We start from the raw sequence: 60,948 nt of genomic DNA on the forward strand, positions 1-60,948 counted from the left end.
GGGAGGGGACGGGGGTCCATCATCAAACTCAATTATCATCTTATTATGGGCACTAAGTGGCCTCATATTAGGGTCACTGCCCTTAATTTCAGGGGGAATATAATTGGTAACCCCCGTAATAGCAATACACAGACACCATTTAGCAAACCCTAGGGGTTCCTGTGAGCTAATCAATGGGAAGTCTGGTAACGCAATACGACCGTCATCTGATAAGCGTCCGTCTCTGTTTTTCTATGGTGCTAATTGAACATAATGATGACTTAAAGTGATGATTATGTAAATATAGTTCAAAGAAGACGTTATCGAAATGGATTGTCCACATGAAAATCCGGTCATCATTATCTCACCTTTATGTTGTTCCAAACCATGATCGTCTGTGTCACAGAGATTCAAATCATACAGGCTTTGAATGACGTAAAGGTGAATAAGTTATGGATTTTAATTTTTAGGTAGAAATAGTTCACCCAAAAATGGAAATTTGTTGAACATTTACTCATCCTTAGGTCAATCAGGATGTAAATGAGTTTGTTTCTTCGTCATAACAGATTTTGAGAAATTTAGCGTTACACCACTTGCTCACATTGGATGCTCTGCAGTGAATGGGTGCCATCAGAATTAGTTCAATTTATTTGGTTAAGTAATCCATAATAATGCTTCCTCCAGTGAAGCAGCCCATCCCTCTTGTCCTCTTACGTCAAAATCCACCACAACATATTTATTTAGAACAGTTTGGACTGTTTTCACTTCCACACGGTGCATGATCTGTGCATATTTCTCTCATTGACAAAAGCAAAAGTGCTATTATGGAGACTCATATTTTAGTGCCAAGTAACGGCTTGAAGTTAAAACATCTTAAAACTGGATTTGTTTGTTACAAACAGCTAGCTTTTCACTTCACAAGTCATTAATTTATGGACTGGAGTTGTGTTGTAGATTATTATTATAATGCTTTTATCATTTGTTTGGCCTCTTATTCTGACGGCACCCATTCACTGCAGAGGATCCATTGGTGAGCGATGTAATGCTAAATTGCTCCAAATCTGTTCCGATGACGTTTGCAAATGATTTGTTTCAAAAAGTCTGATCTGATTCGAGATGTTTTCATTTTTAGTCTGTTTAGATATTTGAGCACCTTCAGATATGATATGTCCTGCAATCCAGACCCCATGTGGTGCCCTCAACCATCGCATTTAATTTAGAAGTAAATTCTATCCCCATGAGCCAAGCAGAGTGAAAAGCTTTTGAGAGGCATATATGGGGAAATAATCTCTCTAAAGTGATATTGATATCAAATTTGACCAAACACACATTCACAGCCCTATTTTTCATTCCCCCCAAAATATGCGGCTGAAGTCTCAGGAGGGACCAGTCAGAGATGAAATAATCCATCTGTATTGTAAAAGTAGTTTTCTTATTCAAAGAGCAGCCCCTCCGGTCCTCTGTTTTGTAGATTGAGAGTGACACTGCCCATAGGGCTCCACACTCTGAATGCTTTTAGAGACGCCCTCTAAGTGAGTTACCCGATTCTGTGGACACCATAGATTCAATAAAACACTTGCCTGTCTGTTCTGTTTTTCCGTCTACATACGCTCACCGCAGCTTTTTCTCCTCACCTCCACACCTCTTGCTGCTCCATCGCTGCTCTGCTAACTTGACTAGTAAAAGTGGAAAAGTACAACAGATGAAATGAGAAATAAAATTAATCAGACCATTTAATGTATTAATAAAAGAGGAACGTCTCTTTAATTCAAGGGCAACATGTACCAATTTTTATTTATTTAGTCATTATTTAATTTTAATTTAATTTAATTTTTTTATGTGTCTATAGAAGCCTGTTTCCAAAAAAGCAACTTCATTACTTGTAATTGCGGTTATATCTCACAATGTAACTTTATTTCTCATAAATGTGATTTTATATCACACAGACTGACTTAATTTCTTACTTGAAACTGTATCTTACAATTACTTGTTTGGGGTTTTACTCGGAGGAAACATGATTCCATAATTCCAAAAGAACAAAAACCTAAATAAATAATTGAAGAAAAATTGCAAATAAATTTGACAGGCAATGATCATTCGCTGCATGATTAAACAATACAACAATCATCCAACTTATCATAAAATATGCATTTCGATTGCATTTAAATTCCACTTGGTTTGGCACAAAAATATGAGTGGGGCATGCTTTGGGAAGCTGTGCCATAACTAAACAAGCAATTTTAAGTAAAAGTCACAGAAATTCCACCGGTTGCATTATGGTAAATTAAGTTCATGGTTCATGAACGAAGGAAGGAGTGTATATGCAAAGATTTGTCTGCTTCCCTCTGAGAAGATTCTGAGCTTCTTATCAATATCCCAATTGGGTTTCCTCTAACCACACTCTCTCCTTTATTTCCCAGGAGGGGAAGATGCTTGGTGCCTGCAGCTACATGACACTACGGTGCAAAACTATTAAATCAATAAACAACTCTTTGGGGACCTTTTATGAATCTGTATTTTGCTGCTCTCTGGCTCACATGTCCTCTCCATCCCATAGATAACTGAAGACTTGGGAATGACATTTTACCAAACAATAAAAATGATACAAAATCATTGCAGTTAATCAAATGTCTATTAATGTCTATTAATCTGACAAAACATGTATTAATCACAAGAATATTCTTAACGTGAATGCACCACATTAATAATCATTAACTGACCACAATATGATATTATCACTCATTAGCATTAAAACTATGATTACTACTACCACTACTACAACTAATAATAATAATAATAATAAATAGAAAACAAATACAAAAAAAAAATAATAATTCCTTGGTACATCTTCTTTTTTTTTTCTTCTTGTAGACTGTTATATGCGTTTAAAATATTATACGATGTACAAAACTTTGACCTTGTTCACATAAACGCCTGTAAAATAAACTCAAGGCTGACTGTAAAATAACAGTGTTTGAAAAAAAAAAAAAAGTAGCTCCATGGGGGATTTGTTTTCTTTTACAAATATTTCTACTAGAGGATGTAAAAATTCAGATGCCAGCAAAACGTCCCTTAAAGGTGGTCATTTTGTTTGCATAAAGTAAGGCTGATTTCAAATTTGTTGTTGAACACCAGTAAAAAAAAAAAAAGTAAATAAAAAGAACCTCAAAAAACAAGCAAAATCAAGTTTGAAACAAAACTGCATCCAAAATATATTCAAACGAAAAGTCTTTCATGAATTGGAATTGCTGGCACAACGAATGCCAATGCATCTTTCTCAGCCCACCACAACCAATTTATATTTTCCATACAAGTCTTTAAACGGTGAAGAGAAGTCATAGTGCGCTCTTCCATCCTGTGCCGGTCCCCCCAAGGAGACGAGGCTGGTCAGAAGTCAAGATCATTTCAATTCCTCTCGTCTCTGTTTCCAAGGCAGCGCCGCAAAACAACTCACTCTTCCTCCAGTGCCATACTGGGGAAACTTTTCTGCTCTCTGAGGGAGATGCTAAACTATTTTAAAAGGCAATTACGACAGTTTTGGGGGCCCCACTGAGGGGAGGCGGGAATAGAGAGAGAGAAAGAGAGTGGACTGAAAACAGGAAAAAGTGAAAATATGTTAATGGAAGTCAAAAAGTTTCATGGAGCAGGGCTGGTGTGTGTGTGTGTGTGTATGGGTGATCTAATGTGGTGACCTGACCTGCGGGGTGCGTGTTTTTGGCAATAAGGGCTTGAGATGAGGTGGAGGGTGCAGTGACAGTTCAGTAGTTGTAATTATTTTCAGGTTAGGTCACTCTCCCTGAGAGGGCACAGGTGAGGAAGGCTGGAGAGGGAGGGAGGGAAGGGTTAGGAGGTCACAGAGTGGTTAGCAGTACAGTTCTTCTTCGTCTTTCTCTCTCTCTTTCTCACACACAGATACAGCTCTGTCCAGCCCCTGCTCACAGACATGAGAGGAAACTTTAGTAATGCTTCACATTACAATACTATTACAGAAAAGATTGCAGTTACAAGTGATACTTGGATAACACTTTATAATACAATAAGGTTTTATATGTTAACATTAATGTAAAAAACTAACATTAAATAATTTGTACATACTAAAAATGTTTAACATTTTAAATGAAAAGAACACACACACACACATGTATAAAATTCATAAAAATGTAATTTAAATATAATTCTCTGTACAATTCATAAATCAATGAATAAAAGTAGCTATGTATATATTAACATTTGTTAATTAAATAACAGTGAACGGTTCATATAGCAAGGTTCATTTGTGCATATACTAAAACATGTTTAACATGTAGGTAACACTTTATTTTAAAGACCAATTTTCACTATTAACTAGTTGCTTATTAGCATGCATATCACTATATTACTATATTTTAGATCCCTTAATCCTACCCAATATCTAAACTTAACAACTACCTTACTAATAACTATTAATAAGCAGCAAACTAGGAGTTTTTAGAGGCAAAAGTCGTAGTTAATAGTTATTTAATAGCAATAATTGGTCCCTAAATTAAAGTGTGACCTATATATTTTACATATACATTATATTTATATGTAATGTTTATGTATATATATATATATATATATATATATATATAAATTACATATAATTAGATTTCAGTATAATTTATTATATGATTCATGTAAATTAATGTATTTTGAACAAACAGTGAACAACATTATATCAATAAATTAATATTAATCTAGATTAATAATTGATGTAAAAAATTGCTGGCAAAAAATGTTTTAAAAATCTTACCATTATCGTAAAGTGTTATTAAAATGTTGAGAATAATGTTTTGAGCTTTTACTGCATAAGAAGACACTTAATTGTACTACAGGAATTGTAGAACAAGATACTTTCCAATACATAAATGATTTTAAAGGTAGAAATCTACTCTTCCATCTCGCTTGTGTTTGCATACATTCAAATAGTGGTACATGAAGAAACATTACGCCACATTTGACATCAGTGATGCCAAACACCACCGACCACTTCGACACACCAGGCTGGAAAAGCGTCAACTAACTTTTATTGTATGGAAAAAAGAGCTTTAATATTCCGCCAAATATTTTCAGAGGAAAGTCAGTCGCATGAGTTCTGAGTGAACTATTTCAAGCTTTTCATCCAGACATGTAACTCATACAAAGATTCCAACACCACGTCTCTCCAACTCATGACAGTGTAAACTCATCCAACCCCCGCTCTACAGTTATTAGACACTGTTTCAGCTTGCGAACGTGTCGGGTTGCAAAAGAGGTTATTTTCATTTACAAGATGAGGCCAGGCCATTGACACAATCCCCCCCCCGACTCGCTGCTGTGGTCCTTTCCTTTTCTTTCTCTCCTTCCAAAAACACCCCACTCTTTATCAGTGCAATTACCACACAAACAGATCCATCACAGCCCCAACTGTCCTCTCGAATCACCTCTCTTTCCACAGGCAACCTAATTAGTCCTAAAGAGAGAAAACTGAAGCCGGAATAGAGAAACAGAGAGAATGGACCTATCATGTCCTTCTGTACGCGTTTGCAATTGTGACCGTGTTTATCCTTTTCTCCCTTGCTTTCTTTTTTTGTTGTCCCATTCTTTCTCTCTTTATCAGCGAAGAGAAAGCCTTCAAAGGAACGATTGTGCGGCGGAGGGCTGAAGTGGCCTGTTGATAGCGGCAACAGTGAAGGCGGACAACACAACATAACAAACATGGTTGCATCTAATCAGGGGCCTCGGTTAATGTAAACAATGTCATTTTTTGGCCTTAATGAGCCAATTTTCCCCGGACACGAGAGGCTAACAATTGGGGCAGCGCCTTTGATGTTCTTCATTTGAAGGTTTGTTTGTGATTGCCGGCACTTTTGTTGGAAGCCCCGTGCCGTGCGTCTTTCATCTCGCTGAAAAGGGAGATTCACGGCTCACTTGGACGCAAAACAAGGAGAAGTGAGAGAGAGAAAGAGAGACATAGGAAGAGTGAAAGAAAGATGACATACTCCCTATTTACCATAAACAATCCCTCATCAGCTGATCTTCCCCAAAACCTCCTCCTCTTTTCACCTACCTCTTCTTCTTCTTCAGAAAGCGCACACAAAGACACATCAAGACATAAAACAAGCACATTGGTTTGGTGTCTATAACTATCAAATGGCAGGCTCATTAAAAGGCACCCCGGTGAGGGTGCATGTGTGTGCGTGTGTTTGTCGTTGACGGGGCTTAATTAACATGAGCCTGACAAAAGGTGACGCAGACCAAAGAGGCAGCCGGTGAGCCAGGTGTGTGTGTGCACGGTGCCTTTCAACATCATACTGTGCAGACATCCCACGCTGACCAATATCGGCCATGTTGCGGAGCGAGAGAGAGAGAGAGAGAGAGAGAGAGAGAAATGGAGCGTCAAAGCAAAGATCAAGATAATTAAGCATCTACTTTCCATAGATACGAATTAAACTATTTATAATGTGTCAACTCCCATGTGTTGAGAAAACGGTTTAATTCTACTTTTAGGAGTGCATAAAACGTACACAAGAGAGTTGGAACAACAAAGAGAACAATGGAGTAAACTTTTTTCCTCTATGCGTATTTCTCCCGGGGAGTAGCACACGTGTCAGTGAGATAAACTGCAAATTAGGGAAAAAACTGCAAGGAAAAAGTTTGTTTAAAGGACAAAAGCATTGTAGATAAAAATCACAACTAATATGTCGAGGCTTTTATCTATCAGTCAAGCAAACACACACACACACACAGGCTGTGTGAGTCAGGGGCCTCTGGGGCCTTGTCACCGCACCTGCTGGGCCCTGCGGAAGCCAGCTGTCAGCTCACATGTGCACCGGACTCTATATGTAAGTGTGTGTGTTTCTCTAGAGGTGAGGGGTGATGATGTCCAGGGGAGAGAGGGACGGAAAGATAGAGAAAGAGAAAATGCAAATAAGAGCAGATTCTCTTGAAAGTTACATGACTCAGTTTTAGAAAAGTAGAAGAAGCAGAAACTGCTTTTACATACAACAAAATACAACTATATGTGAACATTTCCGGTTTGAAAGCACTAATGGCAAGAAATGATAAGAAGAGGATATGAAGGAGGATAGATAGATATGTGTGTGTGTGTGTGTGTGCACGCGCGTTTTTGAGAAAAATTAGGACATAAATTTGTATAATGATAAGGGTATGACATAGGTATTACAAGGAGAAGGTGACTTTTCAGGACATTACCCCATGTCCCCACTTTTCAAAACGCTTATAAATCGTATTGAAAATCTGAAATAGTACAAAGTTTCCTGTAAGGGGTAGGTTTAGGTGTAGGGCAATAGCACATACAGTAAGTACAGTATAAAAACCATTACGCCCATGGGATGTCCCCACTTTTTCATAAGATGTTAGTTCATCTTCAGAACACAAATTAAGACATTTTTGATGAAATTCGAGAGCTTTCTGACCCTGCATAGACAGCAACGCAACTGACACGTTCAAGGCCCAGAAAGGTAGTAAGGACATCTTTAAAATAGTCCATGTGGCCTGCAACCGTAATTTTATGAAGCTACGAGAATATAAAAATAATCACTTTAGTCAACAATTTCTTCTCTTCCATGTCAGTCTTCAACGTGGATTCACAACAGTACCACGATGCACGTGGACACGGAACAGAAGAAATTGTTGAATAAAGTCGTTATTTTTGTTTTCTTAATGTCACATGGACTATTTTAACGATGTCTTTACTACCTTTCTGGGCCTTGAAAGCTCTCAGATTTCATTAAAAATATCTTAATTCGTGTTACGAAAATGAATGAAGGTCTTACAGGTTTGGAACAACATGAGGGTGAGAAATTAATGAGAGAATTAAAATTTTGGGGTAAACTATCACTTTAAACAAGTATTACACAATTAGCTCAGCAAAATGGTAACACTAAACTCGAGTCTCTTTTACTAAGTGTTAATTGTGTACTGTCCACGTTTTTGAGATTCCATGATAGTTTGGATGTTGTCTTAGAAGGCAGCTCACTAAGTGTTGGAACAGAGCTAATTCATAGTCTCTACTCATATAAAATTAATTTTCATGCCTAAGAAATAAGACCTGGTGAAATGTTACAATAGGATAAAAGTATAAACAATTCAGTCAGTTTTTCTACATTGTGTTTCTTCTAGAAAAGGAAAAGGAAAAATGGAGATAATCGTACAATGGACAGGTGTTCTCTACATCTGACAGCAGAAAACAACAGATGCGTAACCTGCTGTGGAAGAGAGAGAGGGAAATAGAAAGAGACACAACAAAGGCAGAAGGAAAAAATTGCCCGTTTTGGAAAAATCAATAATGTTCACTGATATGAATCATTTCCCAGCAGGACTATCTCTGCTGTGCAATCCGGTTTTGTTCCCCTGAGGTCAAGTGTGCATGTGTGTGTGTGTGTGTGTGTGTATAAGCCTTAGAGACCTCTTTCCAGGCTGGAGTTGTGTTGGAATGTATTAGAGCAGCCCATGTCAAAGCAGGCTAAAGCACGCGTGGCACTGGATAAATTCCACTGGGCTATTCTCTCCACATGCCGGACCTCTGCAGAACACCCTCTAGAGAGGCCACGGATACCTGTATGCCCCTGCGAAGGTGCAACAGGTCAGAGTTCGTCTGGCTGTTTTTCTTTTATCTGAATTGATGTGCGTATATGAACTGCTGCATGGTGATGTCAGAACAGATAATGCTCCACTAAAACTGACATTCGAGTATTTACAATCGCAGACCATTATTTTCCGAATTATTTGTAAATAGTGACCTGACAAAATTTTGAATGTGTTGAAAAGGGAAAATAAGAAAATACTTTTTTATTAAGCAGTTTTTTTCAGAATATCAGTTACACGGTAGTTCCAGTTCTCAAATTTGATTTGTAGCTTTATTGTGTGGCAAAATGTTTAATATTTGGTCAAAATTGTCAATTTAAATAAATAAACCTAACAAACAAAACAAAAAAACTTATATACAAACAAATTATAAAAATATAAAATCCCTCCCTCTCTTTCATATATACATGTATACATACACACACACGGTATTTAATGAGCAACAAAAATTGCAATTATTAGATATAACTGATCTACTAAATGACATTTGCTATTTGTAAATTGCTGGTGATTTGCCACCGGAAGGATTTTTGCATCTAATCTGTAAAAATAAAGTGAAAAAAAATTAAATGACCCTGGACCACAAAACCAGTCTTAAGTCGCAGGGGTATATTTGTAGCAATAGCCAAAAATACATTGTATGGGTCAAAATTATCGATTTTACTTTTATGCAAAAAATCATTAGGATATTAAGTAAAGATCATGTTCCATGAAGATATTTTGTAAATTTCTTACCGTAAATGTATCAAAACTTAATTTTTGATTAGTAATATGCATTGCTAAGAATTCATTTGGACAACTTTAAAGGCGATTTTCTCAATATTTAGATTTTTTTGCACCCTCAGATTCCAGATTTTCAAATAGTTGTATCTCGGCCAAATATTGTCCGATCCTAACAAACCATACATCAATGGAAAGCTTATTTATTCAGCTTTCAGATTATGTATAAATTGACACTTAAGACTGGTTTTGTCGTCCAGGGTCACATATGTTGTTTTTCACTATGTTTGTTCTATTTGTTATGCAATGCTTTGGCCATACGAATGTAAAATACTTACATTGTACAAATCCGAATTACATTTTTACTGAAGCATTATCTGTATCTATGTGATTTGATGACATTTGCTCGATGCAAACTGATGATTTTAATAAAAACAAACCCAAAACTAATGCAATAAAACAGCCTGGAAGGAAGGAAGGAAGGAAGGAAGGAGAAGGAAAGAAAGGAAAAAACATCTGAACGACATCATATTCACATGAATATGAAACAGTATTAATGTCTGTAATGAAAGCTTGTTTAAGTCTCTCTCGCTTTGTACAATTACCGAGATTAGTGATAAGATGAAGGCTAAATAATTGCACAATAATAGCCAATAATGAGACCGAATGAGGAGAGCTCTGAGAGACAAATCAGTCAAATCAGACAGCTGGCTAATTTCCACTGACCCTTCCCTTTCACACAAACTCTTCTTTTTCTGTTGTCTTCGCTTCTTTCTTCTCTCGCTCTCAGCCCCCTCCCCGGAGAAGGCGCGATTGTTTTGCATAACGGCCGCGTCGTGTTGTGGACCAGGAGGAGGTGGGTCGAGTCGGGCTGGCACTGAGGTAAGCTTTCTCTTTTTCCATCCTGACCAAAGCGCCTCCTCCACCTCCTCCTTGCTCCCCTCTCCACGTCACCCCTACACACTGGCTGTCCCCATCTCTCCAGGAGGCAGTTGTCAATCATCAGCGTCTCTCAGAATCCCGCTGGAGCTCATTGTGCCCGCGGTCGCCGGCGGAGGCAAGCGCTCGGAGGCAGCGGCGGGCCGCAGATGGAGAGTGCGCTGTCAATCATTGTCACTAATTATTAATTTCTGTCACTCAGCCCCGTGGCAACCACGCTCTCTGGCTCCCCCTCCCTCCTTTTCTCTCTTTCTCCCTCTCTCGCTGTGGCTTCTCTCTCCCAGGGTGAGTTGATTTGGTATGCCATCTCTGCGACGGAGGGTTCAACCTTTCATTATGTGTCACACACACACAGTACTCTCACCTAGGTCACTCCCCTTGACTCCATGCTTGGTTTTAATTGTATTTTACCTTCCACCCCCTACTAAACCGTTTGCACCCTTTGACCTTAGTCCTATACCTCCGCTCGACTCCCCCCATCGCACATCTTCACTGTTCCACTGTCCTATACCTCCATCACTTTAACAGAGGTGAGGTGAGACGGACAGTGTGTTTGCATCATTAATAACACCTAATTTGATTAGGCCAGCGATCGTGAGTTTTGACAGGAGGTAGCAAAACATTTGGATTTTGCAGGGCAGTTCCCAGCACTATCCAGTGTTCAGATTGTGGCCTTTATTTGAAAAGGTGACCATGGTTAATAAATATACAAAATAAAATCTAAATTTCATTAACATACAGTCCTGCTCAACTAATATTGAATGTTAAGTCCATACTTGCGAGTTATTAGTGTAGCTTTTAATAGATTTTATGTGAACTGTAATTTTATTAATATATATTAATTAATATATTAATATATTTTGTACATTTTTCTAAAGATGACAAGAGACAAAATATATGTTCTCTTATTTAGTTGTAATTGAATCTTTCCCAATTAAGAAGAACTGAACTCCAGATATAAATCATCATTCAAATACACACTTTTATTAAATTCAGGCAGAAAATGAGTTTCAGATCACTGATTTTCTGATTGAATGAAACAATTTTTTTTCTTCATTCTTTCAGCCATCATGGGAGCCCACATTCATTGAGTTTTTTTCTTACGTACCTTCCTTATCGCTGCTGTCTCTACACTCAGCTCCCCCATCGCCTTCCTCTCCTCCTCTTCCTCCTCATTCCCTGCATGTCTCTGTCCATTCACTCTACTCTGCATCTTTTTTATCCATATATCTCACATTCTCTCTCCTTCTATTCTCAGCCCTGCAGAGAAACAGATTATCAGAACCCTTCCACACATCCTCAGTTCATTCTTTGAGTCTGTGAGTTATGAAAACAGGATCTTTCCTGACATCAACCATTCACGTTCTCCGAGATCCACCGAGATGCCCCCCAACCAGACCGTCAGTGGACAAATTAGACATCAACGCAAAACAAGCAACTTAGCATTCTTCAAAAACAGCTGTCAGGTGCACAAGGAAAGGGAAACAGCATTAAACTGTCTGGTATATAAGAATTCATCATATAGTCTACAATAAACACAACTTAAATACGTATCAAAGTCTGGTGGAGTTGAGAACATAAATAGTGAACTATGTCTGTTATAATAAACAAAATAAAACACATCCAAGGTGGCAGCACACAGTTTTTAAGTGTACACATCATGTACCAGGCTGACTTAAAAGCCCATCCAGCAATAAGCATATAATGAATTTCATTTTGTGTTCCCCTCTTTCTGACATTGTGACTTGAAAAGTAATGGATGTAATTGCGAGAGGAACCAAAAAGCAAATTGCACACCTATTACAGCTAACTTGTGGTAAGAAAGATGTCTTGTGACAAAGAATTAAAGACCACTAATGTTCCAAACAAAATCAGAAATTTGTTTTCAGACATTTGATTGAACAACGGGTAACCAGAAGTAAAACAGACAAGAAAGATTTATGGATTTCAACTAACAATACTAACAAATAAACTTCTTCCTCCTGAACACTGTAAAGAAACCACACTTCACAATTCACCTCTACACCCAAAAAACTATCCTCCTGTTGTTGCAAAAAGAAATTAATTCATAATTAATTTTGTAATAAGTAATTATTTATAATTATGTATGCTAATTCAGTGAAATTTTTTAATTGAAAGTAACAAATGAAACATATTACATTTACATAAAAAGGGTGTGAAAAGGAGTATGTTATTCTCTGAAATAAAATCTAAAGTTAAATTTCAATAGAATTGTCTTATACTGCAAAAGCAGCGCAGATCTCATTTCCGCATGCCGCAAAAAAAAAGACCTTTTAATTCAGCTCACGAACCACAATCACTGAAAAATGTATCCCATCCTTGAATATTTTTTCATATTCAGCAAGCATTTGAACGGTAATGTACATTTAAAAAATACCTTTGAAAACATAACTGAGGTACAATCGTGTATATTTTAAATAACACCTTATTTCCAAAAAGTGATTTGATTAAATAACGCTTGTTGCTGGAACACATTACAAATATTTATGGAACTTAAAAAATAAATGAAAAAGTTTTTTGAATTACAGGAACATCCACAGCCCAGTAATGTTCTTTACCGGAGGGGGAAAATGTATTTTTTAACTTTCTGACACAAAGCACAGAACACACTGAATATCACACAGCTAAAGAAAAACTTTGAATATCAATTTATTTAAGAAATAGTACACCCCAACACTAAGGAATAAGTGAGATACAGAGATACAAAGAGAAAAGAGAGGGAGAGAAAAATGAGGCCATATGATTAAAAGCTATAGCCAGGGGTGCTTGTCCTGTTTGATTTGCTCTTAGCACAAACTGTTTTCACACAGCAAAACCGCCCCATCACCACAGGTGTTGGCACAATGCTGTGATTGCCCTTGACAAGAGAAAACAGCGGAAAGGCTCCAAAACCAGGAAACTTTGAAAGACAAGGTCACAACTTTGCTTGACATCAAAGGTTAATCCAAGAAGTTTTTTTAATCATAGAAATAAAAGAGAAAAAAAACAATAAACCAGCAAGTTTATTCAGCATCCTTGAGACATCACCTTCACCCAAAGAGAATAATGGCTCTTTTGTGTTTTAGATTTTTCAGTTCATGTTTCTTGGACAATGGTGAAGATTTAAATGAGAATTGCTGCGAGGAAATCTACTGGTATAGATCCAAAGCTCAAATAACGAACTTACAGAGAAAGAGAAAGAGAAAGAGAAAGAGAGTGTGCGATCAAAACCGCAGAAAACAGCACAAAAAGTTCCCAAAAAGCATGTGATGTAACTATAATGCTGTCTAGCAGGAAGTGCATTCACCGTTTGTGCCAAATTATCTCTTGGTGCGGCCAGCTGCATCCCATATGAACTTCTGCTTTAGACTCTGTCTTCTCCGACACACGCTCCTTATATACTTTTATCCTCACGGCATCTTGTTTGCATCGCTTGTTCTCCATGATATATATTTCATTTTTGCAGTCAGTCTTTGCAGTAATTCTCTCCGTCCTTTGCTCTTGCTTAGTTTGCAGCTTCACTGCTATGTAAGCACTCTCAAACGCACACTGTGCCCATAGCAGCAGGTCTCCAACTGTCACTTCTCTTGCTCCACAGTCGTTCACACTCTCTATCCGTCATCCGGCGAAGGTCTTAAGCCTGACAGTTGCAGCAAACACCATCTCGCACAAAAAAAACCGAGGGAGTCATCACTTTTAAAATCAGCAAAAAGAACATCAATAAAAACGGTATGTTTGCCAGAGATCTGACATGCACTTGCACAACTGGCTGCTCAATTATAACCTTTGGGCTGATACTGAAAATTCTGCTGATGGACTGGCTGGAGCAAGAGTGGCACGTATGGTACATATGGTACAGTAACAAAAATGAAATAAAATAAAAAAAATAAAAAAATAAATAAATGCTGGTCCTGACATGTTGAGCTGTGCTGGTTATGTTGGGGATGTAGGCTTGATTCCAGTCCTCTCCACAGTAACTTGTTGTCTACCTCTAAAAAAAAAAAAGAAAGAAAGAAAGAAAAAAAGAAAAGAAAAAAAAAGACACTAAAATGAATGTTACAGTGAGGAACTTTGGAAGTGAATGACGCCAATCCATAAATGTTAAAATACTCACTTTCATAATATAATAATATAATATAATATAATATAATATAATATAATATAATATAACAGAAGTAATGAAAGTGTTGCTTTTAATTTCTACAAAACAAAACAAAAACAAAATAAAATTAGCTTGATTTTTAAGTGCCTTGCAGGCAACCTCACTTTTTGCTTTAAAAAAAAAAAAAACGAGATATGAGACAATTTTTTTTACCATCAATATTGTGCCACGCATGCCATCAACTGAGTTTAGCTAGTTTGAACATGAAAAATATTCCTTTAATACTTCTCTGTGGAATACTTAACTCTATTTACCCAATATATTTTAAAAATCTGATTGAAGTATGACCAATAATCTGCATGGTCTTGTATCACATTGAAAGTATACTAGCTGCGCATTATGCTGCATGCATATATTCTCACACAAGGCTCAGAAATTGTGAGAAATGCGTTGATTTTATCTAAATAAACTGTTTGTCTAAAATGCGTACCACAGTACTATGGTACTAAAGGCCAGTGAAAAAAGTAGAGCACTAAAGGTAGGCTGAGAGCAGAAACTTTGTGCTGTGCCATTTGGAGCTGCCTGAGTAGGCCACATTTCTTAGGGAATCAGCTCCGGGAGTGCTCCGGCAGTGACCGTGCTGTTCCTGACCATCTGAGAGGTGTTACAGTTTGAGATGTGGTTTCTGTGGGATTTATTACCATGATGGTGAGTTGTCCTCAACTCTCACACTGCAGTAAAATGCAACCTGCATTCTCCACCACTGTACACCTTAAACCTGAACCAAGGAGGCCTATAAAACCCAGAGAAAGAAACCATTCACCTCGATAACAGTTGCTAGGCTGCCGCAGGACTCCTCGGACATACACAACCCGCATGATGCCATCTTTAGTGCACTCAGTTTTGGGCACAGAATTGTTTAAGCCAACCACATGACCGGTAAATATCACTACTTTATCACAACTTTGACTGGCTAAAGAGACAAAGGCCAGCATTTAAGGTCCAATTCTCACTATAAACAAAGCATTAACTATGACTTTTGCCTCAATGAACTCTTAATTTTTCTGCTTATTAATAGTTAGTAAAGTAGTTGTTAAGTTTAGGTATTGGGTAGGATTAGGGATGTAGAATATGGTCATGCAGAATATGTGCTTTATAAGTACTAATAACCAGCCAATATGTTAATAATATGCATGCTAATAAACAACTAGTTAATAGTGAGAATTGGTCCCTATACTGAGGTTTACAGAGACAAACACACAAAGTCTCAAAATCTTCACTAGTGACTATCCTGAGCTGTAAAGTTAGCATATATGGAAGAATATCAAAAAAGGTAAATTTTACACTCACTGTACACAAATATACCTCCCTGTTATATAGTATGTGAAAATCTGTATGTTTCCGTATGTAGTTTGTCAGATACACAGTATTCATAAAACGAATACTAAAGTCTTCAGTGTCACATGATCCTTCAAAAATCATTCTAATATGCTGATTTGGTGCTCAAAATCATTTCTTATTATTAAAAAGGTAAGAACAGTTGTGTTGCTGGTAACATTTAATTTTAAGGATCATTTTTACTATTAACTTGTTGCTTGCATGTATATTAATAGCATAATGGCTGTTTATTAATTATAAAGCACATATTTATGCCTTATTCCGCATGATCATATTCTAGATCTCTTAATCCTACCCCATACCTAAACTAAACAACTACCTTAACTATTAATAAGCAGCAGATTAGGCGTTTATTAAGGCAAAAAATCATAATTAATAATTAATAGTGAGAATTGCTCCCCAAATCAAATTGTGACTGTGTTGCTTAATGTTTTTATAGAAACTGTTATAGGAGGATTCTATGACGGATTGAAAGCTCAAAAGAAAATATGTATATAAATATATTTTTGGCACTTTTGATCAATTTAATGTATCATTGCTGAATAAAAGTATTAATATATTTTTTATAGAGCAATCTTTAAAGTTTGTTTTTCATTAGATGATACATACTCTGTCAATATGATTTTGGACAAAGAAAACGTGGGCACTTAGAAAACAGCTACTCTAATACAATAAAATATTATCAGTATATGTTGTTTACAAAAAAAAGCTACTTTATAATGGCCATCAATGGAGAAATACACATGTTCGCAACATCAACCCGCAGCAGCCAAAGAACCATCCTAACCAGCCAAACCTTGACCCGCTGGTCTCAACAGTTGTAAGAGAATGTGTAGGAGTTGGACCACCTATCATTGTAGCGATAAAAGATGTATAAGAATGCAAGATCTTAGCACTCATCTTGTCGGTTTGTATGTCCATAATCTGTCACCATCATCAGTAGCGTCTTATGGGCTGCCAACACACTAGTGCAGGAGTACCGAGCAGTTGAGACACTGAACGGAGGACAGGAGAGAGAAAGGGGACTCTTGGCTGAAGGACTGGAGGAAGAGAGATTTCAGGAGTCTTTGATTAGTCCAGCAGTGTCAGGATAAACCTATAAGACACCAAAAGAGAAATAGAAAAGGAAGACAGAGACAGTCGGTCAGAATGGCAGGCAGACTTGGGAAAGAACAGCACGGTCACTTCATCTGCCACTGCCTGTGGAGGAAGAGGAAGTCGAGGGAGAAAAAATGCAAGAGGAACCGCATTCAAATGCATATGCCCATTCTCCCCCTTTCTGGTTAGTCTCAGCAGCTTCACGTCTGACTGGAGACTCCAGCAAATGACTTGATGGGTGCCAATCCACTGTCAACAGCCATATAGCTGTCCCACATCACTGCACCAAAGCGAGCACGGATCACATTTGTTATACCCCAAAAAATGTTGCCTAATGACTCCTTCTCGAAGCCTGGGTCGCACGCTCTCCGCCCCACCGCCAGAACATCCCTGGCGATGCGAGAAGAACATGTTTTAAACCCAAGCCTGATGAGGGCGGAAGGCCAGCGATATGTTTTTCATGATGCCTGTGAATAGGCAATGAGGAACAGGCTGGTTGAGCGACGTGTCTCATGTATGTGTATGTGTGTGTGCACAACCTCGGACAGGCGAGAAGAGGAACGGGCCATCCTAGAGCCGGCGATTACCCGATCCATCGTGTTCCATTAAGTTTGAACAAGTGCTCACACGCAACTTCGGCACTGGGCTGAGCTGTCCAGGACGTCGTATCTGCACGAGGCTGAGATAATGGCATCTGTCGCTGTTCCTTTAGTCACAGTCGACCCAGCGCTGCCCATTAGCCGGCTGCTGGCTGACTGCCCCGGCTCGACACGCTCTGATGGCCCAACACAAAAAAATACAGGATCCGACCGGCGCTCCTGTCCTGTCTCGCTCCTTACTTCCCCTTTTTTCCCTCCCCCCGTTCCTACTGTCATGACTAGAGGCTGTCTGGTGTTGGATTTTGTTGGCAAAGCAGCGCTCTATTAAAAGAGGGCCCTGACAGTGCTGAGGTATGACTACTGCTTCCCTCTGATCCATACCAGAGTAGGACAGGCCAGCGGATCAGGTCCCTAATTCACAATCAGAGCGCTGCTCCTGTAAGACAGATCTCTCCTCACAGGACATCTCGCTCGGATCGTGGAGCTGCCAGACAGCGCTGTCTTGATGTAAAAAATAACCAGCACCTGGCGAAATGGCAACCGGAGCGGTTTCCTCAAATCACGTCGCTTTGTTTAGCAAGAGCCGAGCCTCGTTTAATCTGCTTCAGGCCTTCAGCATGCACACCTACAGTGACAAGAGGTAAAAGTGAATGCGCAGCTGACAAATGTCTATCAGTCTCCACTACAGTGTGGCGCTTTCTAAACTTAGCATAACATCAGACCTAGCCATCAGAAAAGTTCCAGACACTTTGGTGTTAGGACTGTAGCACAATCACGTAAACGTTGTGGTTGGGAAGAGGTGTGGAGCGGTAAGCGTTCTCAGTTATTAGCCAAGTTTGGTCATTAACGTCGAAGAGCGGAGGGGGGTGCGCGGCGCGCGGCGCGCGGTCGCGTCAGTTTTGATAAAGCAAAGCAATTTCAGCCGCTGTTATTCAGCCAAATTACAGTTGTACATCATGCTGGTTTCTCCCTCATTGTACAAGTGCGTGATGTTAACATTTCATTAGCATGTTGGTCGCCACTGAAAGGGTGAGAGAGAGAGAGAGACAAGACAAACAATAACTAGGCAAAGAGAGAGAAGGGCAGTCATTCGGGTCAAATTCATGAACATTGGCGACATCTAGTGGACTGAAAACGACATTACCAAATGATGGTACTTTTGAAGCAAACTATTATAGTGCCAAGTTTTATTTACAATATTTATTGCTTAACATTTCTCTTTGGCGAATATTAATGTGTCATATTATAAACATATGTTTTATGGAAAAATGTAGGCTAATACAACTGCATATACAAAAAATTTACAATGGTAGTCTAACCATAGTTTTCATCTTACTACAGTTGTCATTGCTGCAACAACTGATAACTTGGAATTTTAACAACATTGGAATAAAAAATAATTTTAAAAACAGATCTGATCAATTCTGAAGGCCTCTTATGTTTGATAACAACCCATATTAATGTATTATGGTATTACAGTACCCTATTAATAAAAATTGTAGTAACTTCATACAACATAGCTGTATAAAGTTAATACATTATAATATTATTCAAAATTATTAGATATACAGAGAGACAAGTAACAATTTCTGACCTAATTAGCCAATCTAGATATTAAGATTAAAAGTAAATTAAACTTAAATAAGCTATTATGCTTATATGCAGTAGTTCAGAACAATTACAAGTGTGATATTGCTTTAATAAAATCATAAACTGTAAAGTGTTTAGGCCTAATTGGCCTTTGGGGGAAATTGTGGCTACCGTTGTAAATTAACAAGTCATGCCTTACTCTTAATGCTTGTTGCCTATAAATGCATTTCTTTCTTTCTACTTTTTTTGGATGCACAAAAATTCCTTACACCTAAACCTGACTTTTAATTAACCAGAATTGTTTAATTATTCACTCACAAGTTGCATGAGTTTCTTGTTTTGATAAAAAATTGTACAGTGCACCAGGCCAGTAGCCATTTAAAAAATTAATGCACAATTTTTACAAGAAATTAGAAGCTTAATGAAGTGGACAGAAATGCTGTCAGTGTTTTATTGCCAGTAAATTGCGTAGATGTGGGGGTCTCGTAATGAGTCGTGACAGTAGCTGCGAGGCGTATCTGCTTTTATTGGCTTCTTGTGATATTACTGCGTTATTCAAGCTTGTATTTAACAAGACTGCTCGAGTAATGGTGCCTTAGCCAATAGTGTTAGGCTTCTCATAAAACTGAATTAAGCTTCAACATTCAGAAAAGAAAGAGAAAGATCACCTAAATTATTATTAGACTGCTATTTACATTGTTGGCCTATATTGTTTAATGAGGCTTTTTAGTACTTTCTCATAAGGACCAAAAATGAAGGAAACAAAACATAAAGGATGTTTCATTTGAGGTATAACTCATTCAAATTAATGGAAAGTACCTCAGCAGCAGTACAGCATAGTAGCCTATTGCAATTTCTACCATATAAAGTTATGGTAGTGATATGGTAGTATGATATTTACAATTCAGCCCATGTGTTTTTGTTGGAACAATTTAATTGCAGTACTCTGGCGCCCCCAATTGTCAAAAAGTGGGAATGTTAAAAATAAATAAATAAAAATAAATAAAAAAAATCTCTTTAGAACATGTTCTATAATAATTCACTTAAAACTAAACGATATAATATATATGATTTATCAGTCTCTATAATTGATGGAGTGTTTTAGTCATGCGCATGGTACCAAAGGGATAGTTCAAGCAAAGATTTAGTCATCATATAGGCTACTCACCCTCATGTTGCGAAATGCTCCAGACCTGACAAAATAGTAGCCTTAGCCTATACAAAATATCAGAAAAAAAGTAGCGCAGTAGTAGTGTTGAAGACGTAGTGTGCTATATTCCCAATTTGGCAGCTGTGTGTGTCAAAACGTCTATTTAAGCTGTTATTTATTATTAATCTTCCACACAACGGCTGTCACTGGATCAAGAGGCAGTGGCTTGAACTCTAGAACCGGATCATTCCGATTCGTGAAAGAATCATTCAAACCAAATGTGTGAACTAGAAAAGATTTGGTTCAAAAGAACGATTATGAATCGAACATCGTCCCTTCATGAAATCAGTACATAAGAAGTGTCATATGGACTATTTTTATGATACTTCTATAGTGTTTTCCTCTTTATGGAGCTCTATAGCTCAATACTTACCTTTTTTGAAGCAACAGGAAACCTTTTTTCAATGTTAATTTTTGAAGGAACTGTTCTTTGAAGATTTGTGCACACAAGATTTTTTTCCTTTCAGCAAGTGTCCTAAATCTCTTAAATGACAGGTCCCAATATGTAAGTACTATTAGGCAGGGTTTTTCCGCCTTGAATGTGGGACCAATCAATGACAGCACATGAATACTCTTTAAGGTGTGTGTACATGTTTTATTTCTTGTGAATGATAACACCTTTGGCAAAACGCAAGACAAGCATAATTTGTGTTCTACTGTATATGTAGTCTGAGAAACAAGAATCACAAGCAAGCTTGAAGATCAGTTGTTTTGTGTTTTTCATATTTCATTTAGCTTACATTAAATGAAATTAGAAAAGACTGAGCTGATTGCAAGACAATATGAAGCATCTCTACAGACATGCTTGGAATGGATTTTAACTGATTCAAATGTCCTGTCACTTAAGTTATCATTAATTTCTGTTTACAGCGGATTTTTTCAGAATCAAAAACAACATGCTGATTGGTGATTGGAAGAGTGAAAGCAAAGATTAGTGAGTTTTAAATCTGAGCAAAACTGCATCGGCACCTCAGAACCGGAATGTAAGTAATTAAAGTTCATCCTACAATGTCCTCGGATTGCATGAGCTGCATGCCAAGGACGCCATAATGTAACTGGAGGGTAACAGTACAGCATAGCAGTTTGAACTTTGTTAGTTAGGATCCCTGACATCCTCTGAGGTAAGTGCAATCACAGTGTCCCAGAGGTCAAATGGAACGGTACAGCTCTTTCTCAGTCTTCAGAGTTGCAAACACTCTCCCATGTGTGATTTCACAACACCTCTGGGCCTTGAACCATGCATATGCAACACCCACGCACCCACCCACCCTCTCCACATACATGTGTACACACACACACACACACACACACACACTCAAGACAAATTCAAAATGACATTTCAATCCCTTTACTAACCTTTCATTCACAATACATGGGCTGTTTAGGTGACCAAGTGTGCACTAGGGGCTTGCATCAGACAGGCCTCCTCTACATAAGGCTTCAGAAGTGTACACTCAAATTTTGTGCACCACAAATTTTTCACAGAAGTCTGCCACATTCACGTGTTGAGGAGTAAACCGGGTATGCGTTTAAACTTGGCTACTGTGTTAAGTGACCAGCAGCATATCATACAGCATTCATTGTCAGGCGGTACGGCCTGACAGGGTGAGAGGTTTCTTGCTGTGCTTTTGTTTTTTTCCTAAGTGACTTGCACTGTTACTTATTTGCGGTCTTTTCTGGAGGAACAGTTTGTTAATGCCTTTTAGTCACAAAAAAAGTGTTCCACCTTCTTTTGTGCCTCTTCCCTTCCATCCATCTGTAGCTTTGCCAGCTTACCCACGTTACATTTCTGCCCCGCCCACTGCAGCAAGTTTATTTTAGTGACTTTCAAACTCTTTTGCTTATAAAGCGTTTGGGAGCAGTAATGATGGTCGGCATACTCAGAATGCGGCCCATCCTGTAGTCTCTCTCTCTTGTTACCTTTTCCCATCATCTCCACACTTTTCCTCATTGTCTTTATCGCTATCTTTCTACACAGTGCTCCTGGGGGTTCCGTTTAAGGCAACAGTCTTCATGAGAGGGGTGCCAGCTGGCTGGTTGCTTGTCCTTGAGGTAGAAACGCCCACCTCGAACACCTCATGAATGGCTTTCCGGAAACAGTGGAAATTGTAGTCTATTAATCCTGTGGCACAAAAAGGAGAATTAAAAATAACCGAAAACCGTTAGTATGAAAGGCACCGATATAGCCTAACTATTGCTGTGGTATACCTTTGCGCTCAAAGCTCTCTTCTCTCAGGATGCAGACCAGGGCGAGGAACTTGGTGACCTCTTTTAGGTAGAGCACTGTGGTGTTGTTGAGTTTGATGATGGCCATAGACTCCTTATCATATGCACTGCCACTGCCATCCTCCTTTAATCTGTGCGATCAAAACATACTCAGAATGCAGAACTGACAAAAAGCATACTAAAAATGACGTTAGGAATACAGTTTACATCCCCCTTTCAGAATCTGCAAAATGTTAATTATTTGACCAGAATAAGAGGGATCAAACAAAATGCATGTTATTGTTTAGTACTGACCTGAATAAGATATTTCACATAAAAGATGTTTACATACAGTCCACAAGAGAAAATAATAGTTTAATTTATAAAAATGACCCCTTTCAAAAGTTTACATCCACTTGATTCTTAATACTATGTTGTTACCTGAATGATCCACAGCTTTGGGTTTTTTTTTATTGTTTTTTTTTTGTTTAGTGATAGCTGTTCATGAGTCCCTTGTTTGTCCTGAAGTTAAACTGCCTGCTGTTCTTCAGAAAAATCCTTCAGGTGCCAAAAATTCTTTGGTTTTCCAGCATTTTTGTGTATTTGAACCCTTTCCAACAATGACTGTATGATTTTGAGATCCATCTTTTCACATTGAGGACAACTGAGGGACTCATATGCAACTATAACAGAAGGTTCAAACACTCACCGATGCTCCAGGAGGAAAAACCATGCATTAAGAGCCGGGGGTTCCTCTTTTGAACAGAATGGAGATGTGTACATTTTTCATATTTTGCCTAAACATCATATTTTTAATGTAGTATACTGCCTTTCAGAGGCTACAGAAGATAGTTACAGGTTTACATAAAAACTTTTTGCATTTGAAGATCAGGGTAAATTTAATTTATTTTGTCTTCTGAGATACATGTAACTATCACCCACTCCTATGGGCATTATTAAAATGGAATTTTAACGCCATTCAAGATCTAACTTTTGTCATATCCAGATATTTAAAATCACTGAATGATCATTCAAAATGCTTTCTATCATTGTGACAGATAAAAATAAGGTAAAATGTATATGGTGTGTCGCATTTCCTTAGTTTAAAAACATGTCCACAAATAAAGGATATTAGTAGGTTTTACAAGTTTGGGGAATATAAAAAGTTTTAAAACGCTCTAATGCAAAAGATGTGAGTGAAATTGAGTCATTGGATAGATAGATATAGATAGATAGTGTTTGTACGTATTGTGCATGTACTCCAGTATGCAAGTAGAAATAATATACAAGGCTCACCCGTAAATACAGGAGACGTCGATGACCACATCGATCATGTCGCAGCAAAGCTCATAGGACTGCATGTCCACCGGTGAACTGTCGGTGGCGATGTAAATCTTACTGACAACGTCAAACAGGAAGGCCTTCTCAATCCCTGAATTCTATTAGCAGAGAAACACATACACGCACACGTTGCATAATGCCCTGCAGGGTCTGATATGGGATCTTACAGCATTGAAAGGGTAATAAAACATGCATGAGCATGACTGCATTGGAGATGGAAAGTGAATAAGCCATTTCTACCACAGCAGCAACAACAACACTATATATATTCTTCATAATGACAATAATGGAGTGACCAAAGAGGGAATGGAACTTTATTAAGGTGCAACCATCATTAAGACAGCATGAACCATTAAGCGTTGGAGTCTTGAGGTAGAGACACATACAGATATAAAGATGTTGAGAAGGTTCTCCAGCGTTGGAAGCTGAGGGATGAGCTTCTGGACAACTTTACTGAAGGCCTCAAAGATGGAGTGATCATATATACTAGTCAAATAGAAACTGTAGAGGACAGGGAAAAAAAAAAAAAAAAAGGCATTCGATTAGACAGAATGTCGTACAAAATATCTAAGGTATTAAATACAGCTCATACATCTAATTCTTATTTGACCAGTTATTAGCACGGTGGTCCAAACATCACATAATGCTTTTCTTAGTTTTGTTCCTTTGGTGTCATTATGGCCACATTTACACAGCGAATTAATTAAGTTTTTTTTCCTCCATTATCTGGCACAGATCAGACCTTGTTGCACATGTTTAAACAATTGCAGGGTAGCTAAAGAAACATTTCTCAGGACTGAACATTCACTTCTGACAACGGTTAAATGCACTTCTTGATCAAAATACCCCTCTTAGTAAGGCATTCATGTGAAAATAGTGTTATGGACTATACATTTGGGAGACAAAACATTGCAGTGTAAACAGATCTGTTGCCAAATGAACAGAAATGTTACCAAAACAAAAGACACCAGAATCTGGCAGAAAAGAAGTGGCATAAAGGCTCTGCAGTGTAGGACAGCAACCTTTAACATAATAAAATATCCTCTAAAATTACAGTGGTCTGATGTACAAATTTAATAAGCAACTTGTAAGAAATGACACGAGGTGCCATTTATGAAAGGTGACAAAACTGAGAAACTGCAGTGTGAGTAATTCTAATATTCACATTCATTTGAGGATTATAATACTACGGTTAAATGAGGCAGCAGCATGCTTTATTCTGTCCTACTTAAAAACAATTCATATTACCAGGGTTGTGTTAGCTATTAAGACCACAGAGAAATCTGACACTGTTGAGCACAGTATACAGAACATGCTAAGTATTCTTGAAATTCACCCTTATCTGTTGTTCCCGAGGCACTAACCACTCAAGCCTCCTTGAACTGTACACTCATATTGCTGTACTGAACAGAGCTGAAGGAAAACAAGCTTCTTGCTTTCCTAATATGACTGTATGTAAATCCAGTATTGGTTCCTAAAAACTATAGAACCTAAACAGCAAGCAAAATTATGCTTTTCACTTTTCAACATTTCTGACAGCTAAAATGTTTCACACTTCCATCCTATATATATATATATATATATATATATATATATATATATATATATATATATATATATATATATATATATATATATATATATATATATATATATATATATATATATATATATATATATTTATTTATTTTTTTTTATTTTTTAACTGAGGTGATTGAAGATGTCATATTTGGAATTATACAGACAAATAATCCTAATGTAAATGCAAATATTTTCAGATAATGCACCATTAAGCAGACACTCTTAAGTAGATCAGAGAGTTGAGAGATGCGGATTCATCTTCACATTCGGTAAAAAGTACGAGGAGATTCTAAAGCATTAGTGAAGACAACAGAAAAACCATGTAATCGGAGTCAGCCATAAGTGGCACTCTGTTTAAAATCTCATAACCAAATTAATTTTGTAAATGCCTATAATCGCTGAGATTTAACAGCTCATGAAAAAAGCTAACATCACCATTTCCTTAAAGAACGGCTTTTCGACATCAATCCATTACATCCATTATTATGTCAACACCAGAGCTCTGACTTAACACAGTTACTCCGTTTTTAGTGGCGTAAAATAGACAAACCAAAAAAACAAAAATCAACAGATTTCAGAAATGAGTCCACTCATATTCACAAATAAAAAACATTAATAAGAGTGTAGGATATCTGTTCCATCTTCTCAGATCGCACAAATATTATGGTTCAAGAAGTATTTCAATCAATAAACCGCATTAGAAATAAAACTGCAAATGTTTACCTGAGATGTAGTTTCTCTAAACTGGCATCTGCCAGGTCATCGTTAGCCCTCTGGTGTATATCCCGCTGGGTCTCAATCTTATGGTCATCAGACAGGCCGTCTACTTTATGGATAAACACTTCAAAGTTGATCTCTGGGTTGACCCTGTAGGCACGTGATACTGTTAGGTGGAGTCGACCAAGGGCCTCCACATAGTCATCCTGTGATACAGAGGAAGAATGCAAGATGGTATGAGAATGTTTCTTCAAATAGCAGAAGAACTTTAACAGCTCGTTTTGATAAAATAACATCTTTTTGTGTGATATCTCAAACTGCTGTAGTTGAGACTTCCACTAGTAAAATAGTTTGCAAACCAGCGATCTAATTGACCATATCCTTTAAAATAACTTTCAGCTAGAAGACTGAAGGGCTGAGAGAAAACAGCACGGACTTTCCTATATCAGCAGAAACACAAAGTCAATCTTGTACCTATTTTTACCTTAAGCCAATGTGATCCAATGAGCTAAGCCTCAATGACAAACAACATTCAATTAAATGAAACCAGAATGTCTGGACTCAATGCCAAGATTTAAATAAGCCAACTATTTAGAACCATTAAAGGTATAGTTCACCAAAAAATAGGAGAAGGTAAACAAACATAGGTAAACAAGTAGGTGAAGGTGAACAAACGTAGGTAAACTAACAGTTTCTCGTGCCCATTGTGTTCCCAAGTGTTTTTTCCATACCATGGAAGTAAAAAAAAAAAAAAAAAAAAATTCCTTTTGCAATGACAAATTTATTGATTGATTAATAGTTACTTTCTTTTTGAAATATCATATAAACAAACAAACAAACATAAATACTGAGAAACCCAGATTTATCTGCTTAAAACTTTACATATTCCACCAATGAATAAAACATAGCCAGCCACGATTTGTAATTATAACATTTCACAAAATAATCCAGCCATCTTGAATTACTGACAGAACTACATCACAATGTTGTTTGGGTGTGTACAGTAATTAGTGTCAAGGCTTTGAATTTCTTGTTTCACCTGTGCATCGATGACAAATATCAAGGCCCCAGTTCCTCTGAAAATCATCTCGTAATCAAAGGTTGGATCAAAAAAGTCCACTTGTCCAGGGAAGTCCCAAATCTGGAAGTTGACAAAGGAGCTGCTGGAGATGTCATCTTTATAGATCTTGTTGGTGCTCTCGAGAAACAGGGTCTCGTTGGGGGACATCTTATGAAACACCACCTAATAAGTCAAAGATATTTTGTACATTAAAGCATTCCTCCAATGGGAGAGTAATAAAGTCAGACAGTTGTGAAATCAAACTAAAGGTCCCGTCACATGCTTCATGGACTTTGAGGAGCTTACTGGTGGCAAGACTTAATTCTCAGGGGATTCAAATTTTACATTCTTAAATCATATGGTCATGGTAATCACAGGTAACCGCAAACACACTTTTCCTTGTGATCAAGTGGTACATGAATTAATTTGTATTATTATCCCCATGCATGCTTATGAGTTCTCTCCTTGCGGCATTTGTGTGTTTCACAGTACGGTAGTTATGACTGTCATGTGTTCATGTCCAGTGCTTGATGATGCAGCATTTATGAACTGGTGGCGTGGAAACTGTGGAGAGTCGTGAGTACCGACACAGTAATTGTTTGTATGGTGTTTATTGTTATAATGTTTGGTACTTTTATAAGTATGTTTTTATTAAAATGCTATATAAGACAAACTGTTATTATCAGTAGCAGTATCTCAATCAATTACATGATACTGTATGTCACGTGACATAACCATGGCAGCTCCCAAGAGGGGGCGACCCGCTCCATGTACAATAAAACAGCTTTTTCTAGTAGACGGTGTAGAGTTTCATTCCATGTGTTTGTTCAGGATTTTTATACATGTGAAAAGCGATGTTCACGACTTTGTGTGCGTTTTTAAATTAGCGCATCTATAATTGCTTTATTTCGTAAACCAACAGGAGCAAAAGCCTAAATGAGAGGTGCACTTAAAGGGCATTCATTTCGTGTAAATTGTGTAAGATGTGTGCACAATTTATACGAAATGAATGTTTCTTTATACGAAATGAATGTTTATAAGATGCACAAAGACAGTAGATGGTCCTCAAGAATGAACTACTCCTAAAAGTCAGAAAAGTGTCTTCTAGTCAATTTACATAATCTGTGTTGAGAGGGTGTGGTGAAGGATGAATATATGAATAAGAAATCACGTGCCGGGTGAGTTATCACAACATTAACATGGCACGTATTATGCTACATATATCCTTCTTAGCCAACTGAATGAGTATGATGCATTTAGGCCTGTATGTATCCAACTCCACAAATCCACCTCTGCTTAAGAAATAGGTTGGCTGTAACGGCTCTGAGTGGTGATCTTGCCGGTGCCCAGTGACAGCTAGGCAGCCCAGAGCGGCTCTGACCCGGTTCTAACTCGCTGGGCTAAGAAGAAGTCAGCAGGGGAGGAAAAACTAGACGGTCTAAATATCATCTCTTCCTCCTACCTTCTGGATAGAGGACTTTCCGCTCCTCCTCAGTCCCATCAGCAGGATTCTCGGTTTGCTGTCGGAAGGAGTTGGACTGTCCTCAATGTCTCCTTCTTCTTCTCCATATCCGAAGTCTTTGGGAAACGAGTCCGCCACCCCGTAGCTGTCCGCCAGCGGTGCCTCGTACTGGATCGACATGTTAACCCCCTCCCCAACCCCTTTAAAATATAACCCGGCCGGTTATTAGTAATCCAACCAGCACGAAATTAATGCTCAGCGAACAAACATAAAACCTTGTTACCGTATAAATAGATGAGAGCAAACTTATTATGGATTCTCCTTTAAATCTTCAATCTCTTGTGTTTCGCTTCTCGATGAAACGCCCACTTAAGAACGACACTCGAGTGTAATTGGATGGCTGCCGGGTAACTCGTACGCTTATTGGATAAATCAAGTGTCACTCTACTAGGCTATTGAAATGCGGGTGGATCGTTCCAAGTCATGTGCCTGATGGTCACCTGACAAACGGATTTGTGTGAATGGGTGATTTTTCCGACCTTTCACCTGAAACGGTATTTCTTATCTTGAAATGCTGATAAAAATTTGTTGGTAAATGTTAAGTGTTGTTTATGAATGTTCGTTTATAAATGTACTTTTAATCCACTGATCTATAATGGAGATGTCATTTATTTAGATCAGTGGAATCCCATTTTCCAAGCTAAGTGGGCACATACATTTTGTTTTTGGATATGAAACAAACTGTATGTCCTTTCTTTAAAAAAAAAAAAAAAAGAAGAAAGAAAAAACAAATAAATAAATAAGTTAAAGTAACTAGTGGGAAAACTAAGATGTAAAAATTCTTAACATCAAATACCAAATAGAAAGTTGCAAACAATAACATTGATTGATTGATTTAATTATATGTATTATTTATTATTAACTTTATATTTAATACATTGGTTCATATACCATTTTAACATTATGGATGCCAAATATGGTAGTTGTACGTGTAGCCTGGTATGATATATTTTTTGACATAAAACAGGCATAATCTTTCAGATGAGTAAACAGTAATTAACATATCTGGTCATTTGTTTGCTCTGGCTATATCTATTTACCATATAGATATATTCATATGACACAGAGACAGTAATTTAATTTGGACTATTTTTAGACTTCAAAATCTTTAAATAGTCTGTTGTTTGAAAATTATGCCATAGGCTATATAACTCATATGTGTACCAGTTAAACGACAGGCTGATTAAAGGTTAGGCCTTCAGACAATAACAACATTGACTGACCAATGTGTCACATGGCAGAATAAAGCCAATGTTGTTATTGTTCAGTTTTACTACAGTATGCACAACTGTACTGAATAATCAGATTACAAAACTGTCGCACTTTAGATTCGTTTTTAGCAGCACAGGTCAATTAAATTGAATATATATATATATATATATATACATTTAAAAGATATATTTAATTATGTTGGGAAGATGATATTTTTTTGTGGTTTGGACTCCACCAAAGAAAGTATAAAGGATTAGATCTTAATTCAAATTTCTTGAAATGATTTCTACAACTGTCTTACAAAACAGGTTCATCTGAATAACTGTTTTGTAGTATGGATGACACATGGATTGTGTTTTGTTTGTTTTGTTATTCATTCATGCTTTCTTTTTCTAAAACAGCCAGGAAGTATAACCAGTTCCTAACATTCAAATTAGAGCAGCATTTAATTGCTAATATTTCAAGTCAGAATATAAAGTATATTTTTTGTGTGAGCACTCAAAATATATATCTATAGGCTTTAGTCCAGTAGATGGTGCTGTGAGCACTTAAAATATTCCGGTTTTGAGCTGTATTATTAATACACTGGACTGTGTTGTTAAAATAAGAACAATTTTCAAATGACTCTATCTGTCCTCTTTTAATGTGAGGTAACAGCTTCCTTCTTCTCTGTGATTCTTCTCTTTACAATCAAGTGTAAGACAAGAGCAAGAATAGTTTCCTAAAGATACTTTCTTTAGTGCCATAGTATGACATGAAGCGATGACAATAACATGGAAGTTGACAATAACAGCAACAGGCAACATACAAAAAAGTACAAAAACATAATACAAAAAGTAATAACATTTGAATTTTGTGGTGTAATGAGTTAATTTCAAGCCTGTGGGAAGAAACTGTTGCATATTTTGGTACTTACAACTTTGGTACGAGCAGTAGCAACTACTTTACCATTAAAGCAGCTTCATTTTGCTGATCAAAGCATATGTAAATTCTCATCATAATACTAATATTAATATGAGTCAGCTTGAAAAATTTATGTATTCGACTTGCTTAATCTTTCTTAGATTCCTAATTTAGAAATGCTGGTTGTCCATATGTTTAGAAAAGGCAGACTTAAATAAAGATTCGATATCTGGTTTAATTGCATTGTAAATCAGACCAGTTTATTATCTGTTAATATGACATATGCACATAAAACAATTTTTTTCCACAACATCATATTTTTGAAGATTTTTACAGCTGCTCTATTACAGCACAATGTGTTTTGAAATTATTTTTTAAAATTACATCATTTTGACTTCTGATACAGGAAGCACTCAAAAAGAGTCCAGGTGAGAACAAGGCATGCATAATCAAACGTACAATCTCTCTAGTGTAGTCATCCTACTATTGTAAATGAAATATACTGTCAGTTTGTATTGCTAAATTGATATGTATGTAAAAAGACAGCGTAAACAATCCATTAAGGAGTGCCACAACTTTATAGATTTGAATATAAAACTTTAGTCTGAGATTGCTGTAGATGTTCATTTTACTGTCATTTTCCATCAATATACTGTAACTGTAAGAATGACATGGCTGCCATCAATAGTGAATGCCCATATTGAGTTTTTCTCATATCTGTAGGTCTGTAGGAGCTGCTCGTCTGCTACTGGAACTGCTGGCCAGTGAGGCACGATGGCTCGGTGATGCTCGTGGACTATGCCGTGACTCAGAGCTGGATTCTTCTATTGAATCAGGAGAGGTGGGCCTGCTCATTTTGGAATCAGACCTGGATGAAGTACGAGCTCGCCCAGCGGCGTAGGGAGAGCGGGCCTTAGCGCCTTCCAAGGAATCCGTGTCTGAGCCATTACCTTCTACGACGGTTGAGCAGTTCCAGGGTGCGCTGACCTTCCATGGCTTCTTTCCCACGCCGGATGATGTGTGAGAAGATTCCCTGGGGTGGCTTGATGAGTCTGAAGTCTTAGACTCCTGGCCTTTCTTGAACAGAGGTGGAGGGTGGATAGAATCTTCCCCTTCATCTTGCTTTGGCGGTGTGACGGAGTTGCAAGGTGGTGAACGTGTATCACTGCTGGTGTTGTTGGAATTGCTGTTGTGCTCTGTGGGACTGTTCTGCGAGTATTTTGGTGCATCAGAACAGTCTTTGGTTTGCATATCACTCTGAACGGGCAAGAAAGCAGAGGATGGGTTGATCAAAGGAGGGTAGGCGGTTCCATCAGGTGGTCTATCAAGAAGAAGGTTATATCCACTGGGTGCTGAAGCAATGGTGGCCTTGCGGCCAGTGGAGGTGCCAGTGCATGTCTGATGCACCACAGAATCTTTCTTCAGCTTGTTTGGATAGTAGCTGTCATCGAGATCGTCTCTCAGCTGTGGGTAGTAGTTCAAGATGACCTTTTTGAGCTTCTTGTAGCCCAAGTGCATGATCTCCAGGATGTTGAGAAACAATGAGATGGCAGCTATGCATTGCATGAACACCATGAAGACGCTTTTCTCAGTGGGTCTAGATACAAAGCAATCCACCGCGTTCGGACAGGGCTCCCGCTCACATTTGTAGAGCGGATTTAGTTGAAACCCATACAGAACATATTGTCCGGTCATGAAACCCACCTCTACGGCCGAACGGGTAACTATGTGAGCCACGTAGGTGCGCAGAAGAGACCCCCTCAAGGGAGCTTTGTTTAGCTTCCCCTGGTCGATCTGCCGAAGCTCACGTTCTATTTTGCGTCGCACTTCGGCCATCTCTACGTCCACGGCCTCGTGTTCACGTCTCAGTGCCAATTTTTTGCGCTGCCGTTCTTTTTCGAGGGCTCGGAGGCGGTAGAGAGCATGGCCCATGTACACCAGCGAGGGTGAAGAAACAAAAATGACCTGCAGCACCCAGTAACGGATGAGGGAGATGGGGAAGGCTTTGTCATAGCACACGTTGCGGCAACCAGGCTGCTCGGTGTTGCAGATGAAGTCAGCCTGTTCGTCGTTCCACACATCCTCCGCCGCCACCCCAAGCACCAGCATGCGGAAGATGAAGAGGATGGTCAGCCAGATCTTCCCCACCATGGTGGAGTGGATATGCACCTCCTCTAGAATCCCACCAAGAAAGTTCCAGTCTCCCATCTTTACGCTGGCATTTTTGTGTCTGCAAAGAGGAAACGGGAAGCAAGAATCATGAAAATGCACTGTGGGGCTCAGTCAATATGTTCAGCATGATCATTTTTGAGTAGGCTATCAGAGGATCCTTGGTCTTGACATCCCAGTATATCCTAAACGTACCGTTACTTAGAGACTTGACTACACGTGCTATATCCAAACAGCAAAAAACTCATTGCACTGACTAAAACAAAATAGAATAATTTTACTCAACTAGAAAGACAAATCAAAGCTTTCAATAAACCTAATCTGCTAATAACACACTGCAATATGCAAAAATAAAATCTGTAAGATCCAAAACTGAAACCTTCAACCAAATTTTGGTCCCCATTCTCATTATACTTAAATACCTGATTCCTCATTGCCCTGCTACAGATTATATTAAACCTTGAAATAGAAATATGTTTGTAATACCAGTTGATAACATTGTGTCACCATATGCAATCTAATTGAATGTCCCTTCAGATGTTTTTGCTAGATATTTCTTTGTTTGCCCCTGTTTCTTCTTCTCAATTTTGTATTTGTCTTTCAGTTATATCTGAAAAGAATAAAAATTTTGAATGACCTCCAAAAAGAAAAAATTATGTCAAAAGAATAAAATGGACTAGTGGTTGCATTTGAATATTAAAATGCATTAAAATAAAATAAAATTGAGTACCAGACTATTAATTGATTGTAGAGAATATATCACTTTTATCATTTACAGTCACTTTTATTTTAAATCAACATTTTCCCAGAGACACTAAGAACATTTTAGACAAATGCATATATATAAATCACGATTTATCGCATACAAAATAAAAGTTTCTGTTTGCATAATATATGTGTGTGTTCTGTGTATATTTATTATGTATATATAAACACACACACATACAGTATGTATTTTGAAAATATTTACATTATAAATAAATATATTTAATATATAAACAACATTTTTTTCTGAAATATATACATGCATGTGTGTGTATTTATATATGCATAATAAATATACACAGTACACATACATATACTATGTAAACAAAAACTTTCATTTTGGATGCGATTAATCGTTTGACAGCACTAATATCAATATATAAATTATTATAAATCTTTTTCAAAATTAGTAAGAAATAAAATAAAGATTTATAAAATAAAAATTGATTGCTGGACTAAAACTACTGATGCAAGATCACAAAGTCCCAAATGTATGGAATAGCCAATTCAGATCAAATTAGAATTTTAAAAAATGTTCAAATATTTAAATGTTTTTAAATATTGTAAACAAAAAAAAAAAGTTGATCCAAGGAAAAATATATATTGGGTAAAACCAGGTATAAATAAAGCAGGCTTAACTGCTTAATTACTAAAACTTATTAAATAATTTACAAAACATGCAGTGCAACAAAATGCAATCTGTCAGTGTAATGCTGTGTTAATGGTCTTTAAGCATCCTATTGGTCTTTAAACAGCTATTGTTAAAAATAAACATAGATAAATAAACTGTAAAACACCAACATACCTTAAACAAATAAGGAGAAAATGAAGTAAATCTTCATGGTAACTCAAAACCTACTCCAGCGCCTACACATTAAGTGCAATAACACTCATGCCATCCTGATCATCGGTAAAGGTCTCAACTAAACACAAAACAAGCAGGTCTTCTTGCTGCCAACTTATAGTCATGCAGGAGAAATCAATGCACAGCCAATGCCATTTACCTTACAGCAGTATGGACAGACTGCCGGTGCTTTAGATCCCCGCGGGTCATACAAGCGCGACGAGGCCGCCAAAACATAAAAAAATCGTTGGTGACCTGCACATCTGACGCAGCACATCACCTGAACTTTTGTGACCCCTTCTTTCCTCTCTCTTGGCACCAAAAGAGGGTTTCCGAGGGGTCTGTTGGCAAGCACACTGCTTCTGTATGTCAGTGCGTCAATAACCAGTACTCCACTATAAATATGATGAAGGGAACACTATATTGATTCAGCTTGCCAGCTCGCCATGCGTAAATAAAACATTGTGGAATTATTAAGCCCCCTTCTGTATGAATTTAAGGCTCGGTTACACTTGGTGGCCACTTCATGCTCTTATGCAACCCCTCTTAATCAGTCTTGCATGTTTGATTGCTAGTTAACACCCGTTACGGAATGATTTTTCTGCTGAATTGCAAAAAATAGCCCAAGTGTGAGAGTGCACGTTTTGTACATAGAATTGAAGGCCTGTTGGTTCTTTTAAGCACATATAACCAAAACAATGACTTGTTTTATTCGTGTAATATCGAATAAAACAGCAAAAGGCCAAGAGTGATTGTTTATTCTTTTTCATGAAAGTGTTCACAGCTAAGCGCAACGCTTTCTAATGGCATTTGGCCACATGTTGGCACTACTTTTAGTAGTCAATACTTTGGGAAGCAATCAATCGGTCATGTCCGATTTCATACTCTGCTGAGTCCAGCCCAATGTAATTAAGTTGTCTCTGCTAGTTGTGGTGATATTTTATTCCATTTAACAGAAATCAATGGTGCAACCCCATTACGCTCACTAACTATGCTGTTGGTTTCATCCGAGGCCTGCGACATCTATTTAGGAGCATATCAGGAAAGCCCTAATTAATGTAGTGAGTGAGCCTCTTCATTACACAACATGATTCAGACTAGACATTACTTTAATGAGTAACTAAATTTAACCTTTGGTATTTTGGTAACACTTTACAATAAGGTTCATTAGTTCGCATTAGTCAACTACATTTGTTAACATGAACTAAGAATGAACAATACTTCCACAGCATTTATTAATGTTAGTAATGCATTATTAAAATCACGAGTTGTGTTAGTTAACATTAATTAATGCACTGTGAACTAACATGAACAAACAATGAACAACTCTATTTTTATTAACTAACATTAACAAAGACTAATAAATAGTGTAATAAATGTAGTTCATTGTTTGTTCATATTAGTTAATACATTAACTAATGTTAACAAATGACACCTTATTGTAAAGTGTTACCGGTATTTTTTTTAAAAAAGAAAAGAAGAAGCATATTTCAGGTCGGCTTGAATGCATTTTATCCCTGATGAGAATTTAACTATTCCATGGAAATATTAATAATAAAAAAGAACATTTTATATATTTAAACACCATTCTAGCCTGCTCCTCAACCTAAATTAATTTTGGAAGTCAATTTTGTTTCAAGCAGTTTTTCTAATAACCTAAATCTGAGCTCAATTTAATATTTACAGGTGCATATCAAAAAATTTGAATATTGTGAAAACGTTTTTTTTTTTTTTACTTATTTCAAAAAGTGAAACTTTCATATATTTTAGATTCATTACATATAAAGTAAAACATATCAAAAGTTTTTTTTGTTTTAACTTTGATGATTAGAGCTTACAGCTCATGAAAGCCAAAAAGCCAGTATCTCAAAATATTAGAATATTTACATTTGTGTTTCATTAAATGACCATCCCTACAGTATAAATTCCATATCTTGTTCTTTGAAACCACAATAATGGGCAAGACTGCTGACTTGGCAACGGTCCAGAAGACAATCGTTGACACCCTCCACAAAGAGGGTAAGTCACAGAAGGTCATTACTGAAAGGGGTGGCTGTTCACAGAGTGCTGTATCAAAGCATATTAAATGCAAAGTTGACTGGAAGGAAGAATTTGGGTAGGAAAAGGTGCACAAGACACAGGGATGACCACAAGCTTGAGAATACTGTGAAGCAAAGCTGATTCAAACACTTGAGAGAGCTTCACAAGCAGTGGACTGAAGCTGGAGTCAGTGCATCAAGAGTCACCACGCTCAGACGTCTTCAGGAAAAGGGCTACTACCAAGCCACTTCTGAAACAAAAACAACATCAGAATCATCTTACCTGGGCTAAGGAGAAAAAGAACTGGACTGTTGCTCAGTGGTCCAAAGTCCTCTTTTCAGATAAAAGTAAATTTATGCATTTCATTTGGAAATCAAGGTCTGGAGTCTGGAGGAAGACTGGAGAGGCACACAATCCAAGCTGCTTGAAGTCCAGTGTGAAGTTTCTGAAGTCAGAGATGATTTGGGTGCCGTGACGTCTGCTGGTGTTGGTCCATTGTGGTTAATCAAGTCCAAAGTCAATGCAGCCGTCTACCAGGAGTTTTTGGAGCACTTTATGCTTCCATCTGCTGACAAACTTTATGGAGATGCTGATTTCCTTTTCCAGCAGGACTTGTTGTTGACCATGATAATACTGTGTGTGCCCTGACCACGTATTGAGCGCATAAATGAACATACTTTAAAGAACTTGAACGTTTCTGTTTTGCAAATCCTTTTTTTTTTGATTGATCTTGGGAAATATTCTAATATTTTGAGATACTGGATTTTTGACTGAATCATTCAAATGAAAACAAACAAAAAAACTTTCGAAATGTTTTACTTTACATGTAATGAATCTAGAATATAAGTTTCACTTTTTGAAATAAGTATGAACTTTTTCACAATATTCAAATTTTTTGTGATGCACCTGTATATACGTATACCATTTTTATATCATGTCAACACATCCATTGTAGATGGGGTCAGTGAGAACAAAATGACCATTTTGCACAAAAGCTAAATATACAATACCTTTCAAAGGGTTGAGGTTTGTAAGATCTTTTTTTTTAAAAATTATGATTTTGAAAGAAGTCTCTTATGCTCACCCAAGGCTGCATTTGATTAGAAATACTGTAAAAACAGTAATATTAGGAAAGTATTACAATTTTAAAAACTGTTATTTATATTATATATTTTATGTTGTTAAATTATTTTAAGTTATTAAAATATTAAATTCATATTTTATAGTGATTAATGTATATAATTAAATTATTTTACATTAAATTATTCTATTTAAAACCAATTAAATGTAATTTATTGCTGTGATGGCAAAACTTTATCAGAGATGAAAACAGCTGTGCTGCTATATTTTTGTGGGATTTTTATTTTGATAAATAGAAAGTTTAAAAGAAGAACATTTATTTGTTTGTAAAACTGTAGTCTCACAAAAAAAAAAAAAATAACTGATAGTCTTTCCTATCGCTTTTGATTAATTGAATGCATCCTTTCTAAGATAGTGTAGATTTTGTATATGTATTTCTTCATCTAAGAATAGATTGGAACAAAGTATCTGGTTGTGGGAATGTGGTGATGGTGGTGACTGATCACATTTCTGTTACTCGGGGTAAAGAACTGAACATTTGATGAACATTTAGTTGAGAACACAGTCCCAGACATAGTCAATTAAGCTCTAAAAATAGCCCAGAATTAGATTAATGCATATTATTCCAGGGGTGGGAGCCTCACACATTGATTTGATTCACAACCCAAATTCTGGTTTGTACTGGAAAGTTCTGCTACAGTCATATATTTGCCTAACTGATGTGATTGGTCAGTAAAGTGGAAAATCAGTCTCATAGCAAAAGCCCCTCTTCTCATCCTTAAATGACCTTTGAGGACTTACAGGTCACAGCAAGTGTGGGCTATTTCTGTAATTTTCAGAGACATGCACTGAATACTTAATATCACACAGCTATTTAGTTTATTGTGCAGCAAGGGTCAGGACTAGCATTAGTATATTATAAGATCACTTTATGATTTAACGATCAGTGAACTATTTTGTGCCATATGGCTGGAGTTTGTTTGTTAAATTAAGAAGAACAAACTAAATAGGGGTTTGTAAGTCATTTTAACAAGCTTTCCCCGCAGCAGACACACTGTATAATTACGAAGGACATCAGTTAACACTGAAGTGCCATAATTATCATAGTAGCTCACATATTTGTAATAAAAACAGTTCAAATTGATTTTTCGTGAACTGAAAATACCTGGAATGTTCTGTTTAGACTGGCAAGAACACTGTATCCATATCGGCCAGCAGTCAATGATCTGTTTTGGAGAACTACCATCAGCTAATTAGAACAGAGGAACAGAGGACAGCAATTGTTGTGGGATGCTTTCCAATGTAAACTCACTTCAACTTTGTTTAACATTGCACAGCATTTACTTCACACCCAAATTTATAAACAAGTTCATATATCTTCAACTACTTGTAAAACACATAAATGCTATTGATAAATGAAATCGACCCATATGGACACATTGGTTTTAAAATGTTTGTACAATCATTTTAAAAATGACAAGATTCTCCAAGTTGCTACCAAATTCCCAACCTAAAACATTTCTAAATCTTACTGAATTGATAATCGAGAAAAAACATCCAAGGTAACTGCAAATGCATAACATTTGTGTTGATTTGACACAACTTCCTATTGGTTACTGGTCTATAACTTATGTAATACTACAATAAAACCAAGTTGGTGCCACCTCAGGTTGAGGTCTGACTACATGCTGATCAGTGTTGCCCTCTACTGGTATTATTGTGACATGAAGTCTAAAAAAATTATAGAAATACATTTGAAATTTCAATAAAGAAAATAAAGCAAATTGAGTTTTATAAAACAATAATAATAAAAACTACATGGAAAGTATTTGCTTTTAAACCACAACGCTCATTTTAGCTCCCTACAAATCAATTAAGTTCAAATAAATGTAGCTGTTTAGTCATGATGGCAATTTGTAGACAAGCCTGAAAAAGGCTCAATTTTGTGAATATAAAATAAATGATCCCACCAAATAAATAAATATATATACACACACTAAAATTTGTAACTTTGTTCCTGAGAAACAACATTATCTGAGAAAGTGTTTAAGCAAAACCAAAAAAATATTTGGATATGAATTACAAAATTTTACAAGTCTGTGTGAAAATTACATTTATTTAATTTAGATATGCATGTAGTGTATTAGAAAAAACCAAAAGGATTTTCATGACCTGAGACCTGCTCCTTTTAAAAAGATATGATTGTCCGTTGTAAACAGATGCATGACTTCAACATACACATCCTCCTCAAGCAGGTGCTGGGGACAAGAAGATGTTGAAAATGACAGCAAAAAGAAGGCGGCGATGTATCCTACAATGCACAACCAGAAGCGTGGGTCCTTCAGGAGCTCCTTATTGTAGTTGGTGAAAAACACATAACCAATGGTCATGCCTGCAACCCCACCGGCAATATGGGCCACGAAAGAAACCTAACAAAAAAGCCAAGTATGAAGGACCCTTCTAGTATATTAACAAGATAAAAGATATCTTGGTCAACAGAATTCTTGTTGAGTATGGTAGCTAGGTATACAGGTATACAGGTGCTGGTCATATAATTAGAATATCATCAAAAAGTTGATTTATTTCACTAATGGAGTGGAGTCGATCAGTCTGTGGCACTACTCAGGTGTTATGAGAGCCCAGGTTGCTCTGATAGTGGCCTTCAGCTCAACTGCATTGTTGGGTCTGGTGTCTCTCATCTTCCTCTTGACAATACCCCATAGATTCTTTATGGGGTTCAGGTCAGGCGAGTTTGCTGGCCAATCAAGCACAGTAACACTATGGTCATTGAACCAGCTTTTGGTACCTTTGGCAGTGTGGGCAGGTGCCAAGTCCTGCTGGAAAATGAAATCAGCATCTCCATAAAGCTTGTCAGCAGAAGGAAGCATGAAGTGCTCTAAAATTTCCTGGTAGATGGCTGCGTTGACAGTGGACTTCAGAAAACACAGTGGACCAACACCAGCAGATGACATGGCAGCCCAAATCATCACTGACTGTGGAAACTTCACACTGGACTTCAAGCAACATGGATTCTGTGCCTCCACTCTTCCTTCAGACTCTGGGACCTTGATTTCCAAATGAAATGTAAAATTTACTTTCATCTGAAAAGAGGACTTTGGACCACTGAGCAACAGTCCAGTTCTTTTCTCCACAGCCCAGTTAAGATGCTTCTGACGTTGTCTCTGGTTCAGAAGTGGCTTGGTAGCCCTTTTCCTGAAGACGCCTGAGCGTGGTGACTCTTGATGCACTGACTCCAGCTTCAGTTCTCTCCTTGTGAAGCTCTCCCAAGTGTTTGAATCGGCTTTGCTTGACTGTATTCTCAAGCTTGCGGTCATCCCTGTTGCTTGTGCACCTTTTCCTACCCAAATTCTTCCTTCAAGTCAACTTTGCATTTAATATGCTTTGATACAGCACTCTGTAAACAGCCACACCTTTCAGTAATGACCTTCTGTGATTTACCCTCTTTGTGGAGGGCGTCAATGTTCGTCTTCTGGATCATTGCCAAGTCAGCAGTCTTCCCCATTATTGTGGTTTCAAAGAACAAGAGATACCCAGAATTGATACTGTAGGGATGGTCATTTATTCAAACTCAAATGTAAATATTCTAATATTTTGAGATACTGATTTTTGACTTTCATCAAAATTAAAAGAAATAAACATTTGAAATATATCAGTCTGTGTGTAATGAATGAATATAATATACAAGTTTCACTTTTTGAATGGAATTAGTGAAATAAATCAACTTTTTGATGATATTCTAATTATATGACCAGCACCTGTAAATGCCTGTTCAATATATGGTCTCAAAGTCATCTCACCTTCATGCCAACCTCCTGGGTAATGAACCTTCTATAAATAGCAAATCCAACATCTGTTCCAACTGAAGAAAAAGAAAAAAAAAAATACAATTTTATTTGCCAGTAAATAGGTCTGGATACAGTGTTTAGTTTTTCCAAATATTAATAGTGGATAACAAAAAAAAGATGTCAGATGTCATGATTTGAAAGTGGAAACTGGAAATGGGCGCACCAATCAGAACAATTACTAAGATGCGAAACACTCCCAGAAGTGGCATCATCTCCCTGAAATTCTAGAAGAAAAAGAAAACGTTTTATTTGGTACTTGAGTATATTATAAGAATTGCCTTTTTTAAAAATGATATCCCATCAAATATTACTAGAAATCTACTCACCACCACAGCATTCATGAAATAACCTCCCATGAGGGCATAAACACCACCCGAAGCGCCCACAAGAGCACTGTAAGGATCAAAGATGGAGCTGGCGAGAGAACCTAAAAAAGGATTCATACATACACATTCCATGAGAATATGAAGAGAAGCCCGAGCTAAAGACTGAAATGAATGAAGCCAAATATATAATATATAAATCAGACGTGACAGTTAAGACATCAAAAGTTTCTAAAAGATATCTATTTTTTAAATAAATGCTATGAACTTCCTATACATGAAAGAATCCTGAATTATTGAAATACTGTTTGCAACATTGATGAGCATCAAATATTAGAATGATTTCTGAAGGACCATGTGACACTGAAAACCAAAGGAATAAACTTTATTTAAATAAATTTTAAACTGAAAAATTTAATAATATGTTACAGTATTACAATTGTATTTTTGAACAAATAAGTGCAGCATTGGGTGGTATATACCAGCACCCAATGCTGCACTTATTTGTTCAAAAATACACATACATATATATATATATATATATATATATATATAATTACTTTTTAATGTGATATTATATACCATATCCTATATAGTGAACTCTGGTTGTTTACTGTATCCTATTCCCAATGTAAACTACCAAAATTCACAAACCCACCTGCAAGGACCCCAGCCATATAGACCATGCCAACTTCAAAGCCCTTATGCACCAGCTCCAGAGGAATGCCCAGAAAAAGCTGCATTATCAGGTTTCCCAAGATATGCTCCACACTAAACCAAGAAAGATGGTCAGACAGATATATTAAAAAGTTACCAATAAGGAACTGACTTGGATGTCAGATCCAGTAATCAGTTGATTTGTCGTTCTACAGTGTAACATGAGTTTAATTATGTCACTGAAAGGAAAGTTTTATGATTTTATTCATTCTTTCAGAACTGCAAGGGGCTAAATAAATAGTTGTTTTTTTTATTGAGCACTTTTATGTACAACCATAATTGTCTCAAAATAGAGAGTCATTATAAAATAGAACTGAAGAAAGGCAGCAAACTTACCCGGCATGTACAAACATATAGGATAGAAACCGCCAAGCCTGCTCACGCTGTTCAGGCTTATAGGTAAGAGGACTCTCCCAGATCCCTGCTCCCAGAGTTACCCACTGCTTTTGAGGCTTCCATACTGCATAGTAGATAAACACTCCCAACTGTCGATTGAAAATAGACACAGGACAAGATTGTGACTTCATTATTCCAGTTGCCACAAAGCACTGTCCAAAACCTGTGTCAACATCTCAAAAGTCATTCGTTTCTACTGTAGCAGCTGGCTCAGCAGTGTTTAACTTATATTCAAGTGCATCTTGTTAGTAGATAATAAGTAAAATTAATGCTTTGTAAAGTGTAACAAATATGATTTCTGTTAAAGAAAAAAAAAAAAAGGAAGGTCTCATAAGTTTCTTCATTTTCAAGACACTGATCATCAGTAGAGGTCTATTTTGAGGAATGTCCATGGAAACAAGGATGACTCCAGCTTTTTAAACACTGTGGCTAAGACTTGCCAAACAGGAACGGAAAAGTGGAAAGCTAAGCTCAAAAGAATCTCAGTTCTTTCATAGTGAGGCATCCCAATGAAAACATTCACAAATTATGGAAATGTACTGCCTGCTGCAAACAGTTTTTACAATGAACAAACATTCATATTATTACATTGTGCGTATTACAACATTTATACATTACCCTTTTGAACAAAAAAAAGAAGCTTAAACCAGTCTAAAATTGTTTGCCAGCCTTACAGTATCTTGCTTGGAAGTCTGATCTCTATACTGGTTTTAAGGGGTTTTCAGCTTGTTCGACTAAGAAATTAGATAAACCAGCTGCAGATAAGATTGGAGACCATCTTCAATCAGCTAAGACCAGCAAACTTTGACTGGTTTAAGCTGTTGAGGCTTAAAAACAGTAATGGTGGTGACAGTAGAAACAGCTCAATTGATCAGATACCCAGAGAGATCAAATTCCACTGGTGCAAAGGTTGATGTTTTGCAGCAAACATTTGATCGTACCTCCGCTAAACTGATGAGGATGATGAAGATTGGCGGCGGACAGCAGTTCGCTCGCTCCAGATACGTCTCCCGCAACTCCTCGGGAAGCATCCATCTAGAAACATTCTTCTGAAACTTCTCGACCCTCCGACCTCTTCTCTTGGGATTTCCTCGATTATCACCTTCTTCATCGCTCCGCACGCCAAAAGTGTCTTGCTCTTCGATGTCATTATCGCCCATTTCTTAAAAATGCAAATCAAAAAGGTCGTTCTACATTCATGGAGAATCGATGGAGAAATGACAGTTTTTTAAAATTATTGATATAAAAGTTATTGATATTCTTGACAATTAGCAAAACGAATACACACTTAAAAGAAAACTAAAGTGTAGTCCAAAGTATTTGGATTTCAGCTTTTTGTTTCCCTCTCTTCCGGAGCTGTTGGCTCTTCCTGCATAAATAAACTCATCCTGTATGGAATAATTTACGAGCTACAGGCTATACGAGTTTCATTTTAGAAACAATTTCATGAAAAATTATCCTCATGGAAGAATGATTAATATAGGCTACCAATAGTTTGATTTTTGTAAGTCGAAATGAACGAGGTTTTTAAAATGTTGTAGTCTACAAAACACGTGCTTTCTATAAATGTTTAGAAGTTATTAAACGGATATAAATTTAGTGTTTTTATTACCGAAACTGTTTTGAATATATAACTTACCCCTTTCTTCTGATCCACCACCTCTCACGCGAGTAATTTACAGGAGATTTCTGAGGGCGCGCGCAGATCAGTTCTCATTAATGTTGTAGGTTTCAAAAATAATATTAACGAAATAAAAATATTAAAAATATCCATGAAATAAAAGATTGAAAGAGTCGTTTGACCACTACGGACTTAAAGACGCTCTCCCTGAACGTTAATTACAGGCTTCATCCAGCTTTTCCGGTTCCAGTCTTCCTTCCTGTTGTTTCAAACTGGAGGGGCTGCAGAATCGTTGAACTAAAACAAGCAATATGACCCGCCAAAGTTCGGTGGAGTATCTACCTGTATTTCCTCAAACCGCCACACCTGAAGTCACGTGACGCCATAATTATTCATCCATTTTAAGCACTTCTTCCAAACGAAACTTCACGATAAAACCGATACATTCCAACCACAAACCATCAATAAAAAGACTGTACCAAGTACAGTGTTTAAAAAAGACAAGATGCAGCTTAAACCCATTTAAAGAATGGTGGAACTCTTTATAACCAGTAGAGGCCGCCATTACCAATACAGTTAATATTCAAGTTTCTTAGATAATTCAGACAAAAATATTGTTTTGCTTACTTGTGCATTTCCAAACATGTATAAAGTTACTCTTAATTTATTAACTAATCTCTCCTATATGCACAAGAGAATTAATTCAGTTAAAAATAACTTGGAGATTTGTTTTTTGCCAAACAATATATTCTTTGAAATTTCCTTTGTGTTCGTAGAGGGGAAAAAAATTAAATACAAAAAAATAAAACAAAAAAAGATCAGATGTTTGTAACATGACGACAAAATATTCCATTTTTGTTTTGAACCAAATTTAAATTGACATTCATTCAAACAAACACAAACCTATACAATTTATTACAGAATATATTTGCAAAAACAATCAATACAAATCCTGACTTATCACAGATCTTTTATTTGTCAAAAAAGAAAAAAAAAAGTTGGAGTTAAAAAACAGACTGAAGGATAGAGGAAGAGTCTGGTATATCTGCTGCAGGTCAGTCACATTACATTATACAGAGATTATCAGCCAAGCTTTTTACAGCGGTAGTTTGACACCTTTTCCCACAAATTCTTAAAGAGATTAAACTTCCTTAGAATGCATCTAGATATGCATGTTTGGTGTTGGGCCATCAGTAACAGTTCAGCAAAAAAAAAAAAAAAAAGATGAAAAAAAAATGAAGTTAAATGTGGATAGACCATGGCACCAAAGCATTTTAAAGGGGGGGGAGGGGTAAAAAAGAGAATCAAAAGTATGAGGAAATTTCAAGTGAAACGAAGGAGGCTGGTTCTACAGCAACCAGCTGCTGAGGGGTGGCTAGTACCATCGATAATGTTCTTCAAGACACATCTGAAAATAAAGAGAAGACAATCAGAATTTGGACAAACATGTTACAACTGAAATCAGTGAAAGTTGTTATACTGGAACAAATAACAAGACAAAATGTTAATGGACTGCTAACAGGGGAACTTAATATACTTACAGCTTGCAGGCCTGGCGCCATATCTTCGCATAATCTGATCCTGTGTGAATTTCACAAAGGACTCATATTGTTCTTGAGGTAAAAAGGAAGAGAAACAGCACATTAAACTCATAAACTGATATAAAACCAGAGAACTAATAAATATAAAAATGCACTTATTTTTCTCGCTATTGAGAAAGGCATGAACTCAAAACTAATACACAACTGTATGGAATCTGCAATGTTGTACCTGCAAGCTTTGTGTTCAGTATCTGTTCGTACTCTTCGCGCATCTTTTCCTCATGATCTTTGATAAGGCGCTCGCACAAATAGCCAACCTGCCTCAGTGTGAACAGTGGCTGATCCTTCTTCAATGATGAGGCACCTAAAAAAAAAACCATACATACAAATCTGAATATCCATCCATGACCATATCACTTTATTTTCAAAATTACAAAACATCTACAATACCGTTCAACAGAGTTACATCTTTGTAAGAAGTCTCATATGCTCACCAAGGCAGTATTTTATCAAAAATACCGTAAAATCAGTAATACTATTTATAAAAAAAAAAAAAAAAAAAAAAAAAAACAGTGTACGTATAGGAACGTACTTGAGTCAAGTTCTACAAATGCGCATGCATCCACTTTTTACACCTGACAATTTCCATTTGAATAGCAATCATGAGTAGTGTGAACTACTGAAAAAAAGGGTAGATTTTAAAGTGCTCACAGCTGTAGTAAGTACTAAACAGCATGTTTTGAGTGGTTTCCTCTCATTGTTTTATACCACGCACCATTTACTGCAAGTCATCATGGGTTGTTTCTCACCCTCATGACAAATTACAATGTTTGCAACTGAGAAACTACCTTTTTAATGGTGAAACTGTTTGAAGAATAGCAGTTCATGCTTCACAAACTATAACAACCGGATTATCCCATAACTCATCTCTATTGCATTTCTGCATATTCAAACTTGCTAGCATCACGAACATGCAAGAATCAACAGCATTCGACTTTAACAACGACAAACTCAGCACACTTTATCTTCACACCTTCCTGCAAAGTGCAGCTACAACCCTAAACAAATGCATCTGAACCAGCTAAGAGTATCGGCAGATATCAATCCAATACCAGCACTGTATTTTTTTTTTTATTAAATCAATGTAGAATTTCTATACCGCTCAGTGTGGTGACCTGATCATCACGGTTTTGGGTCTTAAACACAATCTACTAAATACAGACAACTTCATTTTAAAGAAAAACAAATTAAAGAATTATAAATCTAAACATTTAGTGGGGAACAAATATAAGAGGACGACTAAATCTGGTAAAATGTTACACTGCTCTTTGTATTGTTGTAAAATGCATTCATGAAAAACAAGTAAATATTTATAAATAAAATGTACTATAAATTAAGAGATTTCTTTTAAATGTATAGCACAGTAATGGAGGCAGCAACATATGATAGGATGGAACAAAAAAGGCTATTAATAATCTTTCATTGTGCAAAAGTATTTTAATAATACGAAAAGGCACAATACAGAGTGGCACAAAGCGCTTATGCACAACTCATGCGCGTAATGATGCTCTTGAAGCAACATGGAGTCACAGCACGCTGCGCATGTAAGAGTTCAAAGCACAAAGAAAAGATACTGATGTGTAGTGCATTATATCTGTGCGATAGTTTATCAAGCCTTTTCTTTTAACAGTTTTAAACTTCAGTTACTATGCGCTCTTGGAGAGTTTAATTATTTTGACTGTATTTTGACAGGATGTTTACGTGAACTTGAATTTTATTACTTAAATATTCATCTGTACCTCACATTAAACTATGGAACGTCTTTAGAACACTTGGAATATAGTGCACAAGAACTTCATAATGTTTTTTGCCTTTTGTGGGGCTTAATATTATATGCAGAATATCGGATTTGGATCAGTCTCGTCTGACCGAAACCTGATGCAGCAGAAAATGCCAGTATCGGAGCTGATACCGATACAGAGTATCGGATCAGTGCATCCCTAATTACTATAGACAGGTGTAGGGCTGGAACTGAACTACAGATTTAACAGGAACAAAAATGGGCACCCTGGTATAAAGAAAATGGCTGATAAATAGCTTAAGCACCCTAATGCAATGGCACCCCCTAACAACGCACATTTTGCCTGTCTCTTTAATCAAACACACCTGATCCAGTCATCAGCTCCTTTGTTTCATGGGTGTGTCAGACAAAAGAGAAATTCAAAATGTGCAGTGTTGGGGGTGGGAGGGCTTCAGGAACAAAGTTGAAACCACTGGACATTATGTTTTGAGTGGACTGACCTGTGGGAGAGCTGGGGGAGGTGAGGGCGGGACTGGAGCTCTGGATGTCAGTGGAGCTGCAGGGCTCAGTCTGGTTGAAGGCCCCTTCCAACTGCCGTCGTCTCTGATAGCGGCTGTACTCCTGACGAATGTTCTGGAAGATCTGCTCTGTGGGGGTCAAAGATAGACAAATCGAGAGTTAACAACAATGCTAACTGGGCTTAAATTAAAGAGTAATTAGTAATTTCCTCCAAGTATTTTTGGAATACCATCTTTTCCAAGGAATAAACTTCCTCGGGTTTAATCATCTTCAATAAAGTGGTGAAGAATAACAGTAATCACTGGCATTACTTCAAGCACATACAATGTAGAGAGGATATCCTGCTTTCAGAAAAGGTCCCATGACGAAAATAAGATATGAAGAAATAAGTTTCACTTCAGTTTTACAACCAGCCACAGTGGTACACTGACGTCATCACTAACAATCAAATATTAGGGAAAAAAAAAAAAAAAAAAAAGGTTTCGTTCGGCTTTGTGGTGGGTCAGGCTTATTTCTGGAAACTGAATCTGGGTGACAGGACTGCAATGCGGAGGGGAGCAATGCAGCCGGGAACATCCCAAGTCTCTTTCTAGAAAAACTGGGTTGAGTTTAGTCCCCTGTCTTAACCTTCAAAACCAGTGGATGACTAAAAGTTGAGAATTAGAAACCAGCATGACTTCCATGAGCTAAACTCTTTAAGATTTTCTTCTCTGGTCATCTTAATTTATCACAAAGGAGAGTATTTGGAGGGCGAGTTTAACAACTTTCTGAATGTAGGTCATTTAAAGCTTCAAGGGTGGACATCTATCTGAGGACACTTGCATCACTTATCTTGGGTGGGGAGCTCAGAGTTTCCCCTTCTATTAGCGTCGGCCTTCAACTAGAGGACTAAAAAAGGGGAAACTCAAGGGGTGCCAGCTTCTCTAGCTTGATGATAATGCATTCCAGCAAAGCAAGCAGTGTGGCTACAACCTAACAAAGCACCACACTGCAGAAGGGACTTCCTGTGTTTACAATGTAGCTCTCATCTGATAGGTTTTTATTTGTTTAAACACAGGAAGGCTTTGCGTTCCCAATACAGGGGTGTTATGGGAGCCAAGCACAACTTTACACCAGCGTTCACTCTAGAAAGGAGTATTTTAGAAGCAAAACACTCATTAATGAAGTGTAGACAATCTTATAATGAGGGTTCTTCCTCACAATAGGAGGTGCTACTTGTTGACAACAGCATTGCTAATATAGATGGAATGGTTTCAGTACAAAACATACAAAAAAAATAAACCAGATTAAATGGAATACGTTCAACCAAAAATGAACATTTTGTCATTCCAAACCTGCATGACTCCCTTCTGTGAAACACAAGAGATGATATTTAGAAAAACATCTCAGCTTTTTGGGGGTGAGTGGCATCCAGTGTTGTTTTGCATGGTGAAAAGAAGTTTTTTTGTGTCTTGCAGAATAGGGCCACGACCACGAAACAAAAATCAATAATGAAAATGGTCAACGAATCTGATTATTTAGTTGTGTCTATCTGCTGTCCTCAGTGCATAACTTAAATTTTACGATTGTATCCTAATCTGTAAATATTGGAAAATCACTTAAAGGGAGAGTTCATCCAAAAATGAGTCATTAATAACAGACTCATGTCGTTCCAAACCCGTAAGACCTTCAATCATCTTTGGAACACAAATGGAACAAGATATTTCAGATGAAATCAGAGCATTCTGACCCTCCATAGACAGCAATGTAACTGAAATGTTCCCAGGCCCAGAAATGTAGCAAGGACATCGGAAACACAGTCCATGTGACATCAGTGGTTCAACTGTAATTTTACAAAGCTACAAGAATACTTTGTGCGCAAAGAAAACAAAAACAACAACTTTATTCAACATTTTCCTCCAAGTCATGTTTTCTGCCATTATCGAGAGTACCATGATGCATGCATGTGCATTTCTCGCAGCTTCGTAAAATTTCAGTAAAGCTCTCGGATTTCATCAAAATATCTTTGTGTTCCGAAGGTGAATGAAGGTCTTACAGATTTGGAACAAAATGAGGGCGAGTAATTAATGACAGAATTTTTATTTTTGGGTGAACTAGCCCTTTAAGTCTCTGTTAAACTTCACTTTAGTAAATGAGCACCAGGCATGCATATGCGTCAAACAGACAGAGTGCAATATAGGAGGAGATTAATCAATCATCAAAAAAAATCATTAGTTGCAACCCTATTCCAGTCCAAAGTCTAACAGGTTTTGGATGCCATGAGAATGAGAAAAATATAAATTTTTCAGATTATGCAAAAATCTATTTTAGATACAGTTACAGTAAGATGCAAAAACTTGCGAGTGACAGTCAATGGGCAACACCAGCCCCCTTGAATGACAGGTGAGCCCCTCTGCCTATATCAAATGCTGCCAAATGCTGAGACCAGGTCCAACAGGTTACTTAGCAACTGTAACCTTATATGATCAAACCAAGCAATCAATCACAGTGGCTTCCTGAGAAAGGATGGGGAGCGATTCAAGGCCCAAAAGCACAGAACAGGGATAATACGACCACAATGGAGGTGTGGGATGAAATGGACTGGGGGGAGGGGAGCGCAAGTGTGTGTGTGTGTGTGTGTGTGTGTGTGTGTGTGTATAGAGTTGACGCGTCTTATTCACTACACCGCCGAGGCATTGAGGAGGGAATTTAAAAACCCCAAACTGGCAGGAAGAGCCCTCAAGCCCAGGGTGTGTTCCTGCAGGGAGCTTGATTTGCTTTGTTTGAGATTCGATGTATTGTAGACGATCACGTTAGTTATTTGTAAGCAAAAGGCTTTCGTGTTTGAATGTTAGAACAGCACAAACAGGATGAAGCAACCTCAGACATGGCTTTAAATAAAGACACTGGCTCATAAGAGAGAGAACCTGCGAGCTGCTGATCGAGGACATAAATGGATGCTATTTAAATTTTCCCATCTAGAGACAAACCTAAATGAGGATGTTAATGAAGATTGTTCTATGAAAACAATAGGGGGCATTTGGTTTCACAAAGGCAAGACTATCAAAAACCAAAGTGGGCTCTAAGGGCAGTTACATTCCTAGACATTTCAATCAGGCACTGATGGGCAGGCTTGGGAACAAAATAAGCCCTCTAAAAATGTTTCACAATGCTTGTCTAGCCAGTATCATGCAAGATACTATCTCCGCTAGGACGACAAAGCAATTGCACTGGCTGAAGGAACATAAAATGGGTACTCTATTTGGCACCTGAATAGAAATCCTTCAAAACTCACACTATGATGCATGCCACTTAACTTTGTAAAAACAACTACTAATTTTTAACAATTGTGTGTCACAAATCACATTATGAAAACAAAACTGAATGAACAATCATTTGTAAATATTATTCATGTCGCTAACCAATTATTTTGCCATCTCAGAATACCAATAACAGATCTGCCAGCTAACTTAACATTAAGCAGGCTAATGGGATGTTAGTATGCTATTTATTTATTTTTCACGTCATGCCAGCATCGAGGCTATTTTAGCCTGCTTAATGAATTCACACAGGTTACTACATTACCATTTTGATAATCTTAATTTTTTTTAATGCTTGGGGTGCAAGGGGAAATAAGCAGTAAAAACTTATGAATCAGAGTGATTAATGAATTAAGGTCGGTTCACACCAACACAAATGTTTTGCCCAAAATTTGGCCCCATTTTCACATTTGATTTGCCTGTTCACGAGCAATAAGAAAGAAAAGTAGCTTCAGCTTACAGATAAACTTAAATACAGTGGTTACCCTGGTACACAAAGCAGCACAACGTTGTTTCTAATTCACTTGTCACAGAGAAGAAAGTAAAACATTCGTTTTGTATTTTCGGTTTCTGCTATGGTATTTATCAATCGACATTCTGACATTTTACTCAGAGCAGTTTACATCCTTGGACTCAGAATTATGTATTCCTATGGAAACCCTACCAATGCCACAACCAGGGTCACAAATGAATCTGCAGAGGTGGTATGGTGGCACAAGTCAGAGCACACCTTTAACTATGAGCTCTACAAGTGCGCAAACAATTTTTTTTTTTTTTTTTGAGAAGTCAGAATCTCATCATTACAACATGGTGTGAATGTACATATATTTCTGCTCTGGTCATATAACAAAGCGAAGAACTTATTAGTTGGCCAGTTTTCTTTGCAATGTGATGGAAAAGAATTCAGAAGTCCTCTCTGTTGATAAAAATGTTATCTTTTATGACATGTAAATGTTTGTGTTAGTCCAAAACATTTAATAGCACCAAATTTGTTTTGGTGTGAACAGGCCTTAAATCTGAATCACAAGTGATTACTTTTATCATGTTCGGCTCAAAGTATTTCAATTCTTTTAGCAAATATCTCCTCCAACATACTGGAACAATTGCTAATGGAATGGGAATCTGAAAAATCTGAACCTAAATAACCAATTTTCTATATTACCAATCCCAAATCCTACTGATGCATGAGCCGAACCTCAGCACCTACATTTAAGAAAGGATCGATTATGGTAGAGTGCAAGAGCAAGGCGCAAGTGTTTGCCTCTAACTTTACCAGTGTTATTCATTTCACCCACACTTTACTAATCTATTCATTGTGGCGTCTTTTTAAACGTGATAAAAGATGAGACTGTTTTACAAGCGCTAAACAGCAGGATTTAGGCGGGTTCGTCAAGGGTCCACAAATTTCGCATAAAGCAGTAAAAGTATTACAGGCTATATTAAGAAAAAACACGATGTTCAAGAAATTAACAACGTTATAAATCGAATTATTAGTTTGTGTATATTTGCCTAGGTTCTTTACACACCAAATTATCAATATTTTACGCAGTTTTTAAAAATACTGTTCAATCAAAGTGAAAAAATGCTATTGCACTCTCGCGCACATACACACCTTTCCTCTTTGTTTGGACATACTGGTTCAATCCTGCTGATAAACTAACTGGCTGAGCGCAGAGATAAACGTTAACCATCCAGGCCTGAGCTAGGCGTTTGTAGAAAGACTTTGTCATGTGTATTGTTTTCGGTAGTAATGGTCGATGACTGTATGCGTGTTTTCACACTAAGCCATGGGAGTTAAATGAAGCTCTGTGTCAGCTAGTCTGTATTAGCGGCCGCTTTCAGCCTAGCTAGCCGAGCTCAAAACAGCTATTCATCCAAACTGCATAATTAACAACAGCCCAAGCCCACGACTATACCATCCATCAAGAAACACCCTTACACATTCAAATCATTACGCATAACAGCTTAAGGGGGAATGAAATTAACGGACTGTCGAACTTCAAATACCCACTAACGTTAGCTTGTTAGCTGAGATTAAACAACCCCCCCCATTCCCCTCCTCCATGTCAAACAAACCGACGTTAAGTGGCGAGAATCAAGCGTTCTGCTCACCTGGAGTTAGCCTGTGTTCTCCACCCATAGACTGGGGTGACATCGAGTGTGCCGAGCTCTCTGTTGACGGGCGAAGACTGCACCTCTGCGGGGAAGGAGTAGTCGGAGTCCCCGGTAGAGGATTGCACCTCCTCCGCTTGGGGGACTGCGGGCTGAGAAGGGCCTCAAACTCCATAGATCGCTTCAACGTCGCGCCACAAGCCATGATCGCTGATTTAATAAGACAATAAACAACACCAACGGTAAAACAACACCTTTTCGATATTAAAACACGTCGAATTCTCTTTCTAAATCGACTTTCTCGGGGTTTTTATTGAGCTTCGCAGGATCTCGGTGGCTCCCCCGTCTGATCGCACACCGGTTTAAACACCAAGTGCCAGATTTGTAGCAAAAATGCTAAAACGACACAGCCGAGGACTGTACCATTCGCAGAGAGGGGGGTTCATATTATAAACAGGTTTGTTTGTTTTTTCACCCAATAACATTAAATCATATTTAATTTGTTACTAAGCAACAAAAACATACACACGGTGCAAAGCAGAGCACATAAATATAAGACATATGTTAAAAAATGTTTACTTTATTAGTAAATCTACTACAGTAATAATCGTCCCAACCTGTGATTACAGGTCTATACTTATGCCCTCTTTTTTAAACATAAATTTCCAGTGATGTGTTGGTCTAAATCAAACCGATAATAAATAATGAAAGTGATAGTTATACTTACTCAGGTTTATGCTTGCCATTGTTTCACTTTTCCTGCATAAACGGTCCTCTTGCACCGACGTTTATGTGCAGGCTATTTGAATATAAAATATTAAATACTTTTACAATAAATTAACATAATATTAATATTAATTTCCATATGCGATCATTATTCCATCTTATGTGTATCTATGAATGCATTATATATAATAAACGTGACATTTTGTATTAATTTAATAAACATGATATAATATTAGCTTTTCTTTTTCTTTTTTTTTTATTCTAATTTAAGAATTTTATTCTATCTTTACAGGCATACTGAGCTCTTTCAGTTTACCTAAACTAGATCAGTAGATCAGTATTTCATAACTCTTAAACAAAACCTTTAATTTCAGAAGCTTTGATCTCAGATGCCCACTCCTCCAACAGCTTAATCCTGATTGGTGTTTTACAGTCATATGACTCTGATCAACATTTATTGAGTGCAATAGTTTATTTGGCCAATGGCCATTTCTCTGAAGGATTTGCATGTTGGTGTCTGTTTGTGTTAGCTTTCAAAGCGGTCTTTCAACTCACAAAGAATCATTTCTTTACTGTCTCTTCACGTTAAAACCACTTACATGCCCTGTAGAAATACACAGTGTGAGGCCATTTCACACTCCATATTAGTCCATATTAATATCACATGCTCTTGTTTACCAAAATGTGTCAATTTTGACCCAATCCAATGAAAATAAGCTAATGATGTAGGCCTAATTGATAAATAGATATTAATAAAATTTTCATAAATGTATCTAAAACAATATAGAGCTCCTTAAACAAATGCTGTTTAAATAAACTGAAGGTTAATATCCAGAAAATGTGTTTTTATTGATGACAATGAAATAAAGGGTAAGCATGCATTTCTTAAACAATGTAGCAGTACATTTTTATAGTTATGACATACAGCATTTTAATACTTGGTTTAACATATAATACATACAATAATGCAGAAAAACTTCTCTTCAAATTGAAGTTAATACAAGATAAGAAGTTAATATAACAACAATTACATAGCATTTTGCATTTATAGCACTCTATCCAACATATAAGAATATACTTAGTGTATCATAACAGTTATTCTTCATAATATAGTACAACATACAGCATAATGTACAATCTATCCAAAAGGTGAAGCAAAATTGTTGCTAGCAGTCATCAATAAAGGTGAGGGTATTTTGTTTCACAGTGTAATCTATATATATTTTGGCGTCTTTTACGCTTGGGTCAAAATGTAGGTGAGTTAGCTGTTCTGAGTGTGTTTATAGGTCTTATTTCACTACTGTAAAAAGGTGCTTAGAGAAACAGCATTATACATGGATAGATGGTCACAATATCCACCTATTCACAATAGACTTATTGTATGTTCGTAAAAAAACAAAACATTTTTAGACACTTTTAAAATCCACTGTCAAATCATTTTTAGACTGTTTACAAAGTAATCGCTAATAGCTAATGTCTTTCTTAAAGTGTAAAATGAAGTCTTCTCATTCTAATGAGTAAAATTCAAGCAGTAAAATTCAACGTGTGTGTGTGTGCGCGCGCGCGTTTTTGTGACAAATGAGGACATAAATTTGTATGATGACAAGGGTATGACATAGGTATTACAAGGAGAAGGTGACTTTTCAGGACATTACTGTGTATTGAAAATCTGAAATAGCACAAAGTTTCCTGTAAGGGGTAGGTTTAGGTGTAGGGTTGGTGTAGGGTAATAGCACATACAGTTTGTACAGTATAAAAACCATTAAGCCTATGGGATGTCCCCACTTTTCACAAAAACAAACGTGTGTGTGTTAAAGTTCTTAAGTTCTTATTGGTATGCAAACCTTCTTCATTTGATATTTATATGTTTCCCACATTTTTAATGCTATTTATTTGATATCCTGTATACTACAAAACAACATTTTCTGCAATGTCGAAACCTACAAAAAAATATGTAGCCTACACCTATAATATTCATGCAATGAATGCAAACCTAAAATATAATCCTGAAGAACTACATTTTGCTAAATATTTAAAATGGATTAAAAGTTAGCAAAGTCAATAATATGAATAGGACTTTAAGGGTGCAGTTGGAGATCTCGGAAAATGCTAACTTTAGCCTGATAGCACTGAAAGCGAAAGTCCCACCCTCCCTGCAATTGCCGTCCAAAGCGACGCCCCCTGAACGCACAGACGCTCAAAGAGCAGAATACCAGAAACAACATAAATTATCGGACCGAGCGTTTTGATTGGATGACCATTTCTTGGTCCTACACCTTCCACAGAAATACAGATAAATACATTTAGACCACTTAACGTAATCATTGCTATCAGGATGTGAAGAGACTTTCAACCAGAATAACAAAAAATGTTTCTGAAGACAATCACCGCACCTTTAAATAACATTTATATGCTGTTTTACTGCTTGTCTACGCTTTCAGAAATAGTATCTGGGTTACTATCACTAACAGCCTGATCTTTGCTCTTTTTGCTAATGCCAGAATCATTTTCATTTCTTTGGCCCTGAGCATTTCCCAAAGTACGTTCCCTGCATGCTTTGCAACATGCTAACAATGCACACCCTTCTCCTCTCAGCTCTTTGCAGCGTAGGGCGTATAGAAGCGGGTTTACGCACGAGTTGAACAGGCAGAGCGTGCTACAGAAAGCGAACATTCGCTGTTGTTTGTTCGTAAGGGTCACTGTGACATCCACCATCATAATAGACAGGACAGGCAGCCAACAAACAGCAAGGATTAGGAGGATCAGACTGAAGGTACGTGCGAGCTGAATGTCCATTCGCATTCGAGCCTGTCCTTTCACGCTCTGCCTCCCTGACTTTGGTCCACCCATAGCTGTTTCATGCCGATTTGCTTTCCACAGGATGAGAACATAAGCCACTATGATAAGAAAGAGCACCACAAGTTGTAGGCCCGTCCAGAAGGCCAGGTAGTGATGATCCACATAAGGGAAGAGTTGGGAGCAAGGAGGATTAAACTTGGTTGTGCACCTCCAACCCATCAGAGGAAGAAATGAAATTACAATCGTCACACACCATAATAATACAATAGCCAGCTTGGCTCTAGTGCGTGTCAGAAGCACCTTGTAATTGGAAGCCTGGTAGATGCAGAGATAACGGTCCAGCGCTGTCAGCAACAGGCTTCCCACAGAACCTGTGAACGCCATTGTGACTCCACCGAGCTTGAACAGATAGATATTAGGGCTGTCGCTCTGACTATAAAGATGGAAATCTAGAAAACTGATGGTGAAGAAACAGCTGGCAAAGGTGTCGGCCAGTGCCAAGCTGCTGATGAACAGGTACGATGGCCGTCTGCGAAGAGTGGTGGAGCTTGCAATGACCAACAGGACCAAAATGTTCTCCAGGAACGTCACAGGGCCGGCTAGCAAGCAGATTGTGCCAATAGCTTTCTTCTCTGGTGTGGACAGGACCATGTAACACTGTGGGTTGTTGCACAAGTTTGTATCTGTAACAGTACAGGATCAAAATTATTCAAAATAATCACTTTAATCATATTTTAGGATGAACATTTTAATATAACTTCTAATAATATTTAAAAAAAAAAAAAAAATTTAAATACTATTCAAAAGTTTGGAGTCAGTATATGTTTTTTAATGTTTTTAAAAGAAATGCTCAAACAGGCTGCATTTATTTGATAGAAAATACAGTAAACAGCAGTGATATTGTGAAATATTATAAAAATTTTAAATAACTATTCTAATATATTTCAAAATGTAATTTATTCTTGTGATGGAGCTAACTTTTCAGCAGGCATTCCTCCAGTGAGAAATCTTTCTTACTTTTACCAATGAAAACAGTTATCAATTATCAATGAAAACTGCTTAACTGCTTTTTTGTGGAAACTGTGATGCATTTGTTTCGGAATTCTTTGATGAAACAGCATTTATTTGAAATATATTATTTATTTTATTTTTTATAAAAATGTAATAGTCTTTACTTTCACTTTTGATCAATGCTTTCTTGCGGAATAAAAAAACTGGTTTAGTTTTAAATGAATCTTACTTAGCTTTTGCAAGGTATAGCATTATTTTTTATTTATTTATTGTTTTATTTTTTTATGTTTAAATGTGAAAACTAGTAAAATCATCACAACAAAACTTGAAAAGACATGTCATGGTCACAGACAGATCATAAAAAATCTTTATGAGAAATAATACCTGTGGTTGTAATGTTTGGTGTACTTTCATTTAAATAAAGCACAGTGGTAGCTACTTGATTTTGTTCCAATTTTGTCTCCATTTTCACCAGGACAGAAATGGTCTGTTAAAAATAAATGACAAACAGCAGACACAATTATTCATGTGCCTCACTGCCAATAGAAATATGAAGAAGAAAAAATATGTTTGAATTTGAAGTTCTGAATATGACATGATTAAGAGGGATAAACCACACTCACAAAACTCATTTAAAGTCAAACATGTCTCCAAGCAACCTTTTATTAGGCTAATGCATTCTATAAATAAAACTGCATTATTGAGACTGCATGGCTTAGATTTGGAAGAGAGCTGATGTTATCCTTACTATGAAATAATCAGTTTGTCCCACAGGTCTATTCTAGTCGTTTTTGAATATAAACTACTGGACACTGACCTAAAGCTGTTCAATAGATTAGATAAAGTTAGATAATGCCCCCTGCTGGGCAAAAGACGACACAAGATTATTGCACAAGGATTGACACATAGTTTGTATTTTCACTATTATCCACTAGAGAGAAAAACAAAGAACACATTTTTTTTTTTTTTATATACATTTACGCACAGAACAGATTAAGCAAGATTAAGCTTTTTTTTCTATATGTTTAATTGTGTTACAAGCAAAATCCAGGAAACAGACACACTATTTTATCTAGTATAGAAGAAAGACTGCTCAGTTTAGTTTGGTAAGTAGTTCGATTAAACAGCCTGCTCACTACACAGAGGTTATTTTTCATTTTTCCCTCCTTTCACAATCCTTGCCTTACAAGAAGCACTAATATCAATCTTTTTATCCTCCCGCATATCCAAGGCTTATTAGCTCCATGCTATCTCTGTGTATCTCCATGTTTTGTTAAAATTTCAGTAAATACTGGAAATTTTTTGGTTAAAGCCACTACTCTAATAGGGCTTTCCCCTCAGAGTCTTGGTTCCTCACAATATTCCTTCCTCGTGTATTTTTTCTAACCATTTTCACCTTTTGTGGCTCACTGAGGGTCAAAGAGGGTCACAACAATGTGTTTTGTAAAAAAAAAAAAAAAAAAAGGGCCAGTTGATTTTAAATGAACATAATAAGACAAAGGACTGTACAAAAGACAGTTTTGCTTTCAGAAGCTGTTATCAGTGAACTTAAGCATACTTTATGAAAATTCACAAAAACGTCCTCAGGTTAAAGATCACACTCGCAAGTGAAATATAAGAAGTTCATAATAACATACTTGACAATTAATAACACACTATAATATATATCTTACAAATAAGGCAAGAAAAACCTGCTATTCTACCCATTAGAGTTGTTTCAGTTCACACAGGATTTTAGCATAGTATACACATTGATCAAATGAACTGGTTCTTACCTTCGTTTTTTGCTGTTGGTAAAACTGTCTGCTGTCGGCAGATATGTCTTTCACAAATCTCAAGCCTATGATTTCAACACGAGAGCATACACCACACCCCCCGTGAGAGAAAGAGAGAACCAAATTTCAGTATTACACTGTTATAGCACAAAATGTGCTGTATTCTTTTTTAATGAGCAGAGATGCAGGTGATTAAAGAGACTGAAGTAACGAGGACACATTATTGAGAATAGAAAAGCAACGGATGGAAAGTACCAAAGCTGTTTTTCTCTGAGATGAAAACTCACACTCAAAGAGGAACCTTTCCTTCCGTGTCTCATATCCACAAGATGACATGTGTAATAAATGCTGAAATATTTCTCTTTACCACAGCTTCCTCATGATCTTCCTCTGTCCACAATCATTTTATTAATCCTTTCCTTACAATCAAAGTTTTTATTCTCCCACATATGCATCCCAAAGCGTATTAGCTCCATGCCACATCTTTGTGTCTCAATGTTCTTAAAATGTCTGTAAATCACCACAAGATGACATAGTGTAAAAGAAAAAAATGGTGAAACAATTCTCTTTACCACATCTTCCTCATCTTGTTGCTGACCTATTTCACAAATTTGCTCTTGTTATGGAGAGCAGATGGTGGAGGGAAATATCGGTTACCTCTCACTGCAGCTGTCCCCAATTTTTAATACAATTTCATCCCTGTAATTGCTTATTCTCTGAAAGTGTTTGGCTGAGAAGTGATTTTTGTGAGGAACTGTAAA

At 37.1% G+C, this 60,948-nt stretch overlaps 5 protein-coding genes and 1 long non-coding RNA gene across 8 annotated transcripts; all 6 read right to left on the reverse strand.

Annotated features, from left to right (window-relative positions):
- Positions 1-1,556: 1,556 nt before the first annotated feature.
- On the reverse strand, positions 1,557-18,531 carry LOC131521165 (uncharacterized). The gene is made up of 3 exons (XR_009266215.1): positions 13,553-18,531; positions 11,354-11,704; positions 1,557-1,655 (listed from the first exon to the last, which is right to left on the reverse strand). It is a non-coding gene; the product is annotated as an uncharacterized LOC131521165 (long non-coding RNA).
- Positions 18,532-20,816: 2,285 nt separating this feature from the next.
- On the reverse strand, positions 20,817-29,016 carry rragca (Ras-related GTP binding Ca). Of its 2 annotated transcripts, XM_058746001.1 has the most exons (8): positions 28,892-29,016; positions 28,609-28,808; positions 27,126-27,329; positions 26,093-26,292; positions 24,175-24,289; positions 23,744-23,886; positions 22,451-22,599; positions 20,817-22,364 (listed from the first exon to the last, which is right to left on the reverse strand). In XM_058746001.1, exons 2-8 carry the CDS (start codon positions 28,786-28,788, stop codon positions 22,213-22,215), a joined length of 1,143 nt encoding a protein of 380 aa, XP_058601984.1. In that variant the 5' UTR covers positions 28,789-28,808; positions 28,892-29,016; the 3' UTR covers positions 20,817-22,212. The 2 variants fall into 2 exon arrangements, with proteins under 2 accessions (XP_058601984.1, XP_058601983.1); XM_058746000.1 differs by having other exon boundaries at positions 28,609-28,959.
- Positions 29,017-30,615: 1,599 nt separating this feature from the next.
- On the reverse strand, positions 30,616-38,963 carry gja9a (gap junction protein alpha 9a). Its single transcript, XM_058746002.1, has 2 exons — positions 38,847-38,963; positions 30,616-33,013 (listed from the first exon to the last, which is right to left on the reverse strand). The coding sequence occupies exon 2, from the start codon at positions 32,989-32,991 to the stop codon at positions 31,495-31,497; it is 1,497 nt and encodes a 498-aa protein (XP_058601985.1). The 5' UTR covers positions 32,992-33,013; positions 38,847-38,963; the 3' UTR covers positions 30,616-31,494.
- An 875-nt stretch (positions 38,964-39,838) lies between these two features.
- Positions 39,839-45,219, reverse strand: rhbdl2 (rhomboid, veinlet-like 2 (Drosophila)). Its single transcript, XM_058746003.1, is given in 9 exon segments — positions 39,839-39,981; positions 39,984-40,110; positions 41,500-41,561; positions 41,711-41,771; positions 41,874-41,974; positions 42,529-42,641; positions 42,924-43,072; positions 43,925-44,145; positions 44,623-45,219. Coding segments are annotated over 8 exon segments (885 nt in total). The 5' UTR covers positions 44,144-44,145; positions 44,623-45,219; the 3' UTR covers positions 39,839-39,928.
- A 388-nt stretch (positions 45,220-45,607) lies between these two features.
- On the reverse strand, positions 45,608-54,257 carry akirin1 (akirin 1). Its single transcript, XM_058746005.1, has 5 exons — positions 53,877-54,257; positions 48,447-48,593; positions 46,375-46,509; positions 46,146-46,217; positions 45,608-46,012 (listed from the first exon to the last, which is right to left on the reverse strand). The coding sequence occupies exons 1-5, from the start codon at positions 54,079-54,081 to the stop codon at positions 46,002-46,004; spliced, it is 570 nt and encodes a 189-aa protein (XP_058601988.1). The 5' UTR covers positions 54,082-54,257; the 3' UTR covers positions 45,608-46,001.
- Positions 54,258-55,432: 1,175 nt separating this feature from the next.
- On the reverse strand, positions 55,433-60,644 carry cnr2 (cannabinoid receptor 2). Of its 2 annotated transcripts, XM_058747078.1 has the most exons (4): positions 60,475-60,644; positions 60,188-60,252; positions 58,797-58,899; positions 55,433-58,084 (listed from the first exon to the last, which is right to left on the reverse strand). In XM_058747078.1, exons 1-4 carry the CDS (start codon positions 60,521-60,523, stop codon positions 57,021-57,023), a joined length of 1,281 nt encoding a protein of 426 aa, XP_058603061.1. In that variant the 5' UTR covers positions 60,524-60,644; the 3' UTR covers positions 55,433-57,020. The 2 variants fall into 2 exon arrangements, with proteins under 2 accessions (XP_058603061.1, XP_058603062.1); XM_058747079.1 differs by lacking the exons at positions 58,797-58,899; positions 60,475-60,644 and having other exon boundaries at positions 60,188-60,400.
- Positions 60,645-60,948: the final 304 nt, after the last annotated feature.

This window comes from Onychostoma macrolepis, chromosome 16 (assembly GCF_012432095.1).
Source record: "Onychostoma macrolepis isolate SWU-2019 chromosome 16, ASM1243209v1, whole genome shotgun sequence".
In the NCBI taxonomy this organism is placed as follows: domain Eukaryota; kingdom Metazoa; phylum Chordata; class Actinopteri; order Cypriniformes; family Cyprinidae; genus Onychostoma; species Onychostoma macrolepis.

Bases quoted from the DNA above. Each gene is read 5' to 3' on its own strand.
- rragca (XM_058746001.1), bottom strand. From the start codon at position 28,788: ATGTCGATCCAGTACGAGGCACCGCTGGCGGACAGCTACGGGGTGGCG. The intron at 23,887-24,174 runs GTATGTGTCTCT...CTCTGCTAATAG, and splicing joins TTCTCAACATCTTTATATCT to AATTCAGGGATTGAGAAGGC. The intron at 22,600-23,743 runs GTGAGCCTTGTA...TTGATCGCACAG, and splicing joins GACGTCTCCTGTATTTACGG to ATTAAAGGAGGATGGCAGTG.
- gja9a (XM_058746002.1), bottom strand. From the start codon at position 32,991: ATGGGAGACTGGAACTTTCTTGGTGGGATTCTAGAGGAGGTGCATATC.
- akirin1 (XM_058746005.1), bottom strand. From the start codon at position 54,081: ATGGCTTGTGGCGCGACGTTGAAGCGATCTATGGAGTTTGAGGCCCTT. The intron at 48,594-53,876 runs GTGAGCAGAACG...TGACCCCCACAG, and splicing joins AGAACACAGGCTAACTCCAG to AGCAGATCTTCCAGAACATT. The intron at 46,218-46,374 runs GTACAACATTGC...TTTTACCTCAAG, and splicing joins ACTGAACACAAAGCTTGCAG to AACAATATGAGTCCTTTGTG.
- cnr2 (XM_058747078.1), bottom strand. From the start codon at position 60,523: ATGTCATCTTGTGGATATGAGACACGGAAGGAAAGGTTCCTCTTTGAG. The intron at 58,900-60,187 runs GTAAGAACCAGT...TATTTTTAACAG, and splicing joins ACCAACAGCAAAAAACGAAG to ACCATTTCTGTCCTGGTGAA. The intron at 58,085-58,796 runs GTATTATTTCTC...GTACTGTTACAG, and splicing joins ACCAAACATTACAACCACAG to ATACAAACTTGTGCAACAAC.